This window comes from Podarcis melisellensis (assembly GCF_964234715.1).
Source record: "Podarcis melisellensis genome assembly, chromosome: 10".
Classification (NCBI taxonomy): Eukaryota; Metazoa; Chordata; class Lepidosauria; order Squamata; family Lacertidae; genus Podarcis; species Podarcis melisellensis.
The window spans coordinates 19,105,118-19,177,206 of record NC_138542.1 but is presented as its reverse complement, the minus strand read 5'-3'; the positions used below and the strand labels follow the sequence as shown (position 1 = coordinate 19,177,206).

Sequence of the window (72,089 nt, the reverse complement as noted above, 5' to 3'; positions counted from 1 at the left end):
GGTATGTGATGGCTGGTAACATTGTTATGGAATCCAGAGTCTAGGTCGAGTTGCAGTGCTGATACATTTCCCAGATCTTCATCTTTCACATCACAAAACAGAGACAGATTAATAGACCTACTTTACAGGCAACTGTAGCTTTATACAAATAACGAGCAATTTTGCAGCTGAACGTTAAGTCAGCTTACGTACCTGGAGATCCCGCTGCATCATGCTTTGTGCAATTCAGCTGGAATTTGGACGGGCTGCCAACTCTCAGACCCTGGCACATCAGAAATGTTGGCATAACGCAACTGGAAAAGAGCATTTTTGTTAGAAAAAGAATTTTGACTACCGTCTGTTTTCACAGCTGACCAGATTCAACACATATCAGTGCCAAATACACCCAAAGAATTCTGAAAAGCTTGCAGAGGAACCTCACTTCGTTAAAAAAAAAAAAAGCTTTGCTTTAACATTCCTAGTACTGATTTGAATAATCAGAATTGGTACTTTTAATGTGCTTGGTGCTTTTGTTTTAACCACAAAACTCCATCTTTAGGAACTGTATTAAAGTTGAATTGTTCATTCAAATTGCTTTGAGATGATTATGTCATCACTTTTAGGCCCAGTGTGGGAGTATTTGGTCTATAGCATGGGTGGGCAAACTAAGGCTCGGGGGCCGGATCCAGCCCAATCACCTTCTAAATCTTTATGCCCTTTTATTTAAAATGCATCTCTGGGTTATCTGTGGGGTCTGCCTGGTGTTTTTACATGAGTAGTATGTGTGCTTTTATTTAAAATGCATCTCTGGGTTATTTGTGAGGCATAGGAATTCGTTCATTCCCCCCCGAAAAAAAATATAGTCCGACCCCCCACAAGATCTGAGGGATAGTGGACTGGCCCCCTGCTGAAAAAGTTTGCTGACCCCTGGCCTATAGGATGTTACTGAACTACAACTTCCATCAGTTCCAGCAAACATGGCAAATCTACACTTGTGGCTGAAAACAGATTAACATCAGAGCTAGTCATAACTCAGAAAGGAGTGCCACCACTAAGAAGGCCTCCAACATTTCTATGATTAAAATAGGGGAGTCCTATTTAATAATCATCATTTAATAATTATATTATTTATACCCTGCCCATCATACTGTGTTGTCCCAGCCACTCTGGGCCGTTCCCTACACATATAAAATATAATAAAACATTAAACATTTTTTTAACAAACTTCCCTAAACAGGTCTGCCTTCAGATGTCTTCTAAAGGTTGTATAGTTACTTATCTCCTTGGTTCAGGGGTTGCATAATTCCACACCCTCCAACATTTCTCCGATGAAAATAGAGACATCCTGCCATACCCTCCAACATTTTTCCAATGAAAAGTAGAACATTCTGGGATCAAATCAGAAACAGGGACAGATTCTGAAAATCCGGGACTGTCCCTGGAAAATAGGGGCATGAAGGTTCTGCTTTTGCCCATTTTGATACCCAAGCAAATCTCCCTACAGGCATTCTCTCAGGTAACCACCTCTCAAGTTGTTTTAGGGCTATATATACCATTACTACAACCTTGAAAGAATACTAACCAATACTCTCTTTTCAGAGCAGAGCACTGGTTAATGAGAACCGCAGAGATTTATTATGGGGAAGTTCCTCTTCAGCATGGAGACCTTCAGCCTAACCGTCTGCCTAATGATAGACCGCCTGAAGTTCCCGCTTCTTCAGAATCAATCTCTCAGAATTCCCCCTGAATGCTGTTAGCAAAAATAAGCTTTGAAGACTGACAGCTGGCAGTTACGTAGCCCACCTAGGGGCATCGAATAGCCAGAAGTCTCAGAAACAGCTTAACAATAGTAAAAAGAAGAAGAAGAAGAAGAAGAAGAAGAAGAAAAGGTGAGATTTCAGCACGACTTTCCAAATCTCAAACAAGCTAAAAACAGCAAGTCTCCTGATATTGGTTACTCAATTTTGATTTCAGCCATAAGCTAGTATCCCTGTCTCCTCAGATAATGAAGGAAGGCTGTTCGTCCCTGAGTGCTTTCTACCCACCTCAGCAGAGGATGGTATTGAACCAGGTGATGGGGGTGGAATCGTTGCTGACTTCAGGATATGCTAGTGAAGGACGCCGTCAGAAAAGAATATTGATTTGACTGTGACATTTCTGACCAATAGAGGGCTTTTATTTCCCCTCAGAAGCATATGCCGATCTTACCTACTTACAATACAATACAATATGACACAATATGATAATCTTTATTGTTATTGTCCCACACAGAACAATGAAATTGAAAAAAATATATACCGTATTTTTTGCACCATAACACTCACTTTTTTCCTCCTAGAAAGTAAGGGGAAATGTGTGAGCGTGTTATGGAGGGAATGCCTACGGGTGGCATGCCTACGGATTTTCCTTCTCTAAAAACTACGTGCGTGTTATGGTCGGGTGCATGTTATAGAGCGAAAAATACGGTATATACACAAGACATTCAAAACCAACAAGCCTGTTATCCCAGCTATCCCAACCTGGTTAGCCCCCTAAAAACTCTGATAGCCCATTTTTAAAATACAATATACGGTGGTACCTCTGGTTAAGTACTTAATTCGTTCCGGAGGTCCGTTCTTAACCTGAAACTGTTCTTAACCTGAAGCACCACTTTAGCTAATGGGGCCTCCCGCCACCACCCCACTGCCGCTGCGCTATTTCTGTTCTCATCCTGAAGCAAAGTTCTTAACCCGAGGTACTATTTCTGGGTTAGCAGAGTCTATGTATGTAAGCTGAAGTGTATGTAACCCGAGGTACCACTGTACTCCCATAGAGACTCCTTACACTGTGTTTAAAACCAAAATCGCATTTGGATAGAAACTGTTTCTCAGGTGGCTAGGCCTAGTCTTTATAACCCTGTACCTTCTTCCAGAAGACAGAAGCTGAAAGATATCATTTCCCAGGTGTGCACTATCCTGCACTACAGCTTTCTTATAGCACCTGGAAGCCTAGATTTGATCCAAGGTGCATCCAATTATTCTCTCCACAGTCTTTACAACCCTGGACAGCATTGTTTTTTCCCTGACCGTGCAGCTCCCAAACCACACACACAGACCATAAGTTAATACACTCTCAACAGTACAATGGTAAAATGCCATCAATAGGTCCTTGAGGATATTCTGGCTACAATTATGGGCGTAAGTCACATGGAATGCAATGGGACTTATTTCTAAGAAGGCATACATGGGGTTGTGCTATCTGTTTTAAATAGGACATTTGTAAAACAACCAATGCAAAACATTTTTTTCATTGCTTCTTCCTAAGAAAATACCTCACGAGTGTGTTGGATTTCCCCTTTCTCTAATACTGTCGCATTCCTTCCATCGTTTCTGCTGGGTATTTTCAGGATAGAGAGCAGAATACTGACCCTGTTGTTAAATTTTTGCAGACCCTCCATATGTCCCTATTTTCCAGGGACAGTCTCAGATTTACAGAAGCTTTTCCTGGTTTCTGATTTGATCCCTGAATGTCCTGCTTTTCTTTAGGACGTCCCTATTTTGATTGAAGAAATGTTGGAGGGTATGGTAGGAAGTCTCTATCGAAGAAATGCTAGAGGGTGTGTATGGTACGACCTCTCCATTTTCATCAGAGAAATGTTAGAGGATATGGAAATATGAGACCCCCCAAGCCAAGGAAATAAGTAACTATTCAACGTTTAGAAGAAATCTGAAGGCAGCCCTGTATAGGGAAGTTTTTTTAAAATATATTTTTATTATTTTGTTATGTTTTTATATATGTAGGAAGCCACCCAGAGTGGCTGGGACAATCCATTCAGGTGGCTGGGGTGTAAATAATAAAAATGATGTTGGTGATGATGGAATAGGATGTCCCTGTTTTCATTAGAGAAATGTTGGAGGGTATGCTAACACACTTGCCCATCAAGACGGGTACCAAATTGATTTACTCACTTTATATAAGCATTGGATGAACAGCTGTCAGGTGATGATACTGTTTTTGTGGTCTTCATTAATCGCATGCCTTCATTTCAGTGCTGTAGTCCCAAAGTGGATTCGAGTGGCCTATGCTGAAACTTCATACTGAAATGTGGAGGGCAATCTGCTACCTCTTTCTGGCCTGAGCACATTGTTCTATAATATGCTTCAGTGGGTGCTTAATGGCCTGGATTAGGAGGAAACATAATGTGGTAATGTAATGTGTGTGCTGGATTTTGCCTCTGAAATGGATTCAAGTCAGATGCTCCAGGATGCCACAAGCCACAAGTCCCTGAGCAATTTGTCATCGCAGTCAGATGACTGAAAATGTCCTTCATGTAGACCAGGCATGGTCAAACTTGGCCCTCCAGCTGTTTTGGGACTACAGTTCCCATCATCCCTGACCTCTGGTCCTGTTAGCTAGGGATTGTCCTGTTAACTAGGGATGATGGGAGTTGTAGTCCCAAAACAACTGGAGGGCCAAGTTTGGCCATGCCTGATGTAGTACAACAAAACAACAACACCACAAACTGGCTTACACCAGTAAGTATAAAACCAAATTTACTAGAATAATAGCTAGAATAGAGATAGACTTGTAACCATTCAAACAACAAACATACTAAGGTGCCATGTGCATGACAAAGCCTGGCGATACTGTAAACATGGAGTGGATAAATGTACAACTCTTAACAAGTTACATGTGCAGTAAATGTTATACAGACTGGATAAATGAACCATTCAACAAGTAGCGTAAGTCCAATCACAGAACGGCAACCCCATGCTGCCACAACGGCAAGGGTAGCACACTGGAGAATATGAAAAAGTTTTTTAAAGCTGTTTTTCAAAGATTGAAGTGGATGTGATGTTCTTCAATGGGTCTTGACTTGGAAACACAGCTGGAAATTTATTCTCCAGTGTGCTACCCTTGCCGTTGTGGAAGAAGAAGCTGAAGAAGAAGAAGAAGAAGAAGAAGAAGAAGAAGAGGAGGAGGAGGAGGAGGAAGAAGAAGAAGTATACTCCCACCTTAGATCAGATTGTAAGTCCCAATAGATCAGTGATCTAGTATGTACTGTATATGTATGTTTGTCGGTTCCCTATACCTGACATGGCTTTGCTTTACTTGCTCAGCTTTCCATATCACAATTTCCAGAATTGCATTGGAGCCACTGTATCTGAAATTAAAAGAAAGTTATCCCAAATTACAAAGAAACCTCATTGTATGTGCTTAACAAACATCTACAAGAAAATTAGCAAGGCCAAGCTATTCTAATTGCCATTTTCATCAATGCCTTCTTACTAATTTTAATTAACTTGTCACGTCTGTTGTAAACACTTGATAGAAGATGACACATTAAAAGCACACGTGTTACTTATGCAGCTGATCTACATCCCTTTGGGTACTTGCCATTTCATTTATTCTGACTTGAAGGAGGTGCACTTAGAAGTGTCTAGATATTTAGTGGCATTTTATTTCACCATCTGAAGCTGGCCTAGATGCTGAACTTGATTATCACATGATCATTAATAATTATTTCAATTTAAGAACATGGCTGTTTCCAGATAGGGATAGCCTGGCCATGGTTACTCATTCTCTGGTAAACTCCAAGCTGGACTACTGTAATACACTTTATGTGGGCCTTCCCTTGAAGACTGTATGGGAATTCAGAGGTAAAAGTGGACATAAGAGCATTAATAATTTTACCTTTTGAACAATAGGCTATTTCACAAATGGGAAGCCACTCTAGAAAAGGCCTGTTCTCGTGTTGCCACCTTTCGGACCTCTTGTGGAGGAGGCACAGGAAGAAGGGCTTCAGAAGATGATCTCAGGGTCTGGGTAGGTTCATATGGAGCATTATCAGAGTTGAATAACATATTCTAGTCAGGTAGAAACAGTTAAGGTTCAAAACAGGGCACTGGGGAGAATCCTAAGGAACAGACAGAGGAGTTTGGTGGTCCAGATTTGGCCGGCAGAGCTGAGGTTGCCCACCCTTATTCTTGAGCTTCGTAGAGCTTCTTCATTCTCTGTGATTGTGTTCAACGAGGTTAATAATTTAGGGCACAATCCAAACTGCAGTCTCTATGCAGCAGTGGGAGCACACAAACTTTGTGTGTGAAAGTGTTGCTGAATGAGGGTGGGGATTGGTGGTAAGAGAGTGCATTTCAGACAGCAGCATGTATAGAGGGTGCAGGAAGTCTGCAGCTGGGTTCCAGATTCACCAGTCAGTATGTGTGCTCTTGATTGACTTGCTCAGAATGGAAATCACAGAGTTAATTTGAATTTTTGCCTCGCCATTTTGGACTCTTGCGAGGAGGAGTAAAGTGATTCTATGATCGCAAGCCCCCAGGAATACAGATTGCAATACAAGAACACAGTGGAATAAATACTCTGAGACAGGAGACAATTTGCTAAAACTAAAGAACAAAGAATCCTCGCCGTGAAATTATAAGGAAGGTATTCTTAGACCGAGGGCGTTTGAAACGTTCCCTCGAGAAACAAAAGGCTCGGAGAACTGAAACGCTAGGCATAAAAAAACAATGCTGAAGAACTAATTTTAACATGTAGGAATAAATGGAGCAAAGTACAAAATGTAATGGGAAAACATCTAGGCCAGTGAGCAAATGCATTATCAGAGGAGTCAAACTAGGAAAGGAATTAGTTAGAAGTGATGTGTTTTACTGGCCTTGTGCAGGTGGGCATTGTTGGGAGGGTAAAAAAATCAACATCAAAAATTGTCCCAGGCTCTGCTGCTAAGTTGTCTAGTACAGAGAAAGCATTCCTCTTTGCTTATTTTTAGTTAGTTGCTGCTTCCAGTCTTCAATTGTTGTTGTTTAGTCGTTTAGTCGTGTCTGACTCTTCGTGACCCCATGGACCAGAGCACGCCAGGCACTCCTGTCTTCCACTGCCTCCCGCAGTTTGGTCAGACTCATGTTTGTAGCTTCGAGAACACTGTCCAACCATCTCATCCTCTGTCGTTCCCTTCTCCTTGTGCCCTCCATCTTTCCCAACATCTTCAATAGCCTACAGTCTTCAATAGCCTAATACAACAAACAAACAAACAAACAAACAAACAAACAAGCAAATGCATTTTCTCAATTTATTCTAAATTATTACAGGCAATAGCATCTTTACAGAAAGAGCCACTAGCACAGTGCTTTCCAAACTTGAGTCTCCAGCTGTTTTTGGACTACAATTTCCATCATCCCTGACCACTGGTCCTAGTAGCTAGGGATGATGGGAGTTGTAGTCTAAAAACAGCTGGAGACCCAAGTTTGGGAAACACTGCACTAAGTGATCATTTGCTCCCCATTCAATTACTATATCGTTTGGGCATTTTGCTTCCCTAGTCAATGTATTTCAACCTCTGCATGACAATGCTGCTATTTTAATGAGAGCATGAGGTCATCTTAGCATGTGAGCCATCTAATTTTGCAATGTGATGTTTGGGCTGTCTTTAGGCGCTGTGTCACGGCTGTGTTTCTCCTTTAGGATTTTCTGCTCTTTGGCGGATGCAGTAATAAAAATAGCACACATTTGCCACATGGAAGGAATTGAGAGGAGAGTAAAATGCTAACAATTGGACGTTATTGGTTGTAGAGAAATCAATGATTCCATAGTATGTTACTGAATTGTAGGGCTTTTTTTCAGCCTGAACTCACCAGAACTCAGTTCTGGCACCTCTCTGGTGGGCGCCATTGAAATTATAAGAGACCAAGGGAGGTGTTCATGGTGAGTTCTGGCACCTCTTTTTCCTGAAAAACAGCACTGCCAAATTGTGTGATTCAGTCAAAAAGTCTCCTAAGAGTTATTGAATGGGGGGTGATAAAAAAGAGCATTAATAATTTATTCCCTTTGAGATTGGGTAGGGTGGACTAGTCTGCTTGACATGTTTTCTGTTTATGAGTCATTTTGTTTATGGGCTCCACCAGGAATGCAGCACACATTGAGACTGCCTGCAGTGTTATTTGGGGAATACTTTTCCATGGCCCCTATAGTTCCACTTAAGTCACATTTTGGAAAGGGTTGAATCGAGCAACTAGTCCGTGCCAACATATCTGAAGGAGCGTCTCCACCCCCATCGTTCAGCCCAGACACTGAGGTCCAGCGCCGAGGGCCTTCTGGTGGTTCCCTCACTGCAAGAAGCCAAGTTACAGGGAACCAGGCAGAGGGCCTTCTCGGTAGTGGCGCCCTCCCACCAGATGTGGCGCCCTCCCACCAGATGTGGAACACCCTCCCACCAGATGTCAAAGAGAACAACAACTACCAGACTTTTAGAAGACATCTGAAGGCAGCCCTGTTTAGGGAAGTTTTTAATGTTTGACGCATTACTGTATTTTACTACAGTGGAACCTCAGCTTAAGTACTTAATTCGTTCTGGAGGTCTGTTCTTAACCTGAAACTGTTCTTAACCTGAAGCACCACTTTAGCTAATGGGGCCTCCCGGGGCCGCCGCGCCGCCAGAGCACAATTTCTGTTCTCATCCTGAAGCAAAGTTCTTAACCTGAAGCACTATTTCTGGGTTAGCAGAGTCTGTAGCCTGAAGCGTATGTAACCTGAAGCATATGTAACCTGAGGTACCACTGTATTTTGTTGGAAGCCGCCCAGAGTGGCGGGGTATAAATAATAAATTATTATTATATTATTATAATATCTCTAATTGAGAGCATGGGCTGTTTTGTGTGCATTCAACCCTCTCAGTTCAGATATGTAAAGTGCTTCAGTCTGGTCCATACTAGCTTCTGAGAACTAGGGATGTGGAAACTGGCCCTTCAGAAGTTGTCGGATTACAATTTCCATTATCCCTGACCATCGGCCATGCTGGAAGAGGTTGACTGGAGTTGGAGTCCGGCAACATCTGGAGTTGTGCAAGATGCTGATTTTTGTCCTCATCAGGATCATTCCATACATTGTGCTAATAAAAGCTTGCACTGGTGAAACAATATGCCTAGGGCAGTGATGGCCAAACTTGGCCCTCCAGCCGTTTTGGGACTACAGTTCCCATCATCCCTGACCACTGGTCCTGTTAGCTAGGGATGATGGGAGTTGTAGTCCCAAAACAGCTGGAGGGCCAAGTTTGGCCATCACTGGCCTAGTGCTATGTTGAATTCCATCCTGTATGTCAGGCATATCCAACTCCCAAGAGACTGTGATCTACTCTCAGTATAAAAAAAACTGGCCGTGATCTACCCATTGTCATTGGAGGGTGGAGGAGCGTGCATGGGATGGGTAGATTGCCCAGAACTGCTGAGGTTTTTTTCCAGAGGGAAGTGCCCCCAGAGCTGTTCTTCACAGAACTCTAGCCCAATGGTTGCCATTAATTTGATCTGAACTGATTTTATAATGAATTGATTTTAGAATGCTGTATTATTTTACTGTTGTTAGCTGCTCTGAGCCCGGCTTTGGCTGGGGAGGGCGGGATATAAATAATTATTTATTATTATTATTATTATTATTATTATTATTATTATTATTATTATTATTAATTGTTGAGCTTTTTTGGGGAGGATTGCACAGAGTTTTTTTAGCTCCCCCCCCATAACTTTTTGTACACACTAAGGATCCCGAGATCTGCCAGGATCAGCTGGGGATCTACCGGTAGATCATGATGTTTGCTGTATGTTTACAGCACACCTGATCTTCTCATGATTCAGGGGCATTTTCTTAAGCTCAAAAATCAAATGCAATTGTCTCAAAAAATACACATTGAACCTCAAATTCCTCCCTCCCACCTCTGTTTAATTCTAATGATTGATGAGATGTTGAGAGTACAAAACGGCTTGCTGGCTGGGGTAGAGCTGCTACACTAGCATCAAGGCATGTGGGTCTCTGTTGCTTACTGTGAGGCAGTGGGGAGGTCAGCGTAGTGCAAACACATTGGCTCTGCTGGCGCATTTGCCCCACACTGACCTCCTCGCTGCCTCACCCTTTCCCACCTGGTAAACAACAGTGATTCATCCACCCAGCAAGTCACTTCTGATGCAAAGACACAGGTATCAGTGAGGGGCCATAAGAGACAATTTTCAAAGAACTTTAGTGTTCAATCCTAGGGGCAATTCCAAGCTATAACCGTTTTTAGGTGGGGTTAAATCACATAAGGGAAATTCAGGTATCACAATAAAAGTTGATTTGATGCTCTTGTGCAATATACCTGTTCCCACCCATCTGTACTTCTTCTTCTTTTTTTTTGCAGTGAGAGATAAGAAAATGGACTGAATCATATAACCTGCTTGCAAACAAATCGAGATCGATGCAAACAGACAGGTCCTATGGAAGTGACCAAAGCAGAAGTGGAAGTGGGGAACATGCATTTTAAAGAGGGTGGGGATCTCCACCCCCCTTAAAATAACTATCTTCCAACTGTACTTTCCAGTACTTAATTTTTAAGCAGAACAGAAACTCCACAGAAGTTGCTTCTTAAACTCATCATTTTCTGACTAACTCAGGCCTTTTTCATGACAAGCGCAGACAGGAAACAATATGAGAAAGGGGTTTTGTGGAAGGTTTCCTCTTACTTCATATTTGCGGTTGGGCAAGAAATACTTCAATCGCATCTGTCTGTTTCGACTCTTCTTCGGCATTAGGAAAGATTGAGTTGCTCATAAGCTCGGGTGGTGTCAGAGGGCGTCAATAAGCACATCAAAGCGGAACTTGAAGCGTTGGTACCCTACCTGGATTAATTGAGGGGTGTGCCCATCCCTAAATTAGAAAGCAATTAGAAATCTAGCAAGCAAGACAGCAGTTTCTGGTGAGATCTTGCAAGAGTTCATCGAGATCTCACGAGATCTTGCTGAAAACTGTGGCTGCAGGTGTGCAACCCCTGTGGCGGCAGGGTTAGAGTGCCTGCAGGCGGTGCTGGCCCATGGGTTTCCACCACCCAAGGCTGCTGCTTCACCCCACCTTTGGGGTGGGCCCTGCTAATGGGTCTGACCTCATACAATGCCTTGGGCACATTATCTTAGGTTTCTGTTATGCCACTGTGCAGTTCTTGGAGTTACAAGACTGTTGACATTCCAGACTGTTGGAAGTCTCATGCTGAAGTTACTGGTTTCCTCTTTCTTTGCCCTGTTGTTTTCTGTCTCTCACAGAGAGCAGACGCATATTCTTTTCTGTCTGGCGTAGTTAGAAATAAAGTAGCAATGTAGGAGAAGAAGAAGAAGAAGAGGAGGAGGAGGAGGAGGAGGAGGAGGAGGAGGAGGAGGAAGAGGAGGAGGAGAATAGAATAGAATGGGACTCTGTGGTGGATGTTTGTGTGTAACATGCAGTTAGTCTTTGAAGCTGTAGTTCTATGTTCACCTTTGAGAACGTCTAGCAGGTTTCACCCCTGAGTAGACGGGATCGCATCACAAGCATTCTCCGGAAAGCAGCCATAAATTGGAGCATCGACTCATTTTCTACAAGTTTATAATGGCAAATGTGCCTTAACTTTTAACAACCACTTTGCGAGTATATTAATGGAAGGACAGAAGGACCATAAAATGCTTTGAAACTGCTGGCGCTGTGATATCAGTTTACTACCTACATAGGCACAGTTTTTCATAAGCCCATTTCCTCTGTGCTGCATTGTGGACTTCTTGTTGCAAGAAGGTATTCATGTCCTTCCTTCAGGGCTAGAGCCAGGTTTGAAAATTCGCAAGCATTTTTAGCGCAAATTTCTTCTAACACACATAGTTTTGTGTGCAATTCTGCCTAACGCCTTTATTTTTGCAAAGCAATTTCCCCTCATATAATGCATTTTTTGCATGTTATATTCACTAGCATATCAGTTTTCACACACACCACCCAGTTTATGCATTTTTGTGCACGTTAGTTGGCTGGAAAAGTGCATTGCAAAATTCAGCGAAGTGCAAATTTTTGAAAAATGGCTGTGCTTCAGTTCACATATAGTTTCAGAAAGAGCAACATAGGTAAATTTGCCTTTAAATGCAAATTGAATTGAATTTCATGCTTAGTGATACAATGAATTTTGTGCTGCTACACATCAGAGCCTAAGATAAAACTTCAATTGTTTTTTTTAGGCTGAAGTTTGAATGGTTCTCATTTCTTTGAACTCTCAACCGCCTTGAAGTCGAGAAATGGGTGAAGAAAAGTACAATGACTGGCTTTTTCCAAAAAGAGGAACAAAGCTTTCATTATCATCCAGCAGATGGTGCCACTTCCTCAATTTAAAATGCAGGCATAGCCTGAAAAAAAACAAGCAAAATGGCATCTTAATGAATCCAGCCTCTCTGGAAAGGTCTATTCTGAGAGCTATAAACTATTTTAAGCCTGTTTAAAACGTCAAAAGACAATAACAAGATTTAAGTGATGTCATCTGCACCCAATTTAAACTCAACATGTACAATGATTGCCAACAAATTTCAGGTACCGTATTGGCCTGAATATAAGCTGCACCCAAATATAAGCCACACCTGTAAAATTGGGGGGGGGGAGAAAAAAAAGAAAAAATACCCAAATATAAGCTACTCCATTCCTTGCTGCTCCTGGCTGCATACTGGGCGGGGGGTGGGGAGCCACGCTGCCTTGCTGGCGGCTTTCCCCCTTCCTCGCTCTCTCCCTTCCCAGCTTTGGGGGGAAAGGACGGGGGACTACGATTGGGGCGGGTGCCTCTTTGCTGCACTCCTGGTGCTGTTTGCCCTTTGCTGCTGGCTACGTACCATAAGGTTGCGAATATAAGCTGCACTTTATCTGTTCACAGTCGGAATTTTTGGGGAAAGTGAGGCTTATATTCAGGCCAATATGGTGATTTTCTCACCCATTTGGTTGACCGAAGCAAATATTCCCCAAACATATGCATTATGTTCTCTTTCCCCGGTTACATTAATAAATCTAATGCAGGGGTCAGCAACCTAAGGCCCATGGGCTGGAAGCGGAGGTCGTTTGACTGGCCCACAAGCTGCCCCCAAACTGAGCTTTCCGCTCACACACCTCACTAAACCGGCACAGCGCGGCGCAGGGACTTGCTTCAGCGGTACTGAAAATCTTGTCTGTGCATGCACAGATGTAAAAAATCGCACACACACTTGCGCACTCGTAATCCGGCCCACAGAGGGATCTCTGCGGGACCGATCTGGTCCAGGCAAGATTTCTGACCCCTGATCTAATGGGTTCGCCCATTGGGCATTAACTTTGCAAGCCTACCCATGTCCATTCAACTCAATAGTGTTTAGCCCCAGGCAAGTGGATATAGGAGTGTGGCCTTAAAAAATTATTTGAAGGCCTTGATGACTACTTTAAAATGTCTTCAGATGAGGATGGGCATATCTGAATGTGAACAGGGCTGACCCTATCATGAAGCTGAGTGAGTTAACTGCCTCAGGAGGCATATAGTAGAGGAGCAGTGATGGCAGCCCCACTTCCTCACCTGCTTGAGGGCAGAACTGTGTGTGCTCTGCAGCCTGCCCTGTGTTTCCTCAGCTGTGGTGGACATCGCTGCACCATCGCCAGTATTGAAATAAGATTAAATATTCAGTCCAGTTGGTTTCTGTATGTGGAATGGGGTGGTGCCGCCATCTTGTTTCTTTACCTCAGGAAACAATATGTCTTGGGCTAGCTCTGTTGCTGACACCCATTTGTTGATGCTAGCATTAAAACCAATTGGATAAAGTGGTTAGAGTGGGCTGGACTTGGATTGGGGACACCTGGATTCAAACAACCCCCCACATGATTAATGTAATTTTAAAATAAATGATCCATAATGAACCAGAAAAAAATGTTTAAAAGTACTTTCCCAGAAAAACCAGAGTCCTTTCTGTTGGGGATAATTCAGACTGAAATTCCCAGGTGTCAAAAAAGGTTATTTGTATATGCCACTACTGCGGCCTGTGTTTCGTTAGCTCAAAAATGGTCCCAACCAAAGAAGAATGGCAAATTAAGCTGACAGAATTTGCGCAGCTTGCAGACCTAACGTATAGAATACGAGAACAAGAAAAACATACTGTCAGGGTTTCAGGGAGAGAAGAGCAGATGGGGGAGGAGACAGAGAGCGAGGGGGAAGAATCCCAGAGAGATGAGGAGGAGGATGACGATGACCAAAGGTCGTCCATGAGTCTGTCCAGTGAGTCAGAGGACTCCCAAAAGGGGGCCCCCCTGGTCAGACCAAGGGGAGGCCAAGGGGGAAGCAGTCAGGAGCAGGGGAGCGAAGGGAGAACCCCCAGTGGGAGTTGGACACCGGAGCCGGCTTCTCAGCCGGAACGGAGTGAAGGGGGTGGAGTTACCAGTGTGTCAGAGGGAGCAGAGCAAGAAGGAGACAGGGGGAGGAGATCGGAGCAGGACGCTCTGCCAGAAGGGGCGGAGAGTAGCAGGGATTCGAACCGCCGACCTTTCGATCGGCAAGTCCTAGGCGCTGAGGCTTTAACCCACAGCGCCACCTGCGTCCCTAAGATAAATTTAGCAGTGTAAATAAGTTTTGATAGATGTAAGAATGGAATACTGAATGGTATAGTTTTTGTAAAATATGCAGGGATTTTTTGATATGTCAAATGAACCATGGAAAGAGAAGAAGGGAAGTCTTCTCTTTGAAGTCTTTGATATCTTAAGGATGTAAAAATGAGTACTTTAAATTGAAAAACAGAAAATTTAATTTAAAAATTATATACAAAAACAAAAAACACCAACCATATAGTGCAGTTTTGAAAGGGTCAGTTATCCTGTCTTGCTTCAAGATGGTGTCCAGTTATATCCAAACATAGATTGAAACCTGCTCCTTGATCTATGGAACCACCATTTTTTGATCACGATGTTTTACAAAGCGTCCAAATGCATGCCTACAGGGGTGGGCTTTGTTAATCTTTTGTAATATGGCACCCTGTGCAAGGCCAAAATTTGGCACCTCAAAATGGATCTTCTCAATTATGGATCTTCTTCATTTTGTGACCCCCTCAAGTTTTGTGCCCTGTGCAGGGAAGCTGCCCATACTGCCGCCAATCCAGCAAACAACGTAGGCAAACAACGTTCTAAAACAAAAAGTATAAATATGTGTGTGATGTCAGGCTTCCCAGCCGAAAGATACAAGCTGGCCACCATTTTGTAAGAAGCAGGGCTAAGTCAAAACCACTGATGTTGTTTCAGTTTTGCTATTACCACTCCCGCTTCTGATTTGAACACGTCAGTCATCATGTGGAACCTCACACAATTAGGGGAAGCCTCACTCACAATACATTTTTGCTCTCCAAACTGAAGAGAACATTTATAATAATTATAAAAACAATTTATTATTTATACCCCACCCATCTGGCTGGGTTTCCCCAACCACTCAGGGTGGCTCCCAACAGAATATATGAAAAACACAATAAAACATAGAACATTAAAAAGTTCCCTAAACAGGGCTGCTTCATTTCCTTCAAGACTGATGTTTATTATATTTTGCAACCAGCTTTGTATTGTTTGGAATCCTCCCTGTGGTTGACTTGGCACTGAAGGTTGTTAGAGCATAAGGACACTCCTTGGTATTTAGGGAAGTGAATAATTTTGTTCTTATTAGCAATCGGATATCAGTATGAGGGTGGATAGGCATGATTATTCTGTCATCTGAATATAATGTTTATGAATAATGTGTATGATACATCATTCATAAATAAGGATGGAGAAGATTTTCTCTTTTTTTTGCATTTAAATGAGAAACTACCTGATGTATACTTCTTGAATGAATATGAGAATTGAAATTCACACTTCTCTGAATTTTGTAATGCAGTTGTACAAAAATGTGTACAAAAATGCACAGTGAAAAATAACATACCGAAATGCATTATATTCAGGGAAATTGCTTTGTATACTAGTCAAAACTGCAAACAAAATGTGTTTGTTAGGAGAAATTCACACCAAAATGCTCATTTTCAGAGGGATTTTTATTTATTTATTGTACACAGTGGAGATCTGAATTTAAGACTGGAGAAAAATGAGAAACTTAGAGGACTAAAATGGACAGATTTTTCCATTCTGATAATGTTATCTGTTTACCTCACACTGAATAAAGAAGGGCATAGGGAGGTACCACTGAAATTTGAAACCACTGATACTATTACATAATGTATGGGTCATGACCATAGACTGATAGGGTATGAAACTGTTTCATCCCTGAGACGATCCCTTTTATTAATCCACCTGAGCTTTTCTGTTGCAAGGAACATTGCCTATATAGAGTGCTGTCTGTACTTTAATCTGGCCGCGCTGTCAAAACAGTCAACCCAGTCTTAACAGGAATCTCACCAATCAACATTCCTTTCCTATGTGGAAAAGACAGGATTCCTGTCTGTTGTGGAAAATATAATTGCATATTCTATGATTGTTTAAATGACTCAGTGCACTTCATTTAGCTTAGCTACAATTAAAATTTAAACTACGACGACTGCCTCGTTGTGTTCCTGAAAAAAACAAACACATGCTACGCATCTAAATGTGAGGCCAAACACTGGAATTGACCGTACTCTTTCAAATGTTTTTGCAAACTGAAAATTGCTCTCCGAAGCAGGAGTGGAGAACCCCTTTTCAGCTCGAGGGCCACATTCCCCCATTGGAAATCTTACGAGGGCCGCATTTCAGTGATGGGCATAAGGTAAAGGTAAAGGGACCCCTGACCATTAGGTCCAGTCGTGGCCCACTCTGGAGTTGTGGCGCTCATCTCACTTTATTGGCTGAGGGAGCCAGCGTACAGCTTCCGGGTCATGTGGCCAGCATGACTAAGCCGTTTCTGGTGACCCAGAGCAGTGCACGGAAACGCCGTTTACCTTCCTGCCAGAGCGGTACCTATTTATCTACTTGCACTTTGACGTGCTTTCGACCTCTAGGTTGGCAGGAGCAGGGGCAGAGCAATGGGAGCTCACCCCATCATGGGGATTCTAACCGCGACCTTCTGATCGGCAAGCCCTAGGCTCTGTGGTTTAACCCACAGCACCACCCGGGTGGAGCCTGAGGTAAAGGTGAGCAGGGCAATGAATGTAATCTGTACCTTCGTATTGTGGGTTGCATCCTGGCTCTGCAAAGCCAGATGTTTCTACATGCAGGCATATCTCTCCATCCCTTATCCAAAGAAGATGAATGATCACATACAGACAAAAGCACTTGAGGGCTCACAGCTGAGTCAGCGAGGGTGTGACCTAGGGAGAGTCGGGAGGGCTGGACAGAGAGGACTGGAGTGCCAAATTGGGACCTGGGTCTGAATAATAATGATGATGATGATGTAGTATATGCCACCCATCTGACTGCAATGCCACAGTCACTGGTTCTAATGGTTTAACTCCATAGCAAAACATGTTTGTGTATTTAGGTGTTTTCGTCAATTTAGAATCTATTTAAGCTACTTTAGTAGTCACAAGCCTTTTTTTAATAATATGGAGCATGGCAGCTGTAAAATAGTTTTGACTTAGGTGTCCTAAATTTCTAGGGGAACTTTCCACTTCCTTTTTTTTTTAGTCATTTTTATTTATTTTCCAATAAAAAACATCCAATTAATATATCCAATCATAATACTCCAATTAAAATAAAAAGACCAAATTATAGTCCAAATTATAATTATTAATTTTTCGGAGCTCCCCACGGTCTGGATCTCTGAAGCATATCGCCAAATCTCAGTCCTGCCTCTCCTTCTCTGTCCCTGAGTCCACAATTCTCAATCATGTCAAACACCATATACTTTCATCCGTCGAATACAGCTTTATTAGTACCTCTGGTTATGTACTTAATTCATTCCGGAGGTCCGTTCTTAACCTGAAACTGTTCTTAACTTGAAGCACCAGCTAATGGGGCCTCCCGCTGCTGCCGCACAGCCAGAGCACGATTTCTGTTCTCATCCTGAACCAAGGTTCTTAACCCGAGGTACTATTTCTGGGTTAGTGGAGTCTGTAACCTGAAGCGTATGTAACCTGAAGTGTCTGTAACCCGAGGTACCACTGTATATATATTTCCAACTGTGGGAACTTTCTACTTCCAATTTGGGTTGAGTGCCGGTATTCAAAGGTGCCCTCAGACCATCTCTTAATATCTCATGACCCACATTTACACACCCACACCCACACACCATGGGAATGATGCTATGTGCTCATGGAATGCCATTCCCAAGTGACTTCTGGGGGAAAAATGGCAGCTGCAGGTGGAGTCCCAGAGGAGCGTTTTTAAGGCACCCTTGAATCATTATTTCAGCTTTCACCCCAGGTTTGTGCCCTGAAAAATGTCAAAGCCACTCCCATTTCATGGTTTGTGAATGAAGTATTAAAATGGTGGTGACATATTTATTCATTTTTAAAATAATTGTTTCTATGTCATTTTTTTTCAGGTAAGAAAGAACATTTCAAGTGTAACAAGAACAACAATGTATAAAGGACAAAACAGGCATTTGACCCTGACAACCGTTCTACCCTTTCTTCTCATCCTGACATAATATTTTTGAACATTACAGTATTTTGAAACAGCAACTTGGCTAATTCATTTATCTAAAAATATATATATTAAAAATCCAGAACTTAACCTGAGATGCAGACAGACCATAGAATAATGATCATTTGTTTATGTACATAACAGATGGAAACAACAACATTGTGAATTAAAATCCTTCCCCCCTCCTAGTTCTTTACACATTCTAGTTTCATGTGTACATTTGTTGTTGTTTTTGTGTGCAGCTGGAATATCATTCAGGTGTATTTTTAAAAGGGTGGAATGATTCTTGGTACAAAGTTTTACTCATTGAAATTAATGAAAACACTACTAAGTTAGGTCCATTAATTCCGTCCACTTTCCTTGAATGGAGACCTCCAGTTCCTCTCTGCTCAATCCTGCAATCTTTCTGGATTTCAAAAACTTATGAAAAAAGCTTCTTTCTTTGGACCAGGCATTTCCCAACTGTTAATTGTTGCCTTGTGTTGCTCAGGATTTACAGTGTTTTTAAAGTTCTTTAGTTTGGATATTCGTTATTTGTAGGTCTGTGTTGTGCTTTAATGTATGCTTTAGAGTTTTGGCCCTCTTAATTACAACCCATTTTGAAATAAAGGAGGTGGTCTATGGCCTCAGCTACATTAGTCCAAAAATAGCGTTTTAAATGTGTTATAAACATTCAACACCAGAGGGCGCTGTAGAGCACAAAACTTTTCTATGCGATTTTACATAGCGTTTTTTTCTTTTCTTATAAAAATGTAATTTATGCCTTATTTATGCCCCCCACCATGTAGATCCATCCTATCCATTGATTACATAAAATAAATAAAAGTGTCATGTACGATAAATAAAACTTTCAAGACAAGCTAAAAATTGAAAGGAAATGTAATAACGTGCTAATGTAAAAACTGGATATTTTTTTTAAAAAATGGGGCACATCAGCAGGCTCATTCCCATAATGTCACTTAGGCATTGATGTGCTCGGACAATGCCACATGGGACCTGTAGTTCTTAGATAAAGTAATGGAGAATATGTCTACAATTGTAACTTGGATCCCAAACGCCTTGTGAGTCGAACGTTTTGGCTCCCGAACGTCGCAAACCCGGAAGTGAGTGTTCCAGTTTGTGAACATTCTTTGGAACCTGAATGTCTGACACGGCTTCTGTGGCTTCTGATTGGCTGCAGGAGCTTCCTGCAGCCAATCGGAAGCTGTGCCTTGGTTTTCAAACATTTTGGAAGTTGAACGGACTTCCGGAACCGATTCCATTCTACTTCCGAGGTATGACTGTATTGGTGTCTACTAGCCTTGTTCTCCCTCCACAGTTGGAGACAGTGTGCCTCTGAATTCCACTTAGTTACTGGGAGTTACAAGTGAGGAGAATGCTGTTGCACTCACATCCTTCTCAAGAGATTCCCATAGACATCTGGTTGGTCACCACGAGAAGAGAAATCTGGACTAGATGGGCTGCAGAACGGCAAGGATGGTAAGTCCTCTCTCCTAGTCTCCCAGCCCCTGTGTCTGCCAATGTTGACCTTGGCATACTGTGAAGGCCAGTTTCATGATAATGGCTGTTGTCTTGATAGCAGCTGTTACGCTAGTGGTCAAAATTGTGGAAACCTTTTGGAAAAAGTGTATTTCTGAGGTTTGATGGCTCATAACACCACTTTTTTTGGAGTAATACCATAAAATTACATATCAATGGAAAGATGATTTAATGAAGAATGTAATGCAATAACTTTGATTATTTATGACAACAACGGTCCTAAAGAATAAACATGCAACACACAGAAAAAATGACGTATACAGAAATTCTCACCATGACAGTTAATACTTAGTTGGGTAACCTGTAGCTTTAATGATGGCCTTACAACACCTTCCCAAGGAGTGAACCAAGTTTTTTTAGTTCTGCAGTTGTAATAATGTGAAACCAAGATTGAATTATTGCCTCTGTTAATTGGGTTTTATTGCTGGGTTGCTTCTAACAAGTTTCTTTAGTCTGCTGTCGTAATAAATAATCTTTCATAAAGGTTATTGCATTACATTCATTAAATTATCTTTCCATTGATATAAAATTTTATGGTAAAAGGTAAAGGTAAAGGGGTCGTAGACGACTCTGGGGTTGCGGTGCTCATCTCGCTTTACTGGCCAAGGGAGCCAGCATACAGCTTCCGGGTCATGTGGCCAACATGACTAAGCCGCTTCTGGAGAACCAGAGCAGCGCATGGAAACGCCGTTTACCTTCCCGCCGGAGTGGTACCTATTTATCTACTTGCACTTCGTGCTATTACTCTCCCCAAAAGTGGTGTTATGAGTCATCAAACCTCAGAAATACTTTTTCCAAAAGGTTTCCACAATTTTGGCCCCTAGTGTAGGTGGGAGGGAAGAAGGAAACAAGAACTCTCCCTCTACTCCTTCTGGTGCCTGGTGATGCTGAACTTACCTCTGAAAGTGGGAAACACATGACTTTGATTTCCATTCTTTAGCCAATCTGCTGTGTTCCAGCGCTCTCTTCTTCATTATACGGTTCAGCATTTGAAAACAGCAACAACAAGGACCGTGCTAATTGGAACAGAACAATCTTGCATTTTGTGCAATTATTCAAGGCCTAGTAGATGAATTTGCCCCATCCTCTCCAGATCGTGTTAGTATCTCATTAGTTAACAGCATGCCCAATAGGAGGACGACGAGGCTTTAATATAAAATGCAGTAGCTAGTGTATGTCGTTCTGCCAAGTTTTCTTCTCCTGATTGGCTCTCTAGACGTAAGTACCACTGTCTTCGTCAATAAATATGTATAAACAGCAAAGGGTTTTTGGGTGTGCTTAGAGGCTAATGGCTTAAAACTCCTGAAAACTCCTATTTATTAATAGAATTTCACCCCCAGTCTTACAATTTGACTGCAAGCTCAGCTTTGCCAGTATACGATTTTTTTTTTAAAAAGTGTGAGCCATGAAATGTTTTTTTTATATATATATATATTGGCAGCATAGAAAATGTTTGCAAATAAATTAAAAAATGTGGATTATGAAAAACTGAAGGAAACCTCTCTGGACATAAACTTCAGTGCTAAATAATGCCAGTTGTTTCTAATTTAAATGTTTCAAGATATAAGTACACCCCACAGTGCTCTGAATTAGAGGCATAGGGTTAGGTTTATCCAATTTGATAATGTTCAAAGATTTTGAATTGTAGATATATGTTTCTAGGATTTTTTATATTACGGTTGAAGCATTAATAATTGGGTCCGGGTTTAAAAATGACACAGCATGCACTGATTTCAAAAGGTCGTCGAAACTTCCTACTTATCAGATATTCAGGGAAAGATCAGAATTTGCTGTAAATCTAGATTCAAACGGGATGTGGGTAGGCGAGTCATTCATTAAACGACAAAGCAAAATGACTACTTGGTTGCATCCTGAATACTTACAATATGAATGAAAGGATCATTTAAATGAGCAGGCAAGATGCGCTGCGAACATCTCAGGTACAAACCTCACTGAAATGAATGGGGAATTGTGCTCTTCAGCAGTCCAAAGTACTGGCACCTTGGCAAATATATATTCTTTGTAGATGGTGCTTTATGCCTTCAACCATAAATATATGCTCAGTGTCCCACTAACTAATGTGAGTTGAACCTACAAAATTTAGTGGGGCTTACTTTTGACGAAGCATCTGTAAGACAGGGTGATTTTCTTGAAACCCAGGCTAAACGGTTGTAGATTCTTGTAGAAGCAGGTTGTAAAAACTTGAATGGTTTAAATGATCTTTGCTTTTTAGTGAGATGAAGTGCGCATCTCCTGATTTTATTTGCAGGGGGATAACGGTCTCCTCTCTCCAGGTTATACCACCAAGGACTAGGGATCTCTGGAGTGACCATATTCTGTTCCTTTATTGTGCCTCCATTTTGCCCAAGGAACCCCAAGTTTGATTCCATTCCATTATACCCAGTGTTCCGTTCCTCCTGGGCACCAGTTTACCTCAGAGAACTTCCACAATTAATTGAAGAATTGAAAATGCAGCCATTTGAGGTAGCTCTCAGTTTCTTCAGTTCATTGTGTATTTTTCAGCTCGGCGTTACTGATGTGCTCTTATGTAATGACAATGCAAAATGTACTTATGTCATGGATGGAGAACCTGTATATTTTGCTGGACCAGAAGTCCCATCATGCTTGATTATTGGCCACACTGACTGGGGTTGGTGGAAGTTGGAGGAACAATATGTGGCAAGTCATAGGTTCCCAACGCCTGATTTATATGATTTTATGCATTTTTTTAATACAGTATTTTACAGATGTACACATTAGTCCATGCACATTATTGAAATGCCACAGAGAAGAATCTTGATACTACTGTGGATACAGTCACATTAAAATTTATGTTTTATGTAGTGTTTTATCAGTGCACAGCCACATTGTTAAAACACCAACACAATGAATTTTGATGTAGTAGTGCATGTATTTTTTTGGGTATCATTCATTTTGCAGTTTCCCCTCTAATGCATACATACAAATTGGACAAAGACATGAAGGAAGGAACTGAAAGCTGTGGCAAGCCCCTTAGGTACAAAGCTCTGTACAGTGGTTCCTTGGTTCTCAAACTTAATCCGTTCTGGAAGTCCGTTCCAAAACCAAAGCGTTCCAAAACCAATTGAAAGTAATACAAAACGGATTAATCTGTTCCAAACTTTTAAAAACAACCCCTAAAACAGCAACTTATCATGAATTTTACTATCTAATGAGACCATAATCAATGTACTGTACTATAAAATATGACAAATAAAATTTTAAAAATGTGATTAATTTTTTTTCTCCCCTTACCTGCACTGAGGATAGTCATTGTTTAGATGGGGGACTTTTATCCATTTCTGTAATCACACAATCAATCAGTAGCTAAACTGGGTTCCACCAGTGGCGTAGTGTGGGTTGTCAGCACCCGGGGCAAGGCGAGTAATTTGTGCCCCCTAACCCGTGGATTTGTGCCCCCTAACCCTAACCCCCAGATGTTGCGCCCAATGCGGCCGGCCCCTCACGCTATGCCACTGGGTTCCACACCGTCACAAAAACAAATTAACCGATAAAGCCTCAAAAACAAAAACGCAAAATAAATAGCAAAAACAAAAGCGCTAAACTTAATCCATTCTGGAAGTCCGTTTGACTTCCAAAATGTTTGCAAACCAAGGCACACCTTCTGATTGGTGCAGGCACCCCGGAAACAATAACCGACAACCGCATTGGATGTTCAACTTCCAAAAAGCGTTCAAAAACCGGAACACTTACTTCCGGGTTTTTGGAGTTTGAAAACCAAAGTGTTTGAGAACCAAGGTACTACCGTATATACTTTTATTGCTTCCTGCCTTGTTCCCCACTTCCACTATTAATTGCCCCCACCTCCCTTACTTCCATATATTATCTGTTATCTAATTCCTTTAGTTTGCTTAGCTTGGATTGATTCTTTCCAGCCCTATCTTCTAGAACAGAGGTAGGCAGCCTATGGTCCACCAGATATTGTTGGGCTCCAACAATAGCCGACAGTCCGGCTTCTGAAAAAGGTTTGAAAATCGGAACACTTACTTCTGGGTTTTCTGGGTTTGGGAACCAAGGCATTTCAGAACCAAGGTACCACTGTACACAATCTAGAACAAAACAATAGATAATCCCTAATGCAGTTGTTTGGCTGCAGGAGGTGGGCAAACCTGGGTAATTTGGACCTCTAAAATCTGGGTGAAAAATTGGTTGAGGAACATTTTGGAAGTATCACTAAAAGGGCAGGGTCTTCGGTGCCCAAGCCAGTAGCAGCCGGTGTGATGGGGCAGAGTTTACCTGGACATGGTTGAGGTGGGACAGGGTGGCAGTGAGATTGTACCTGTGTGGGTGCATTGAGAGAGGCAATATGGTAATCTTACTGCCCTATCCTCCTTGCCTTTCCCCTGCTCTGCCCAGGTAAGCTGTCACAACATCAGCATTGGGAGGGGACTTCCTTCAGCTCTAATCCACCACACCAACCGCTAATGCCTCAAGCATTGGTAGTAAAGTGCAGTTTCCCTTTGCTAGCCGCATTGTTACGATTAAGGACATGTATGTAAGGCCGGGGGAACCTATTGGCTAGTGTCAGTAACATCACGTGAGGTGTGATACATCATTTCTCTCGTCTGCGGCTGTTGCTGTTGTTTTAAAACTTCCACTTTCTGTATATATTTTTTTAAAAAACATTGCTTTTATTTAAAAATATGTAGGCATCAGAATATTGATGTGGCATCGTGTTATAATGCCTTAAATGTGCATAAACTATACTGCTTTATACTGAGTTTGAATGAATGGAATGCTCTGACCCAGATTTCCCTTCCCACAAGTTCAACGTTTTTCTAAAGGATAAATTAATTTTGACGTGATTTAAAACAACAACAACATCTTTCTAGTTCCCTATACAGTGGTACCTCGGGTTACATACGCTTCAGGTTACATACGCTTCAGGTTACAGACTCCGCTAACCCAGAAATATTACCTCGGGTTAAGAAGTTTGCTTCAGGATAAGAACAGAAATCATGCAGTGGTGGCGCAGCGGCAGCAGGAGGCCCCATTAACTAAAGTGGTGCTTCAGGTTAAGAACAGTTTCAGGTTAAGAACAGACCTCCAGATCGAATTCAATTCTTAACCCGAGGTACCACTGTATTCTTGGGCGAGATACATCCCTCATTTTTCTCTACTGCTGGACGGAATAGGTATCCATCAATGTGTGCTAAATAAATGCTCATTTTGGAGATGCTTTATTCCAGATTGAGTGCTTCTTTGTTTCTCTACATGAGTGCTGATAAAACCCTTTTAAAAAGTGGCATTTGTGAGCAAGTTTCCCCTGCAATTTCCAGCTCCAGGACTTTGAGGACACTCGAGCGTAGTGTCCGTAACTGACCTCTGAGACCTGGAAGAGGTGGGGAATGGAAACTGAAAAATTTCTCATGTTGTCTTTGACCATCATGGATGTGGTGCTTCTGACCACCTTGGATATCCTCCACAAAGTGAGAATACCAGCCGTGTCCATAAAAATACAGATCAAAATTTGCAGCATAAAACACCAAATATAGCAGTAGGCTAATAATACCTGTGATATTGTCTGGGCAACTCATAGAACGAATTAACTGTTAATAGGAATGTGTATAAGCTATAAATTCATATTCATGTTACTTATACACGTAATTATGTGCTGTATTTGAAAAAATATTTCCTGGAGAAATTGAAACCTAAAGTCCGAGACTGGTTACATTACCAGCAGATTAATGAGACGTTCAAGCAAGACAGGAAAGTAGGATTTCAGAAGGAGAGGTCAAAGTTAGAAACAGAATTACTGGAGCCCAATACTAAGATTCTGTCTAGAATGTATAATTTGTTGCTGAAATGGAACACACAGGATGAAACAGTAAAATCAGCAATGATTAAATGGGCACAAGACATTGGTCATGAGATTATGTTTGCAGACTGGGAAAGGTTATGGAACACAGACATTAAGTTTACGGCATGTAGTGCCTTAAAAGAGAACATAATGAAAATGATCTATAGGTGGTACATGACCCCAACCAGGCTAGCAAAGATATATCATTTGCCCAATAATAATTGCTGGAAATGTAATGAATGTGAAGGAACCTTTTATCACCTTTGGTGGACCTGCCCAAAGATTAAGGCCTACTGGGAGATGATCTATAATGAAATCAAGAAAATCCTTAAGTGGACATTTGTTAAGAAACCGGAGGCTTTTCTCTTGGGCATGGTCGGCCAAACGGTACCAAGGGAAGACAGAACATTCTTCATGTATGCAACCACGGCGGCAAGAATTCTACTGGCAAAGTATTGGAAGACTCAAGAACTACCTACTCTGGAAGAATGGCAAATCAAGGTGACAGAATTTATGGGACTAGCTGAGATGACCGGCAGGATTCGTGACCAGAGGAGAGAGACGGTGGAAGAGGACTGGAGGAAGTTTAAAATCTATCTTAAGAATTGTTGTAAAATTTTGGAATGTTAAAATGTCAAAAGGTATGAGATACAGAATTATAGCGGTTAAATTTGAAATATGAGAAAGCTTAAGGAAAAAGAGTTTTGAAATTGATCAAAGGTTTGCTAAGAATTAACACTTTAAAACTAAGGATGCAGTGAAGGGGAGGTTTGGGGAAGTCACATTAGTGTTAGTTTGTGTTGTTTTGTTGTTGTTGTTTTTGTTTTGTATGTTCCTGTTATTGTCTATGTTGGTGAAAATGAATAAAAATTATTTAAAAAAAAAAAATGGAAAAAATATTTCCAGAAGGAAGGAAACATTTCAAATAATGCAGCCAAGTGTCACGTGGGACCTTAAAGACATTTATTATGGCATGAGCATTCATGGACAGGAAATGATTCTTTAATACATTTAAACCATTCCCTTTGCGGGAGTAAAACCAAGTAAATCTTTCTCATCATTTGCTGAGGAATTGACAGGGGAAGATAAAGCAAGTTGACGTATTGTTTGGCAGACCACATCAATTTGCTGACTAGAGTTAATTTTGTGAATCAAGGATCCCTTTGACATGCTCCCATTGGTTTCGGCAAGCTTGGACCCAAACCTTTAACTTGTTCATTTTCAGGGGACCTTTTTTGTGTTTACAATATGGAGCAGAAAAATTTCTGCATGCTTTTCTTTTTGGGACTCTCCTATGACTAGGAGAGAGATGTGCATTCTTTGGATGTTTAACTAAGCATGACAATGTGGTATTGACTGAGAAATGTCAGAGAATCTGTACCAAGCTGATAATGAGGTAGCAAACTGAATCATTAGCGCCTATGCTCATTACAGTGTTTGGGATTAAAACTATGCAAGATAGCCATAGAAGAAAAAGAAGCGGCAAAAGTAACGAAAGGCACCAGTGCCCCTTTTTTGAGCAATACAGAATAATAAGCAATTTATTTATCATGGGATTTGGATACCACAGATTATTAATTTCCCTAAAATTCAACTTTGCATGGTTCAAAAGGTGCTTTTTACATATCGCAACTGTAGGAAAAATCCCAGCAATACAATTTCTCATTATTATTGAAACAAAATATGGAATATTTTATGGCATCTTCCGAAGACTCACTGTGCCCTCCAGTGAAGATTTGAGCGGGTGTAATGATGACAATTTCTGCGGGCAATACTGATTGATTAAAAGCAATAGAAAGGTTGCCTACTCATAGTCTAATCTCATGAAGCTTCATTAACAGACAGTTTCATTGGCTTCACAACTGTGGAGATGGTAGAGACCATGGTTTTCCCAAGGGAAGGTCTCAAGGCTTGCTTGGGGAACATTGCCTATGTGGGGGAAGAGAGCTTAAAAACAAACAAAGAAAGTGGTGATGGAGGAAGAATCTTGGATAGCTAACAATAGCAGCTGCAACAGCTTCTTCACAATCCCCTCTATCAGGTCCCACACCACGCCTACCAGGTGATTTACATAACACCATTCTAAAATGACAGATTTAAGGACTCTCAGCATTTCTAGGGTCCTCCAGATGTGGAGAAACATCTGGCTGTTAGGGAGAACTTGATATGGCCACCTGAATATTCAGCACCATAAGGCAGTCTGCCAGGGTGCGAATGGAGCCCATGGACAGTAGCGACATGAGAACTAGGGCATGTGGGAAGCCCATGTTGAAGTTCAAGCACATGAACATGGCCACCCCTCCCAACACTAATATCCAATGAAGGGGATTGTGTAGATGTGGAAGGGTGGTAGAAAAGGGGAGCACACTGCATGTGGCATGGCCATATGTTCAGCTTTCCATGTGGCATACTGTTCATATAACTGACCTCATGCTCCATCCCTTTTACCCCAGCTGCTATGGTTGTTGCCTTCACTGCTATCACTGTTGCCACACAATCGAGTGCTGTGCCATCATTATAGAGTAATTTGGCAGCTACTTGGCCCAAGATGCAGAGGCCTGGTAGTTTAATACAGTGTGTTGTGGGAGCTGCCGGATGTGCATGATAGGAATGGGGAATCTAAGAGGTACCTAGTGAAATTCCTAACTATAGGAATTATCCCCTGCCAGATTCCTTCTTGCGTTTGAGGGGAAAATACGTTACCAACACCCTTAAATTCTCGTTTCTTAGAAGATGTCAACAGGCATGGAAACCAAGGAGAAATAGAATGGTGGGATGATAATGGAACAGAACTTCAGTACACAGAGGGATCTGATGAGGAATGAAGGACCAGGGATGGTTACCACCAAACCTGTTGGAAGCATCAGAGGAAGTGATGAGCAAATAATCTGTCTCCTGCTCTGCCTACATATAGGGTTAGTGTTGGGGCCATGAAAAATATAACAGAGTCAGAAGCAATAGTGTAGTGTAAATGGCTTAGCTGTTCAGTGGGGCTAGGGGAAGATGATGGGGGAAGTCATTTTCCAGTAAGGGGCCTCCAAGGAGTCTGCCTGCCTCCTCCCACTCAGCCGCCCTACAGCTGAGGGGGAGGCGGTGGGCAGACCGTTTGGGGCAGCATGGAGCCTGCGGGCGTCCAAGCCACCGCATCACTCCCAGAAGAGATGAGTGGCTTGGGTGCACTGCAGGCCCCGTGGTGAGTGCCACCCGGTATTTTGTCACCCCCCCAGTAGTCACACCCAGGGCAGCCCGCCCCTACCACACACCCCTTCCTCCGCCCCGGCTGGCTACTGTACAAAGGCAAAATTTCCATTCATTGATCCACCCACTTTGAATGAAGGGATTTGAACTATTCTACCCACATAACACAGCACGACAAATATAGGCATTATGGTGGCATGACAGCAACATCAAAAAATGTTGCAAAATGATGAGCCAATGGAAATGTTTAGCATTGAGATATTGCTGCTGTATGATAAATTTCATCTTGTAAAACACTTGCTGGAACAATTTCTACGTTGTCAATCTGTTGTGCATTACATACATTCAACAGCTAGGAATAATAATAAAAAACTAATAAGAACCAGTAGGAGGGGGAAATGTATGTTTTATTTAATGTTTTTATAGTAATCAAACCGACATAGCAGGGATTTGCTGATTAGTGACGGTTATTTTATCCATTTATGATGTGCTTTTAGAATGTTATTGGAAACCTTGCAGGGAACTCTATTGCAATTCTGTTTTTGGAATTGAACTTTCATCAAATGACTGATTAAATTAATGCGAAATACTGGTTCACACAAACAAAGGCACACATTTACCTCAGAGTAAGGGAATATAGGGCTGGATTCAACTAAGTAGGGCACTATTGAGAACTACCACAAGTCCTACTTCTGAAACAGGGCTTTCTCTTCCACCAACATATGCCCTGCACACAAGAGGAGAAGAGAGGAGAGACATTAGGCAAGTAGAATGGTAGTGTTGATATAATAATAATAATAATAATAATAATAATAATAATAATAATAATTTATTATTTATACCCCGCCCATCTGGCTGAGTTTCCCCAGCCACTCTGGGCGGCTCCCAATCAGTGTTAAAAACAGTACAGCATTACATATTAAAAACTTCCCTGAACAGGGCTGCCTTAAGATGTTTTCTGAATGTCAGGTAATTCTTTATCTCTTTGACATCTGGTGGGAGGGCTTTCCACAGGGCGGGCACCACTACCGAGAAGGCCCTCTGTCTGGTTCCCTGTAGCCTCACTTCTCGCAATGAGGGAACCGCCAGAAGGCCCTCGGCGCTGGATCTCAGTGTCCGGGCTGAACGATGGGGGTGGAGACGCTCCTTCAAGTATACAGGACCGAGGCCGTTTAGGGCTTTAAAGGTCAGCACCAACACTTTGAATCATGCTCGGAAACGTACTGGGAGCCACTGCAGATCTCTCAGAACCGGTGTTATGTGATAGAATTGTTTGTGTTAGTGCACAACTTGCATAACATCTGCGTAGGCAAGAACATTACAGTGCAATCCTATGCATGTCTTCTAAGACTTAGTTCCATCAAGTTCAATGGGGCTTACTCCGAGGAAAGTGGATATGGGATTGCAGCCTTTATCCCAGAGAAACCAATGGAACACTTTAGTAATGACTAACCCAAGCTCCATTGATTTAAATGGGATCAAATCATGACTAACACTACAATCCTATGCATGCCTACTCAAATGTATGCACCACTTAGTTAATTTCACTAACTCCAAGTTTATATAGGATGACAATTGGATCAATCTGCACTTATTTTTCCAGGTCTACAACTTTTAATTCAGGCATGGTGAACCTTTGGCCCTGCAGATGTTGCTCAACTACAACTCCCATCAGCCTCATCGAGCATGGGCAATGGCCAGAGGTGATGGGAGTTGTAGTTTAGCAACATCTGCAGGGACAAAGGTTCCCCACACCTATTGATCAATTCATGTCAGGGTCTGGGCAGAGAAGGAATGGTGGAGACCGCCTCCCCAGCCTGACCCTTCTAGAGAAGAAGGAGACAGTTCAGAATTACAACAGGGGTTTGAGGGAGGTCACAGCTCAGAGGCAGATGAAGGGGAAAGCTGGGAAATAATGGGAGAGGAGGAGGAAGGAGCACCAGGGGAGTGACAGCTGACAGGCTCAGTGTCTTTAAAAAGCATCCCAGACCCGCCCTCTTCTCCCCAAACATTGCGAGCCTTGAAAGTAGTAGAGCAAAGAGCTCAAAGGCCGAAGGTGCTTTCCAGCACCCATAGCAATGACTCATGAGGAAGTGGGAGAGACGGATGGGGTGGGGTTTCACTCAGAGCAACGCCATTATTCTGAGGGGCCACATTCCCAAGCCTCTCTCTGTGAATATGGAATAAAAACAGATGGCAAGGACTTTCCTTGTCTTGTCCATTCCTGGCAACCTGCCGTGGGTGTTGGCTCCTCTGCTGCCTGACAATTAGAAGGGCAAAGTTCTTCCTGACTCTTGGTTGTTGTTGTTTAGTCGTTTAGTCATGTCCGACTCTTCGTGACCCCATGGACCAGAGCACGCCAGGCACTCCTGTCTTCTACTGTCTCCCGGAGTTGGGTCAAACTCATGCTGGTAGCTTCGAGAACACTGTCCAACCATCTCGTCCTCTGTCGCCCCCTTCTCCTTGTGGCCTCCATCTTTCCTAGCATCAGGGTCTTCTCCAGGGAGTCTTCTCTTCTCATGAGGTGGCCAAAGTACTGGATCCTCAGCTTCAGGATCTGTCCTTCTAGTGAGCACTCAGGGCTGATTTCCTTCAGAATGGAGAGGTTTGATCTTCTTGCAGTCCATGGGACTCTCAAGAGTCTCCTCCAGCACCATAATTCAAAAGCATCAATTCAACTCTTGGTTGCCACTGTTCATTAATGTTTCTTTCTTATCACTTTCAGTTTTTCCTTTGATGAAGTTACCTTATACTATGAGCTACCTGTGGATTGAATACCTAGCACTGTGGGTGTTGCTGATGGTCGACAACGGAAGTGAAATCATGCAGGCGAGAGCGCCACTGTTCCCTAACAAACCATTTCTAGTAGTTTGGAATGCACCTACTGAGCAGTGTCGGCGGCGCTACAAGGTCGATTTGGACCTCAACGTTTTCGACATCCTGACAAACCCAAACGAGACCTTGAGCGGCTCCAGTGTGACAATATTCTATCACACTCATCTCGGGTACTATCCCCATGTAGAAGACAATGGCGAATCCATCAATGGCGGGGTGCCGCAAAACGAGAGCCTCATCAAACATCTCATCAAAGCCAAGGCTGACATTGAGCATTCCATCGCCATGAAGAAATTCCAAGGACTCGGGGTCATCGACTGGGAAAACTGGAGACCCCAGTGGGATAGAAACTGGGGCCATAAAGCCATTTACAGAAATAAGTCTCTTGAACTTGTCAGAAAGCAGCATCCCCAGTGGCCTGAGAACAAGATCAAGAAAGTTGCGAAGGAAGATTTTGAAAATGCAGGGAGGGGTTTTATGAACAGCACCCTTTTCCTAGCTGAAGATATGAGGCCAAATGGGCTCTGGGGTTACTATCTCTACCCAGACTGCTACAATTATGATTACAAGAACCACCCAGACAAGTACACAGGCAAATGTCCAGACATTGAATCGTTCCGGAATGATAATCTGCTTTGGCTGTGGAAAGAAAGCACTGCCCTTTACCCTTCCATATACCTGGAATACATGCTGAAGTGCAGCCCAAACGCTTTGAAATTTGTACACTATCGGGTTAAAGAAGCAATACGCATTGCTTCGATCGCTCGGAAGGACTATGCTTTGCCTGTTTTTGTGTATGCTAGGCCATATTATGCCTATACATTCCATGAGTTGACGGAGGTAAGGATGCCGGTATCTAATAAGCTCCCAGATCCACCAACACGTGTTACCCTTTCTGATATTCTTGCATATTGACGGGATTGTACAGAGGTGAAAACCATAATGTTAGAGAAAGGGACTTATGGAAGATCGCAGGACAGCTTTTGCTAGTAATTTGTACTTTAATAAGGACTCCCTGCTATGGAAGGTGGATTGCAGACTTCTCTTAAATCTGAGGGTACACTAGTGATGCCAAACATTCACATGAGCAGCAATATGCATAAAAGAGACTGCAAAGGTGGTATGGGAACCAGGGCCTAGCAGTTAGAGGTCCTCAAAGATGTTTCTTTATGGCAGGGATAGGGAACCTGTAGCTCTCCCAGACATACAACTCCCATCATTCCCTTTTTAAAAAATAATTATTAATTTGTCAGGTATACATTTCCCACAATTAAATATACAATACATCAAATGACTTCCCTTCTTCTCATTCCATGGTTCCTTAGACTTCCAAAATTAACTTTCATATTCTATTTCCTCCATCTAGTTTCCCCCTTTCCATTATATCTTAATCTGCATTATACTGTTGAATTTACAATTTTCACTTGCTTACAGTTGTTTTCCAAATACCCCACAAATATTCTCCATTCCTCTTTATACACTCGTTCTTATTGTTCTCTTACCTTGCTGGTTAGGCCTGCTAGCTCTGCACATTCCATCATTTTCAGCTGTTCCTCTTCCTCTGGACCTTCTCCCACCTTCCATTTCTGAGCTAACATAATCCGAGCTGCTGTCGTTGCATACAGAAATAGCTTTTTCTGCCCCCTGTCTGTACCATACCCAAAGGAAATGCCTCTAGGGGGAACATTGGGGGAATGTTCTTTAAAGCAATTTTTTTCATTTCATTATAAATCATTTCCCAATAAAGTCATACCTTGGTTTTCGAACAGCTTAGTCCTTGAACGTTTCGGCTCCAGAACGCCACAATAGTTCGGTTTGCGAACTATTTTTGGAGCTTCCTGCAGGCAATCAGAAGCCATGTTTTGGTTTCTGAATGTTTTGGAAGTCGAACGGACTGTACTCCTTAACTATTCTGCATGACCACCACATATGATGAAATGCTCCTTCTGCTTCTTTCCATTCCCAACAGATACCTGCAACTCCCATCATTCCTGACCATTGGCCACATGGACTGGACTTGATGGGAACTGGAGTCCAATAACATACAAGTTTCCCATCCTCGCTTTAGGGAAATGCATATTAAGCCTATCCCCAAGGCTTCATTGAGAGGGGAGTGGGACTCAAAGCACTCACTGGTGACCATGCCTCAAAGTTTCTGCATTTCGCATCTGTGAGGATGGGGTTTTATGTGGGTACATCTTCATGCTGTTGGGAATCCTGACTGAACCTGGGTTCTTGACAGTACGTGTAACGTCAGGGAACTGTGGCTGGCAAGCATGTTAATCCCATTCCTCTCAAAAATTCACTAAAGTTACCTGTGCCCCATGGGAAGGTCCTTATGTATATACCTCAGCTTGACTGGTAAACTGTTAAATGTCTCATGTAAAAGCACTGATCTAAAATACTGTACAGTGGAACCTCAGGTTATGAACTTAATTCGTTCTGGATGTCCATTCTTAATCCGAAACCATTCTTAACCTGAGGCACACTTTTGCTAGTGGGGGCCTCCCACTGCCACCGCGCCGCCGGCATGAAATTTCCGTTCTCGTCCTGGGGCAAAGTTTGCAACCCAAGGTACTACTTCCGGGTTAGCAGAGTTTGTAACCCGAAGTGTTTGTAACCCAAAACGTTTGTTACCACTGTAACCAGAATAATTATGCAGTGATAGATTGAACTATTTTTATACAGTCATGTGCATTCTTTGTAAAGTAATGTATAGCGCTGCATTTTCGCAGTCCACTCTATTTTCTGTGTTGGCCGGTGTGAGGAAAAATACAGGGCTGGCAACAAACAGAGGCTGGTGTGAGGTGTATGAGAATGTGAAGGGAGAATGGTGTGTGATTTCTATCACCTCAGTGAGAACAAGGCCTCAGAAGCTGCATCCAGTTAAATGCAGCGCATAATACATCAGCTTTATTTGCTCTCTGGGGTCAAAGAAACATCACAGGTTGATTGTGGTCACCTGCTGAATTACAAAGGCCAGAGTGAAATTGCCAGAAGCAGTTAAAATGACAAGACCAGATAAAACAAACAAACAGAAAAGCACACCACTGATTCAGCTAGTACTGAAACTCAGCAGTAATTAGTAATAGCACCATAAAATACAATACAATATAAAAATAGCTCATTAACCAATGCAGAAAGAAAATATTCATCATAAATGTGCATGTTAGGATGACTGAAATCAAAGAATTAAAAACATATTTTTATTATAATGTTTCCAGGCTGTGTCTCATCTTGGGGAGTGCACAACAGTTAATGAAATACAAAATACTAAAACCATAAAAAGTCTAAAATCAAATATACAATGATTGCAAACAGTACCGATCTCATCCCTCCACAGATGCTCGACAGAACAGAAACATTTTCATGTGGCAATGAAAATTTGGAAAAACAAGCTTTCCCCTTCCCAGCAGTTTTTTTTAAGAACTGGAAATATATATTCCATTTTCACTGTCACTCCGAACCTGGAGAACATGTTTCAAATCAGCTGTAGTTTCCAGACCATCTTCAAGGGCAGCCTTATGTAAAGCACGTTATAGCCGTACCTTGCTTCTCGAACACCTTGTGACTCGAACGTTTTGGCTTCCGAATGCCACAAACCTGGAAGTGAGTGTTCCAGGTTGCAAATGTTTTTCGGAAAGCGAACATCCGACGTAGCTTCTGCGGCTTCAGATTGAGTGCAGGAAGCTCCTGCAGCCAATCAGAAGACGCACTTTGGTTTTCGAACATTTTTGGAAGTCGAGCGGACTTCCGGAACGGATTCCGTTCGAGAACCAAGGTACGACAATACTAGGAAGCAAAGAAGTTACTAGGGTGTAGACCATCATGGCTAGGCAACTCCAGGAAAGATTTCAGTTGGCAAACCAGCCATAGATGGCAATAGCTGTGGCTGCATCCACCTGGGTTTCCAATGCTGCTTCTGGGAGTATGTTCACATGATTATGCAGAGATTTCCACTTCAGACTTCCCACATAGGTTTGACACAGAAGCTGATGGAGGTGTTGGGGGGTAAAGTCAGCATGAAGAGCCCCTTCCTCTCTGTCAACATGTAGGAGGAGGCAGGTAGAGCAAGTGATCAGGGCTATGTTGCCTAAATTTTCTATCACTTGTATATATTCAAGGCAGTTCTGGTGGATACAAAATTCCCTACATTTCAGTTCTGTATTCAAGCTGTGTACACACCATACGCTTAAAGCACGCAACTGAAAAATCTGGGGAACTGTAGTTTATTATAAGGGTGGTAGAAATTGGAGCTCCATAGGAGATAAACTAGGGATGCGGGTGGTCCTGTGGGTTAAACCACAGAGCCTAGGACTTGCCGATCAGAAGGTCGGCGGTTTGAATCCCCGCAACGCGGTGAGCTCCCGTTGCTTGGTCCCTGCTCCTGCCAACCTAGCAGTTTGAAAGCACATCAAAGTGCAAGTAGATAAATAGATAAATAGATAAATAGATAAATAGATAAATAGATAAATAGATAAATAGATAAATAGATAAATAGATAAATAGATAAATAGATAAATAGATAAATAGATAAATAGATAAATAGATAAATAATAGATACCTTCCTGCGGGAGGATAAACGGCATTTCCGTGCGCTGCTCTGGTTTGTCAGAAGTGGCTTTGTCATGCTGGCCACATGACCCAGAAGCTGTACGCCAGCTCCCTCGGCCAATAAAGCAAGATGAGCACCGCTACCCCAGAGTCGGCCACAACTGGACCTAATGATCAGGGGTCCCTTTACCTTTACCTAGGAGATAAATTTACAGTTCCTAGGATTCTTTGAGGGCAGCAATCTACTTTAAATGCATGGTGTGTACAGAACCTCTCAAAGCAGGACACTTTATGTCATCTGTAATTCGGGGTTGGTACAGGGATGGGATATCACAGGATCAGTGCTGAATTATATAGCTGTCATGGGATGGGGGTATAGCTTTCTGGATTCAGAACTTTTGAGTTTAATGGATGGTTCACTTTGCTTCAAAGGTTATATGTTTACTGTGCTCTAACCTGATCATTTGGGTGTCTTTTGAAACTGCCACCATTGCTTTTACTGCAGACAGTGTTTGCTTATTTTTTTAAAAAGAGAGTTGATAGTGGTGCGAGAGAGGTATTATTGCCTATGATGTGTGCATTCAACTCACTGAGATCTCTGGCAAACAGGCACTACAGAGTATTATTGTAGTGTTTCAAAAACCATCCAAACTTGTTTCACAAGAGGTGACCCCCCAACCCCCGCTGGAAAAATGGGTGGATACAAAATGGGCAATGATGCTTTGACTGTGCATCATGCTCTATTAGGGTTGCCATGTGTCCTCTTTTTCCAGGACATGTCCTCTTTTTCAGGGGTGAAATTTCTGTCTGGGTGGATTTTTTTTTTTTTTTTTTTGCCAAAATGTCTCTGGCTATACTTTCTGGATGAGATGTAGACATAATGGGTGGCTGAAGACTTGCTTTCCTCTTCTCTTCTTCTGACTCCCTCAGCAATATATCACAGCTACTATAGGGACGCGGGTGGCCCTGTGGGTTAAACCACAGACTTGCCGATCAGAAGGTCAGTGGTTCGAATCCCCACGACGGGGTGAGCTCCCATTGCTCGGTCCCTGCTCCTGCCAACCTAGCAGTTCGAAAGCACATCAAAGTGCAAGTAGATAAATAGGTACCACTCCTGCGGGAAGGTAAACAGCATTTCCGTGTGCTGCTCTGGTTCACCAGAAGCGGCTTAGTCATGCTGGCCACATGACCACATGAAGCTGTACGCTGGCACCCTCAGCCAATAAAGTGAGATGAGCGCCGCAACCCCAGAGTCGGTCACGACTGGACCTAATGGTCAGGGGTCCCTTTACCCTTTCACTATAGCTTACATGTCGTAGGGGTATTTAGAATGAGAGCCATCACCGCATACTCTTCTTTGCTCATCAAAATATGGCAGACCTATTATATTATGCGTATCCGTGGCTTACTTTTCAGGAAGACTTGGTGAACACTATTGGTGAGAGTGCAGCCTTGGGGGCAGCAGGAGTTGTCCTGTGGGGAAGCATGCAGTATGCCAGTTCTAATGTAAGTGAATTTGGGTTAAGAAAATGAGCTAAGTTTTGCAGGAATTCTTGGAACACCCCCTCCTCCTAAACATACCCCCAATCCCCAAAAGATGGCAGCAAAGATTGCAGGTTCTTGCTATTTCTATGGCCCACAGATCTGGGAATGGCAATATGCATTCCAAGACTGGCCTTCCCAGGAAAAAGATCTCCAATGGTTTAGCTCATGGGTAGGCAAACTAAGGCCTGGGGACCAGATCCGGCCCAATCGCCTTCTCAATCCAGCCCGTGGACGGTCCAGGAATCAACACGTTTTTGCATGAGTAGAATGTGTACTTTTATTTAAAATGCATCTCTGGGTTTTTTGTGGGGCATAGGAATTTGTTCATTTTTTCCCTTCCAAAATATAGTTTGGTCCCCCACAAGGTCTGAGGGACAGTGGACCGGCCCTCCTGAAAAAGTTTGCTGACCCCTGGTAGCTCACACAAATCCCCAAATCAAATTTATTTTATTTTATTTGTTGGTACTGATCCAAAGATACACAGAAATACATACCCATTATAAAGTATCTTTTTATAATATACTGAGATAAAATGACTAATTAACCTAAAAAAGAGCAAAGAAAATACAAGAAAATGAGAAATCTAAAGAAGGAGAAAACAAAAAAGAAGGAAAAGTAAGGAAAAAAACACCTAAAGAAAGATAGAGTAGAAGAAAAGGATTTCTGGCTCTCTACAGCATATGACATTCATTCTTTAGAACACAACCATTATATCTTCTGTAAGCTAGTATTTTTTTCAACCTTCAAATCCAGATAGGATTATTTTCTCTTTTATGCAAAAGTCCATAAGGAATTTCCAATCCTTAACAAATGTTATTAATGGTTTTTGCTCTAATTAAGCATGTTGGTTTTGCCATCTCAGCTAAGTCCAATAATTTTATCAGCCATTCTTCTGTAAGTGGGTAAGGCACACTTACGCATCAAATTTAGAATACATCTGAAGAGGACAAGCATGGTGGCTCATCTGAGTGAGAGGTAAACCTAGACATTTGCATGTGGTCGTTGTGCGCATGCATTTGGAAGAATATGGGCTCAGCTACATTAGTAAAGAAAAAGCGTTTTATATGTGTTATAATAATGTGACGCCAGGTGGCGCTGTAGAGTTCCGTCTTTCGCCAGTGTGATTTCCCACTTTGAGGTTTACAACACGTTTTCCTGAAACGCTTTTCTGATGCGTCTAGATCCAGCCTATAGCAACACTTGGGGTGTCAAATGTAGAATGCACGGGCTGTGCAACATTTTGTGCTGAAGAACTCAAACCCAACTTTTAATTTTTTGGTAGCGTGTAAATAGAGATATTCTAATGAATGTACTCATTTTGTGCATGTGCGATTTTGGCTTCAAAGATCTGCGATCTACCAAACCTATTTATGCTAGACTTTGAATGGGGAAGCAAAGACGAAGTTACTACTTGCCTTTAAGAGACTGGAGGATGGGGAGAACCTGGTACTGGGATTAGCAAAAGTCCGACCAAACACTTTCCTTACCAACCCATTTTGTCATTGTCCTCCGTACTCCAGAAATTTAGGAATAAACAAACCTGAGATTTTTGCGATTCAAAGAACTTTCATAGTCACTCATGACTGAACCCATTTCACATCCCCTTGAACAAATATCTGCGCTAGTCATTTAGACAATACAGTGGTACCTCGGTTCTCGAACGAAATCTGTTCTGGAAGCCCGTTTGGCTTCTGAAACATTTGAAAACCGAGGGGCGGCTTCCCATTGGTTGCAAGAGCTTCCTGTACTCGGTGGAAGCCTGGAAGCCACGTCAGAAGTTCAGGTTCCAAAACACGTTTGGAAACCGAAACACTTCTGTGTTTTCGGCTTTCAGGAGCCAAAACGTACAATAACGGAAGTGTTTGGGAACCAAGGTTTGACTGTAGTGCCAACTGCTTAAGGGTGGAATCCTATAGTTCCACTTACTATTTCTGTGAAGACATCTATAGGATTGCTCTGTAAGTAAACCTGTCCTTGTTTTCTTTTAGGACAGCTGTTTAACTGTGAAAAAGTACGTCGATGGTCTCTTGGGACATTACATCATGAACGTGACCTCTGCGGCCAAGCTCTGCAGCAAAGTTCTCTGTAAGAAGAATGGAAGATGCATTCGGAAAAACAGCGAATCAGATGCCTACCTGCACTTGTCTCCTGACAGTTTTAAGATTTGGCTCAATATCTCTGAAACGGAGAGAAGAGTAGTTGTACAAGGAAATCTGAAGCAGGAGGACATGGAGGTCATGAAAGAGAAGTTCATCTGTCAGTGTTACCAAGGGTGGATGGGGTTATTTTGTGAACTGCCTACTCACCACAAAAAGCGGTGCAAACCTAATTCAGTCTAATATTCAATATTTCATTACCAAACTCTTACTGTGGAGTGTTAGTCAGATTTTAATCAAAAGCAGACAGACGTTTATTGACGGATGAATTCCCCAATACAAAGCAAATTACCCAAGAACCCAAGTATATTCATAAATCCATTTACTCTAAAATCGGCAAGTTGCGTATCCCATACAATTAACAGAACTATGGAATAGTCTTGAGTGAATACTATACTGCAGAACTCTCCGAACTTTTCATGCTGGTGACCAATGCTTTTCTAAAAAAAATGTTTAGGGGTACTCTCATTTTGACTTAAAGAAAAATCACCATTTTATAGGTCAGACCAGGGAAAATAAATACAGAAAATGTACAAAAGTACAAAGATTCACAAAATGTTTAGGGATACGCATACCCCTGCATCCCCCCAGAAGAAAAGCACTGCTGGTGACATACTTTTTAGATATGCATCATTTCATGACACCGTAATTCAGCTTTATTAGCAAACCGGAGGTTAAACTAACCTCTTTCCAGTCCTGGGAGGTGTGCTGGGAGTGTTTGCATGACACAACTATACACTACAGCCGACACAATGACGTGTCGCAACATTCGGATTGGAAAGCTCTGCTATACTGGGTCCAGGAGGATAACCCTCTCAGATTCTGTGAGAACAGGCTGAAGCTATTTCTCACGTTGTGATACCCAAATCTTCCAAAGATCTATTAAGGAAGTCCTTTTAAAAAAACTTTCTACATGCAAAGCTTATGTATCTCAGCTGCTATGCAGAATTAGTGATAGTTCACCTGTTCTCAGAGGGCTTGAGGTGGTCCTATCAAAGGGATATAGCTCAGCAGTAAAGGAACGCAGACACCAGTATCCCCAGTTAGGACTACTGCTGGTCAATATTGAGGTCGATGGACTTGGTATAAGGCAGTTCCTATGTTCCTTGGTGGATAATTGTTTTATATGTCTTAGCAGAAGAGCTGGTACCCACCCCAGGGTATCTCGTTTGTGCCTTCAGGATACACTTGTTATTATTATTTATTGAATTTAGATACCACCTTATACCCGGAGGTCTCAAAATTGCATGTAGCATTGTGATAATTGAAATGTGCATCCGTGGTGTGTCATCGTTTTGAAAGTAACATCACCTTTATAAGAAAACACAAGCCTTGATCAATGATGTCTTGATCTGGTTTGCATGTAACACTAACACTAACTCTTTTGTAAAGTTCCTGAATTATCTATCTCATTATTCCACTCAGGTAACAAACCAGAGCTCATTCACTGCCTCATTGATGGCACAGAGGTTGCTGTCACTCCTCAATGCAAGGCATAAACAACACTTAGCTTCTTGGCTTCCTAGAAACTTCAACCATTCAATATGCCAAATACTCTGCTCAACATAGTTCAGCATGTGAAAAATGGCATCAGAGAAATGTTCTACCCAACATAAAAACCAGCACATCCCAGTTTTACCTGCAAGGGAAAATTCCATTTATGCCAGACATAGACAATGTGATTCTGACACAGCCCCCAGGCAGCATGGCCAACACTCAGGGATGACAGAAGTTGCTATTCAGTCCAGCAACATCTGTAGGGTATTAAATTGGCTACCCTTGATTCATGACAACTTTCCCCCCATAAGAACAATGCAAGATTCACATTGTGGGTTAATATTAAAGGTGTCTACTGCAGCAAAATAAAGAAGTACATTCTTCATCAGATCTAAAAGGACTTATGGAATAAGGAGGTATTCCTCTGTTCTTGAGAATGGGCATCAATACTGTGGGATTTTTTTGGTTACAGTGGGACCTCGGGTTACATACACTTCAGGATACATATGCTTCAGGTTACAGACTTCACTAACCCAGAAATATTACCAGAAATAGAACTTCGCTTCAGGATGAGAACAGAAATTGTGCTCTGGTGGCGCGATGGCAGTGGGAGGCCCCATTAGCTAAAGTGGTGCTTCAGGTTAAGAACAGTTTCAGGTTAAGAACAGACCTCCAGAACGAATTAAGTAATTAACCCGAGGTACCACTGTATAAGCTCTCTTTAAAGTTCAAGTTCTATATTCTATGGCCCCATTTGCACCATGTCTTTAAATCACTCTTATGCCACTTTAACCGTCATGGCTTCCTCCAAAGCATCATGGGAACTGTAGCTTGTTAAGGTAGCTGAACATTCTTAGGAGACCCCTATTCCCCTCCCAGAACTACAATTCCCAGAATTCCCTGGGAAGAGGGATTGATTGTTAAAATGGTTTCCCAACAATGTTTATGCCATTAACAAACTACAATTCTCAGGAGTCCTTGCAGGAAGCCATCATTGCTTAAAGTGATACGATGATGCTTTATGTGTATAATGCAGACCTTATAGCAAACTCCTTTTGCCTGCTTTCTAGCGGCTTTCTTTTACTTTGTCCAAAACACCATTGTTGCCATTGCTAGTTTTAACTTTCATCATTCTGAAGTAAGATAAGAAATACTAAAGGACTTGAATTATCCGCAGTATTCATTTCCCAGTGTGCTATGATTTTGTAGAACCAAATCTCTTACACTTCTCATATCTCCCACCTGCACATTTTCTTGGACTGCTTTTTGTGTGGTGCTTGCCCCTACATAAGACTTGTTTACAAGATTTTTCAGTGTGTTTGATGTTCTGTCATGTTCAGTATTTGCTCTATCCAGATTGAAGAAGAAGAAAATCAGAAAATCTTCCCATCATTCATTCATATTGCAGCAATGAGGTTTACATGACTCTCTGAATCATACTGTTTATTATTTAAGATCCTCTTCAGCTAAGACTCTTTTATTTTTAAGATTTCATAAGAGTTGAAATTTGAATTTGGTATTAATATATTTGCCTAATTTGACTATTGATTCTTTAGCTCATTAAACTCTAAGAGCAGTATCCAGTGCAACGGGAAATAATTCTCAAACAAAAACTTGTGATATTTTCCCTCCTCCTTGTCACAACTCTTTATTTTTTTCATATTCACTGGGTCAAAAGGAAGAAAGGGGATAACTCTCTGTCTCTGTTTCTTGTAGAAACTTTATTGCTTTTTCCTAGTGTTTATCCTAGGGAGAATTTTAATAATGGTTTCCTGTTGAAAATTGTAGCAGAAAAGATGAGTGAGTGTTCCAGTTTGTGAATGTTCTTTGGAACCTGAATGTCCGACGCGACTTCCAAGAGACCTTGGTTTCTGAAAGTTTTGGAAGTCAAACGGACTTTTGGAACGGATTCCATTCAATCTCCGAGGTACCACTGTATTGCCCAACATGCTCCTTGATTAATTTCACCCCTGAAGAAACTGGGTGATTTGTAGAATCCAAGTTACACACTATCCCATGTGAGTTTTTTCATCCCCATCCATAAGGACACCTAGATTTTTTGATGGAACTGTTCCACCTGGAATTTGGAAGAGGGGGAAGATATCCAAAAATTCATCTGGTAGCAGCATTATTGTATTTTTTCTTACATGTATATCCAACCTTTCTTTCATACTGGCATCATACAAGTTGTCTCCCATCTGGGTAGCACTGAGCAAACCGAGACCTGATTAACTTCAGGTAGACAGTGGTTTGACTGATGTTATAAGTCCCACTGAATTCGCTGAGTTGTACTTCTGCATAGACATGCTTAGGATTGGCCTACACGAGTCATGGCTCATAATAGAATCGTAATGAATATTTTAAGGCGGTAATGGCCAGTTTAAACCAAGACACACAAGTGGGACTGACTTCAGTTAAATAGAGATTTAGCGAAAGTCTCCAGTTTTACTCTTTGCCCTGAGTCACCTCTGTAATGACATGTTTGGTGGAAAGCAAACAGAAAAAGGTTTGACATCCAACTTCTCTCTTCTGCATGGGATAGCTGGCATGACTGATGGCAAATCGGAAGGTAATCATAACTGTATTTTTCATTTAAAATGCGGACCTGTTCTTTTAGAACCAAGTTGGAAGTCTTGAGATTTCTGTTATTTATTTTACCTGTCTAGGGTTGACTTTTAGTATCCATTGTTTTTGGTTTTCTTGCTGGTGCCATTTCTGCCTTGAGCAAAATTAACCCAAACTGTTATTTTGAACGACATGGAATTTAATATACATCAGGAATTATATTCTTAGATCCTAGTGACATCCCAACAATACAGAAAAGCAATACAGAAAAGTGCTCTTAGATGCTACCTGCAAGAGACCTAAAATTGGCAGTGGTAAGTAATCTTGGGGAATAACTGTATTGCTGAGAATAATTCATTTTTCATTTCTGCATTATGAACAACCCTGTGTAATTCCAAAGCTTGCACACCAAAATAGCAACTTTTGTACTTTAAGATTCAAATTTAACAGGTGCAACCTTCCAAACAGGCGCAACCTTCAAAAATAAAAGAAATGTCTTCATTAAAGGGTGCATACTACGAATTCCCTTCAAGTAGGTTATTTTACTACGGCCCCCATTCTATATTTCCATTTCCCTTATCAAATTGGCACTCAATATTTCACAGCTATTGAGCATGCTCAATTCCCACTGGACTATTTTTTGCCCCATAGGTTTGTTTCAAATCTTTTTAAGTTTACGTCTGCAAATTTTGGTGTTCTCCTGAGCATGTTGATACCTTCTCATTTTTTGGTGGCCCCGTTTTGCCTCTAATCCAGCCAGCACACACCACCTGAATTCATTCTCCGAGGGAATGATGATCATTATGTCGTTCATTCTGCAATGTTTGCTCTTATTCCATTTTGCACATGCTTCATCTGTTTAGATTTAGAAGAATGAAAAAAACCAAAAACAATTAAAACATACAGGAGTCCTAGAGAGCCAATGTAATGGGATGGCAATAGATTGTTGGACTGGGACCTGGGGGACCAGCATTCAAATCTCCACTCAGCCATGGGTGATGGTGGGCCAGTCACTCCTCTGTCTAACCTACCTCACAGGTTGTTGTTGAGAATAAATGAGGAGGGGGAGAGCAATAGATACCCTCTGGAGATCCTGGGAGGAAAGGTGGGGTATGAACAGAATAAATAAATATACTGCAGTAGCACAAATGAAACGAAATTCTATATAGAATACATATTCAGATCATGACGGATGTTTGTCTGATTTCTCCCCCCTTTACAACCCAAACTGCATGTGAATTCCAATTACCCAAACCTTTGATAGCTGTGATCCTGATTTCTGGAATTGACTGTGTGCTACTGTGGCCAACAAGGAATCATTCAGATAAATGGGCTATTTTATTTGCCACATTTTAATGATGCTCTTCCTCAAAGCAGCTCAGTCTAACTTGTATGGGATAATTCCATTTTATCTCCATAACACCACTATGGGATAGGATAGGCTGGTGAAGTAGGTTTGCTGAGGGCTGCCGAATGCAATGGTTGGTTGAGTGGAGATTTGATCCCAGGACTCCATTTCCAGTTCTAACATTCTAGCAATTGCACCAGAAGACCAGCTTTCAACTAGGCATGTGAATATTGCATTTCCTCCTGAAACATGATTGTCTAGCCTTGAGCAAAGTTTACCTTCTTGATTCAATGCATTTGAATAGTTTGTTACTGAAGCTGAACTTATACCCTCCAACATTTATCTGATGAAAATAAGGATGTTCTAATTAATTAATTAATTAATTAATAATAATAATTTTATTATTTATACCCTGCCCCTTTGACTGGGTTGCCCCAGCCACTATGGGCGGCTTCCAACACATATAAAAACATAAAATGTTAAAAAAATTCTCTATACAACTTTCTCTATTCAAATGCCTTCTAAACGTTATATAGTTACTTATCTCCTTGCTTCAGGAGTCACAAAACCCTCCAATGAACATTTCTCCAATGAAAATACAGATGTTCTAAGGAAAAGCGGGACATTCTGGGATCAAATCAGAAACCAGGACAGCATCTTTAAATCAGGGACTTTTGCTGGAAGATATGGAGACTTGGAGGGTCTGTGAACTGGGGCTATCATTTCAATAAGCATAGGAGCCAACTCCTAGGGGCTGAAGTTCCTTCACCTCCCCAATAGAATATTTGAGAACCACCGTACACCAAGTTAAAGGGCATTGCTATTCAAATGTACATGTAATGTGATTGACGATGTGGGGTGGGGTTTACCTGCCCCCCCATATTTTATTAAAGTCGGCACCCCTGACAATAAGGGGTACATTTTCATTGCCTCACAGAAATAACAAACTGTCCACAATTATAGTTGATTGCCAAAATCTCTGCAGTGCAAGTACAATATATTCCAAAAAGTAGCTTAGTTTAGAATACAGTGGTACCTCGGGTTACAAACACTTCAGGTTACAGACGCTTCAGGTTACAGACTCCGCTAACCCAGAAATAGTACCTCGGGTTAAGAACTTTGCTTCAGGATGAGAACAGAAATTGCATGGTGGCAGCGGGAGGCCCCATTAGCTAAAGTGGTGCTTCAGGTTAAGAACAGTTTCAGGTTAAGAACGAATTAAGTTCTTAACCCAAGGTGCCACTGTACTGGCTAATTGTACAATTCTGTACATGTCCATTCAGAAGCAAGTCCCACTGAGTTCATTGGAGTCTGCTCCCAGATTACTAAGTTCACAGTTTCTACTATGAGAAAGTAATACAGTGGTACCTTGGATCCCGAACGCCTTGCGAGTCGAACATTTTGGTTCCCGAACACCGCAAACCTGGAAGTGAGTGTTCCGTTTTGTGAATGTTCTTTGGAAGCCGAATGTCTGACACAGCTTCCGATTGCTTACAAGAAGCTCCGGCAGCCAATCAGAAGCCACACCTTGGTTTTCGAACATTTTTGGAAGTTGAACGGACTTCCGGAACGGATTCCGTTCAACAACCAAGGCACGACTGTACCTTATAAAAAGACTCAGCACCTGAAACTGATTAAAAATGATACCTTCCCAAAGGGTTACACATACTGTATTAACAATCGCACTCTAAACATTTTTTTTTTTAATGAGACACTTGCAGAACACAATTCGTTAGGAAATCAGATACAGCTTTTATGTAGGGAACACATTTCTCTTTACATTACAGGAAAAGTCATTTCCTGTCAATCTGTGCCAGGTTCAGAGAGTGGGAGTGTTTGCAAATACAGGTTGTGCTAAAAATAAATTGGAAATGATAGTTTTGCACACAGAGAATGAGAGTCTGGAAACAATTTGGGGCTTCGGGAAAAAACAACCACCATACCAACCTAAGCTTCTATAAAACACGGTCGCTCCAATCAAGATAAGGATGCAATAAGGATTCCATGCATAGAACATCTGCTGGATTCAGATCCATGAGCAGGAACTAGATGAGCATTAGATGCCCATTTGAATGTGCATCTGAATGAAGCTGTTATCCATCTGTCCTGAGTTACTTTCTATGGGCTTCAGGGAAGAGTGTTTGCCTTTATTGCATAAGATGAAGTCATTACCTCTTTATATTTTTATTGCACAAGATCAAGACATTACCTCTTTATATTTCAAGAAACGGCGATACCTTTTGCATAAGATTCAGGCATTGCTTTTTTATATTTAAAGTGGCAACAGTACTTTTTAAATTTCCCATTAACAGCATAATACATATGCCATTTTCACTGCAAGGTCATTTGGTACTTGGCAATCGCATTCAAAGTCCCCCCCTGCAAGCACTTATACTACTCCTGCCATATGTCTGGAATTTTCCGGATATTGCCAGGATTTGTCTACAAAAAAACAGTGTCTGGGTAGAATTTTCAGAAGTCGGTTAAAATGTCTGGGAAAACCAGAAGTGGGGGTGGGTTTTTTTGGCAAATTTCCTTTAAAAATAGCTTTAAAACTTCAATTTTTACTTTTTGAAATATGACAACCCTAAATTATGCACATTTGCAGCTGAGGTTTTCTATCTTTATTGGGCCTCAGTAGCTCCCCAGCCGCAGGGAATGTCATCTGACTCAGAAACCATGGGGGATGGTAGAATCTGCCAATTTCACTTTGAGAATTTCCAATTTCCCCCATCTTAAATCAAGTCTCCCCCCCAGTTTTTCACCTTTTTGTAGCAATTGACAATAAAAAAATAAATACAAATAAAAACCATTATGAAAATTCATTGGAAGTTTAGTACGAATTTCTCATAAAAACATTGCGGTACCCAGTTTTGAGAAATCTACACATTTTTGCAAAGCAATTTCCCCTAATATAATGCATTTCTGCATGTTCTTTTCACTCACCTATGCATTTATATGCATGCACATTTTTACCCCATTTGTACACATTACCTGGCTGGGATTGCAAAATTCATAGAAATGCAAATCTCAAAGGTTTGCTGTGTTTTTGGTTTACTCAGAAGTATTGAGCTCAATGGGACTTTCTCCCAAGTAAGTATGCATAGGTAGCTTTAATTTCTATTGAACTCCTACTTCTTTAGCAATGTTTTTCTTGGCTACTATAGGCTCACCTAACACACACAGGTATTATTTCCTTCTAGATCTGTACTTTTAATTGTAGTTCACCCCCCCCCTTCTCCATTTATTACACTCTGGAATGTCTCTCTGCCCTTATTCCTTATTCCCTTAGAGACCTCGCCCCTAAGCAGAAGATTAGTCTTTGTTCTGCTTAGTTCCTCCTGTCACTTAGATAAACCTGTAAGCCGCATTGCATTTGGAAAATACTTCTTAGTTTCAGCTGTATTCCAGTTTCCATACCCATGGAAAAGACCAAACACACATATGCAAAACTGCACAATTTACTGACTCTTTTACTGTATGTAGCAGCAGAAATTAAATCAGCACCCACATTAAATTGAGATTCCCTATCACTGCCAATTAGGGACGCGGGTTAAACCACAGAGCTTTGGGTTAAACCACAGAGCCTAGGACTTGCCGATCAGAAGGTCGGCGGTTCGAATTCCTGTGACGTGGTGAGCTCGCATTGCTCGGTCCCTGCTCCTGCCAACCTAGCAGTTTGAAAGCACATCAAAGTGCAAGTAGATAAATAGGTACCACTCCGGCGGGAAGTTAAACGGTGTTTCCGTGCGCTGCTCTGGTTTGCCAGAAGCGGCTTTGTCATGCTGGCCACATGACCCGGAAGCTGTATGCCAGCTCCCTCGGCCAATAAAGCGAGATGAGTGCTGCAACCCCAGAGTCGGTCACGACTGGACCTAACGGTCAGGGGTCCCTTTACCTTTATCACTGCCAATTAAACTACTGAATAATTTCATCAACTTCAAGTGTATAACTTTGGATTTGTCTAGTTGTTCAGCTGGTACCTAACCTTTGAGAATTTTGGGGGGGGAATCTCTCATACACATGTTGGAATGATTATAATTTTTCCCTAGTCACAAAATACTAAGCAGACTTTCATAGTGTTCCAACACATTCTTTCAAACACTGACCTGCCATTTATTCCCCCTTTTATGCTGGGCTACATTAATATTACTTCCTCTTGCTAAGACAAATGTTCTCGCAACTACTTCTAGCTGTGAATAATGCATAGCGATGCCGTGAGCTTTCCGCACATGCAATGAAGGGATGAGCAGAATGCCCTAATGGCATAGCACTGCAGTGAATGTCTTGCGCCCTGAGGCTCGAGCACAACAGGGAGAAGTTACTCACCTCAAGATTATGCAGTGAACAACTGATGACTGATAATAAGAAGTTGCATCATTCCAGGCTATGAACAGGAACATTTGGATAGGAAAACGAAGCAGCACATGATGATTTCGGCAAGATCCTTTGTTGTGCTCATAGTTAAAGGGACCCCCGACCATTAGGTCCAGTCGTGGCCGACTCTGGGGTTGCGGCGCTCATTTCGCTTTATTGGCCGAGGAGCCGGCATACAGTTTCCAGGTTATGTGGCCAGCATGACTAAGCTACTTCTGGCAAACCAGAGCAGCGCATGGAAACGCCGTTTACCTTCCTGCCGGAGCAGTACCTATTTATCTACTTGCACTATGACATGCTTTCGAACTGCTAGGTTGGCAGGAGCAGGGACCGAGGAACGGGTGCTCACCCCGTTGCGGGGATTCGAACCGCCGACCTTCTGATCGGCAAGTCCTAGGCTTTGTGGTTTAACCCACAGCGCCAGCCACGTCCCTTGTGCTCATAGGTAAAAGGTATCAATAACATTCCACCATTTTTTTTTGATAAATCAGGATCTCACCCCTAACATAAGCACCAACTCTAGAAGGGTGAGGTGTCTTGAGCCCCCCCACATGTCTATTGAGATGGGGCTGAGCTCCCCATCCCAATCTTGAGGGGCAGAGGAGGCTCTGATCTTGACCTCCTGCAAATGGTTGGCCACCTCTGCCCAGCCCCTTTCTTGCGATGGGGCAGCTAGGACTGTCCAGAGTGTCCCAGGGGTGTTATATCATGAGGTTGGGGTCCTCACAAAGTTTCCTGGAGTGCAATGAAAGTATGGCTGCCCTTCACAGCCCTGAAACAGTGCTGTCTGTTATGTATTCAGTGGTCTGTGTTTGATCACTGTCTCTCAAAAGGTCTCCGCCTCTCTCCTGGTCCAGTCACCTTGGCCCTGGTTGCCCCTCCTTCAAGCTCACTTCTGCCGCAGGACCAGTTGCGATGAGGCCAGGGAGCCAGGAGATGAGCCAATGCAGGGCGCAACTTGGCGCCTTCTATGCCCATGAGAAGCCTCCTATCTCCTCACAAGAAGAGAAGACTCCCTGGAAAAGGCCCTGATGTTGGAACAAAACAAACAAACAAAAAATCCTTCCAGTAGCACCATAGAGACCAACTAAGTTTGTTGTTGGTATGAGCTTTCGTGTGCATGCACAAAGATTGAGGGCACAAGGAGAAGGGGATGAAAGAGGACGAGATGGTTGGACAGTGTTCTTGAAGCCACTAACATGAATTTGACCAAACTGCGGGAGGCAGTACAAGACAGGAGTGCCTGGAGTGCCCTGGTCCATGGGGTCACGAAGAGTCGGACACAACTAAATGACTAAACAATAACAACAAATCCCCAAAGTTTGTGAGAGACTTAAACCAGTTGCTCAAAGACCAATTTAAAGAACACTTAAAAGCATAGTTGGGGGGGGGGTCTACTGTTTTTAGGACAATTCATACACAGCCGCTGCACAATTTCTCCTTCCTGTTAGGAACTGCATTATACCAGTGAAAAGACCAGATTAGAAAATTTATGAGTGGAGAAAACAACAACTACTGTTATTGTTATTTGCCCTTTGAAAGCCAAGGCACGGCTTCCAATTGACTGCAGGAGCTTCCTGTACTTAGCTGCAGAAGCTGCAGCGAATGTTCAGCTTCCAAAAAACGTTTGCAAAGCGGAACACTTACTTCCGGGTTTGCGGTGTTCGGGAGCCGATTTGTTTGGGAGCAAAGCCATTTGACAACCAAGGTACCACAGTTTTTGACACTTACTACAGAAAACGTCTCAAGCAATTTACAGTGGAACCTTGGTTTTCGAATGTAATTCATTGTGGAAGATCGTTCGACTTCTGAAATTTCCATGCAGACTTAAAAGAGTTTTAAATGAAGTAATTCATAAAGACCAGGCCGGCTTTCTCCCGGGTAGACACATGTTTGCAAACACAAGGAACATTATTGACATTTTGGAACTTTTGCAAACAGATATAAACACTAAAGCAGTACTGATATTTATAGACGCGGAGAAGGCCTTTGACAACATCTCTTGGAAATTTATGAAGGGAAATCTAAAAGAAATGGGAGTGGGGCGGGGTTTTGAAAATGGGATCGATGCAATATATTCAGAACAAAAAGCTAAATTGATAGTTAACAATGTGGTAACAGAAGAATTTAAAATTGAAAAAGGAACACGACAAGGCTGCCCGATTTCCCCTCTGTTATTTATCTCAGTTCTGGAGGTGCTCTTGGATTTGATTAGAGGGGACCGGCTGGTGCAGGGGATCCAGGTCGGAGCGAAACAATATAAACTAAAAGCCTTCGCAGATGACCTAGTATTGACATTGCAGGAGCCAGAATCTAGTACGAAAAGAGTATTACAATTGATAAATGATTTTGGTCAGGTGGCAGGATTTAAGTTAAATAAACAAAAAACGAAGGTGCTAGGGAAAAATATGACAGACACAGAGTCAGAACGGTTTCAGAGAGAAACAGAATTATCACTAGTGAAAAGGGTAAAGTACCTAGGGGTAAATATAACAGCTAAAAATCTGAGTCTATTTAAAGACAATTATGAAAAATGTTGGTCGGAAATTAAGAGAGACTTGGAAAGTTGGGCAAAGCTGAAGCTTTCTTTATTAGGCCGAATTGCTGCAATTAAGATGAATGTGCTGCCAAAGATGTTGTTTTTGTTTCAAACATTGCAAATTGTGGACAAAGCAGAGTGTTTCCGGAGGTGGCAGAGAGATATTTCCAAATTTGTCTGGCAGGGCAAAAAGCCCAGAATTAAGTTTAAGATATTAACAGATGCAAAGGAAAGAGGGGGCTTTGCCCTGCCAGACTTAAGGTTGTACTATGAAGCCGCAGCCTTCTGCTGGCTAAAGGATTGGCTACTTCTTGAGGACACTGATGTGTTAGATCTTGAAGGTTACAACAATGCTTTTGGTTGGCATGCATATTTGTGGTATGATAAAGTTAAGATCAATAAGGCCTTTAAGAACCATATTGTCAGAAAAGCAGTGTTTAATGTCTGGACTAAATATAAAGACTTACTGGAAAATAAAACACCAAGGTGGCTTTCACCTTTGGAAGCTAAGGCCCGAAAAGGAACCAATATGGAAGCCTACTGGCCAAAATATTGGGAACTGTTAGAAAAAGACGGAGATAATTGGAAATTGCAGAGTATGGAGAAAATGAAGGATAAAGTGCGAGACTGGTTACACTACGCTCAGATTAAGGAAACTTTTAAAAGTGACAAAAAGTTAGGATTCCAGGTGGAGAAATCGAAGTTGGAAACAGAACTGTTAGAACCTAAGACTAAGGTACTTTCAAGAATGTATAACTTGCTGTTGAAATGGAATACACAAGACGAAACGGTTAAATCGGCTATGATAAAATGGGCACAGGATATCGGGCATAATATTATGTTTGAGGATTGGGAAAGGTTGTGGACCACTGGGTTGAACTTTACTGCATGTAATGCTTTGAAAGAAAATGTAATGAAAATGATATACAGATGGTACATGACCCCAGTTAAACTTGCTAAAATATACCATTCGTCAGACAATAAATGCTGGAAATGTAAGGAAAATGAAGGAACATTCTACCACCTCTGGTGGACTTGCCCTAAGGTGAAGGCCTTCTGGGAAATGATATATAATGAGTTAAAAAAGGTGTTTAAGTATACCTTTACCAAGAAACCAGAGGCCTTTCTTCTGGGCATTGTCGACCAGAAGGTGTTAAAGAAAGATAGAACATTTTTCATGTATGCGACAACAGCAGCAAGGATACTACTCGCTAAGAATTGGAAAACTCAAGATCTACCCACACTGGAAGAATGGCAGACGCAACTGATGGACTATATGCAACTGGCGGAGATGACTGGCAGAATCCGAGACCTGGGAGAAGAGAGGATGGAAGAAGACTGGAAGAAATTCAAGATTTATCTACAAAAATATTATGATTTATCGGAATGTTAAAAAAGATGCTTAGTTATAAATAATTGGCCATCACTAAAATAGATCAGGAATTGATGAGAAGAGAGATTAAGAAAAACAAATTTGCAGGAGAACAACTTTATTGTAATTAAGCGGTTTTAAAATTTGGAAATAAGATGATAATTTGCTGGACAAAATTTATTAATGATGCAAATGGGAGTGGGAGGCGTGAGGAAGTTCAAAGAGGATATGAAATTTTGTTAAACAAAGTAATATTGTATATTGTTATTGGATGTTTTCTTTTTTTTCTGTAAAAACCCTAATAAATATTTTTTTTTTTAAAAAAATGAAATTTCCAAAAACTGAGGATCAATGGGCGGTTGGCAAAATCCATTGAAAAAATGGAGACTTGCAAGGCACGTTTGAATATGGAAGCAATTACTTCCGGGTTTTCGGCGTTCTGGTTCCGAATCGTTTGGCTTCCAAGACACTTGAAAACCGAGGTCCCACTGTATAGTTTTATAAAAGCATACAAAACTATGGCAGCTTAACAGAGAATTGTCCATGGTTAACAATCCAGTTAAATTTAGGATTGCTGTGGCCTTTGAGGAGATTTTTATCTAGTTTTCTGCTGGAGAAGTGAAGAATGATTCCCTTTCACACCCGATGCCTGTCTCATCATGAGGATTCCTGGGTTTGCTTCTTAAGGAAGCAGCGCTCAACAGTCCCAGGAACTCCTCAGAACTCCTTCACCTTTTAAAAGTATATTTTTCTTGCTGGATTTGATCTAGGAGATCTTACAGCCGCTATTCTATCAAAGCAGAATTCATTACCTCCCAGTGCCATGGGTGACCAAAGCAAATCTCTGCAGTTAGCTACAGTTTATCCCGTGCAATCGATCACCTGTGATGAAATCTGGGGAAATGGATGTAAGGGGGCTGATAGCAGTCGGAGCAAAAAGTAGAAGATATGGAGTTGACTATGAGCTTATAATGGGAGGAAGACTGCACTATGATCCCACAGATGGCAAATGACATCACTTTCAATTATTACATTTTCCTTTGGGTGTTGTAGATCAATTCCTCTTGACAGCTGGGTAAAAAATTTGATCTATTTATAAAGCTCTGATGATGTTATACTTGCTTGTTGCTACTCCACCCTGACATAACAGCAGAGGTCAGAGTCATTCGCCAGGGGCAGTTCTGAAAATGGTTGTTTTCTGTTTCAAAACCCAGTGGTAAAAAAGCCATATATTTTTAAACAGAGGCATTCCCGTGCCACTTTGGTATGTTATTACTGTTTAGTAAGAACCCAAATTAACAGAAACCCATTCATCTAAGTCCAAACACTTGTCCTTAAATAGCTTTGTTTTATTTAAATGGCCCATGAAATAGACTGGCAGTGACATCCAGTGGCAAAATTGAACAGCTACAACTTGGTGTGGAGTAAAGTGCCGCAATTTCTAGGCCCAGATTTGGGATTTTCAGGCATGGTTCCAAGCAGGGTTTGGGTTTCTTGTTTTGTCCTGCCAACTTCACTGGGGAAACTCGCTTTTTACTGCTGAATTGGAACAATAGTCAATTGGGTTTTCTGCAGGTTGACACCAGTTCCGTGGTAAACAGTGGGTTTTCCCAGGGAAAGCGGCAGGTCAAAACCCCCGACAAAACCTTGCTCAGACCTGTGCCTAGTTATCACGGCAGAAATAATTTTGTTTATTTGTGTTTTAAAAACATTTATGTTTTCATATATGTTGGAAGCTGCCTAGAGTGGCTGGGGCAACCCGGTTAGATGGACAGGGTATAACAGCAACAACAAACAACAACAACAGAATATGACATCCCTATTTTCCTCAGATAAATGTTCGGGGGTATTCTATTTTCCAGGGACAGTCCCAGGTTTACAGAAGCCATCCTGGTTTCTGATTTGATCCTGGAATGTCCCATTTTTACTTAGGACGTCCCTATTTTCATTGGAGAAATGTTGGAGGGTATGCCAATGGCCGATTTGCTTTGTAAAATTATTACTATTATTAATTGAATTTATATACCGTCGTATACCTGGAGGTCTCAGGGTGGTTCACAGAACAAAATCAGAATATAAAACCACAAAAATATATAATAAAAATAAAAACAACCCAATAACCCCCCCAAAAAACCCATCACATTTTAAAAGAGCATAGGATGTCAATCAAATCAGCCAGGATACTCTCTGAAAATTTCTGAAACTGTGGGATCCAAAGATCACCTCTGGCTTAGGTGTTATATTCAGCTTTAGATAGTTTTTGTAGTTATTTATTGTTATTGTTATTGTTAATTCTCATTTTATTTTCCTTTGCACTTGGTAAAGTTGGGAGATGCACTTGCAAATCTTTTCCTGTAACAGCAGCAATATTGAAAACCCAAATATTGCTATTATCCAGCAGGTCCACTTCACTACTTGGATACATATGACATTTGTGTGGAGTTCTACTTTCGCCATGAAGCCAGCTCAGCTACCTGTTTTCCGAAGGAAGCCTTTTGTAGCAGCCTGGAACGCGCCGACAGATCATTGCTCCATCCGATACAACGTAACGATTAACCTGGAAATGTTCCACGTGACTGGAAGCCCGTTTGCCAAAGCGAGAGGGCAGAACGTGACGATATTTTATGTCAACAGGCTAGGATATTATCCGTGGTACACTCCACAGGAAATCCCTGTCAATGGCGGCCTCCCTCAGAATTTCAGCTTGCAAATGCATCTGGAAAAAGCTCTCCAAGACATTGACTACTACATTCCTGATAAAAATTTCACTGGGCTAGCAGTCATAGACTGGGAACACTGGAGGCCGCAATGGGACCGCAACTGGAATACAAAGGATATTTACAGGAGGCAGTCGAGAAAACTAATTTCCGAAATGCACGAAAATGTTTCGGCAAATGCCGTTGAGCGTCTAGCTAAGCTTTCCTTTGAGCAATGTGCTAAGGCGTTCATGAAAGAGACAATTGAGTTGGGGATTAAAAGTAGGCCCAAGGGCCTTTGGGGATACTACTTGTATCCTGACTGCCACAATTATAATTTCCGTGACCAGAACTATAGTGGTTCCTGTCCAGAAAATGAGGTTTTGAGGAACAATGAACTGTCGTGGCTGTGGAACAGCAGCGCAGCCCTTTATCCTTCCATTGGCATTAAGAAATGCCTCGGAAACAGTGATAATATCTTACGCTTTTCACAGTTTAGGGTGAACGAATCTATGAGGATTTCCATGATGACATCACATGGTTATGCTCTCCCAGTATTTGTATATACCCGACTAGACTATAGGGACGAACCTTTGCTATTTCTATCCAAGGTAAGCTATTTGGGGGGAAAGTAGGAACTGCTATGTTAGACCTGGTTTAGCATAAGGTAAAATAAGGATCACTGGATGGTTAAATCCAGTCAAAAGAACTATGGGGTTCCAGCACTCAACTCGCTTTCAGGCCAAGGGAGCCGGCGTTTGTCCACAGACAGTTTTCCGGGTCATGTGGCCAGCATGACTAAACCTCTTCTGGTGCAACGGAACACTGTGATGGAAACCAGGGTGCACAGAAACGCTGTTTACCTTCCCGCTGCAGCGGTACCTATTTATCTACTTGCGCTCCCATGCTTTCAGACTGCTAGGTTGGCAGGAGCTTGGGCAGAGTAACGGGAGTTCACTCCATCACAGGGATTCAAACCACTGACCTTCTGATCGGCAAGCCCAAGAGGCTCGGTGCTGCAACCCCATAGTCACCTTTGACTGGACTTAACCACCCAGGGGTCCTTTACCAGTTTAGTATAATGAATCCCGAACTAGGAAAACTTTCTTCAAATTTTAGCTCAGCTAGGAGATCAAGAGATGGACCTAAGCAACAAATTATTTTTCCACCTTATCCATGCATCTTTAATAGGGGTATAATAATAATTTTTGCTTACTTAATACAGTGGTACCTCTAGTTACAAACTTAATTCATTCCTGAGCTCCGTTCTTAACCTGAAACTGTTCTTAACTAGAAGCGTGCTTTTGCTAATGGGGCCTCTTGCTGCCGTTGGGCCGCCGGCAGATGATTTCTGTTCTCATCCTGGGGCAAAGTTCTCAACTCAAGGTAACTCTCCCAGCTGAGCAGAGTTTGTAGCCTGAAGCATTTGTAACCTGAGGCATTTGTAACTTGAGGTACCACTGTACTGGCTTTTGTAAAACAAACAAACAGAAAAAAACACCTGCGAACTGCTTTATATGTTCAGGAATATATATATATATATATATATATATATATATATATATATATATGCTAAGCATTATTTCACATTTCACAGAAAGGCTTAGTGCATTAGACTTGGGCGCATAAACATTTATTTGAGTTGACTGTGTTAACAAACTTCATTTTGCACTCTTCTCCAGAGTATTTAGATGATTACAAATTGTTTTTCAAACTGATGTTTTCACTACGCTGGGGTAATAGATGAGAAGAGCCTATTATAGGCCTTCGTTTGCTATATTTAAGGTAATTCCAGGAAGAAGTGAAGATTTTGAGTGTTGCAGTTCGCCCCAAGACCTTCCAATACAACAACAGGCCTCCTGCTGCATTATGGGAAATGTGACCCCAGAATACAGAAATACAAGGGGGAACCCAACTAACTCATTATTCCAGTTTTACAATTCTAAAAAAGAAGGCCTATGCGTTAGCTCATAATACTTGGATTATGATTTTCTTTGATTTTTGAAAGAGACAAGTAAACCTACTACATTGGTGCCTCGCAAGATGAAATTAATTCGTTCCGCAAGTTTTTTCTTCTTGTGAGTTTTTCTTCTTGCGAAGCACGGTTCTCCATAGGAATGCATTAAAAATCAATTAATGCGTTCCTATGGAGACCACTTGCCAGGCTGGCGGTGCGGAGAAGGGCTTTGCTCCCCACCGCAAGCCTTCAGCACAGGTACGGGAACAGAGGGGAAGGCGCACAGCGCTTCTCCTCTGTTCCCGGGGCTTGTGGTGGGAGGAGGGTTTTTCCTCCCCACCGCCAACATTCAGAACAGCATTCTGAATGTTGGCGGTGGGAAGGAAAACCCTCCTCCCACTGCAAGTCTTCAGGACAGCCATCCGAAGGCTGCCGGTGGGGCGGAGAAACCTCCTCCTGCCGCCAGCCTTCGGAGCAGCCTTCCAAAGGCTGACGGTGGGAGGAGGTCTCTCCGCCCCACCGCCAGCCTCGGACAGGTACGGGAACAGAGGGGAAGGCGCGCAGCGCTTCTCCTCTGTTCCCAGGGCTTGCGGTGGGAGGAGGGTTTTTCCTCCCCACCGCCAACATTCAGAACAGCATTCTGAATGTTGGCAGTGGGAAGCAAAACCCTCCTCCCGCCGCCAGCCTTCGGAGCAGCCTTCCGAAGCCTGGCGGGGGGAGGAGGGCTCTCCGCCCCACCGCCAGCCTTCGGAGGAGGTCCGAGGACAGTGGGGAAGAAGCGCTGTGCTTCCCGGCTGTCCCGGAGATTTCCCTATGGGCTTTCGTCTTGCGAAGGAAGCCCATAGGGAAATTCATTTTGCGAAGTGCCTCCAAAACAGAAAACCCTTTCATCTAGTGGGTTTTCCGTCTTGCGAGGCGTTCGTCTTGTGGGGCACCACTGTACTAGGCTGTAGACTAGTTCCTTGAAGAGTAGCCCCTTGTCCACAGGGCCCATATATCAATTTTTTAATTAACTGTTTTCCCATCTTTAGCAAAATTTGTTGCGAATAGACAGTAATAGACACTGATGATGTTTCCTTCTGTTTCCAATATAGCAAGATCTTGTTAGCACCATTGGAGAAAGTGCTGCCTTAGGAGCTGCGGGAATTGTTATTTGGGGAGACATGAATTTAACGTCATCTGAGGTAAACCCATGCCTTGGTTCTTCCTTGAGGATATTATTTAATCTAATAGACAGAATTTCTATTGTATGCCATTTTATTTTATTTTATTTTATTTTATTTATCTTTTGAGGTGCAGTTTATCTGACAACTCATCCATAGCTAGCCTGTCAATAGCATATGGAATGTGTTCATGGGTCACTGATAGGAAGGAGAGAGTGGCTGAGTCTAGGATCTGGATCTAAGTTTTGAATAACTGTCTGTTTAAGAATTGACATGTCTTTTTGCCCAGATGGACAGATACTTGAAGTAAGAGAAGGCAACTTTCTTCTTATAGTCAACAAAGCAGGTCATCAGCAGTACTGTACAGTGGTACCTTGGTTCTCAAACTTAATCCGTTCTGGAAGTCTGTTCCAAAACCAAAGTGTTCCAAAACCAAGGTGCGCTTTCCCATAGAAAGTACTGCAAAATGAATCAATCCGTTCAAGACTTTTAAAAACTACCCCTAAAACAGCAATTTAACATGAATTTTACTATCTAATAAGACCATTGATCCATAAAATGAAAGCAATAATCAATGTACTGCACTATAAAATAAATAAGACAGTATTGTAGATGATGAAAATGAAAAATTTATTTTTTTTATTCCCTGCACTAATGATAGTCATTGTTTGGATGGGGGGCTTTTATCCATTTCCGCAGTCACACAATCAATCAATCAATCGATCAATCAATCAGTAGCTGAACTGGGTTCCACACAGTCACAAAAACAAATTAACCGGAGAAGCCTCAAAACAAAAACGCAAAATAAATAGCAAAAACAAAAGCACCAAACTTAATCCGTTCTGGAAGTCCGTTTGACTTCCAAAATGTTCAAAAACCAAGGCACACCTTCTGATTGGTGTAGGCACCCTAGAAACAATAAGGAATGACCGCATTGGACGTTCAAAACTTGCTGATTTGAAGGTCGGTGGTTTGAATCCCTGCGACGGGGTGAGCTCCCGTTGCCCGGTCCCTGCTCCTGCCAACCTAGCAGTTCGAAAGCACGTCAAAGTGCAAGTAGATAAATAGGTACCACTCCAGCGGGAAGGCAAATGGTGTTTCTGTGCTCTTCTCTGTTTCACCAGAAGCAGCTTAGTCATGCTGGCCACATGACCCGGAAGCTGTACGCCGGCTCCCTCGGCTGATAAAGCGAGATGAGCGCCGCAACCCCAGGTCATGACTGGACCTAATGGTCAGGGGTCCCTTTACCTTTACCATGGGTGCTGAGCACCCACAACAAAAATTTTGTGGCTGCTTGTGCCCCAAGGACCCCCTATAGTTTAAGGTTACCAGATTTTTTTCAATGAATCCGGGGGCACTTCAACTTTGAAAGGGATGGATTTTGTCAGGGACTGATTTGTAAATCCGGGGACTGTCCCTGGGAAACGGGGAAGTCTGGTAACCTTACTATAGTTGGCTCCAGTGATCAATGCCATCTGGCCAGCAATTAGTGGTGGCATCACAATAGGACCCCCCCTGCCAATTCTAAGGCTCAATATCATAAGACCTGAGCTTACAGTGATACCTCGGGTTATAGGCGCTTCAGGTTACAGACACTTCAGGTTACAGACTCCGCTAACCCAGAAATAGTACCTCGGGTTAAGAACTTTGCTTCAGGATGAGTACAGACCTCCAGAACGAATTAAGTTCTTAACTCGAGGTACTACTGTAAAACATAAGGCTCCTATAGTTTTTATACCTGAGTAGATGAGATAATTTAAACAAGTGCAGCTTGTCATTCAGCAGTGTTGCATTCAGCAGTCCTCACCCCCCCTGCTGTGTTTTATTCTGCACTATTCATAATGTTCACAACTAGACTTCCATCTTCTGCAGCTTTCGTCACCCTTTAATGCCAAGCCTTGCCTGCCAAAATCATTTTTTCTCCTCAGCGGCTAAGGAATAAGGACCTTATGTAAGAGCATCCAATTGGCAGGAGAAACGTCAAATTCATCTGGAAAGGCATTGTTAGAAATTGTAACGTTCCTACGGAACTCATGGACTTTTGAGGTGTCATGCAATATAGGCACCATTATACTATGCTGAGGCTGGCGCTGTGGGTTAAACCACTGAGCCTAGGGCTTGCCGATCAGAAGGTCGGCGGTTCAAATCCCCGTGACGGGGTGAGCTCCCATTGCTCTGTCCCAGCTCCTGCCAACCTAGCAGCTTGAAAGCACATCAAAGTGCAAGTAGATAAATAGGTACCGCTCCGGCGGGAAGGTAAACGGCGTTTCCGTGCACTGCTCTGGTTCACCAGAAGCAGCTTGGCCACATGCTGGCCACATGACCCGGAAGCTGTACGCCGGCTCCCTCAGCCAATGAAGCGAGATGAGCGCCGCAACCCCAGAGTCGGCCACAACTGGACCTAATGGTCAGGGGTCCCTTTACCTTTATACTATGCTGAATTGATGTTAATTGAAAAGGGCATGCCTTCACACAATTTTGCAACCTCTTATTTTTCTTTTTGCTCCGTCCAGGTCAACTGCACAAAGGTGAAACAATTCGTTGCTTCCGAGTTGGGCTTCTACATCGTCAACGTAACCAAAGCGGCCGAGGTGTGCAGCTGGCATCTTTGTCACAACAATGGGAGGTGTGTTCGAAGGAACTGGAAAGCCTTAGATTACCTCCATTTAAATCCTCAGAACTTCCAAATAGAAGCGTCAGGCGGCCTGGGCTTTACTGTGAGAGGGGAAGCATCGCCTGTTGACCTTCAAATAATGGCAGAGAAATTCGCCTGCCATTGTTACCAAGGGTTTGAAGGTGCTGATTGCAGGGGAATGAAGACTACGGGCAGCCAACCAGGAGATTCTGCCAATTTACTCCCATCTGGAATAGTAGTTGTGATAAATTTGACTTCTTTAATCTTTTTAATGCCTGAGACTTCTGTTCTAAGAGTCAAATTGCAGTGAGTCCCTCAGAGATCTGTCACATCTGAGGAATTAAAATTTTTACCTCCGAAGCAACATGCAAATATTGAGCAAGATAAAAACTTCCTTACATAGATCAGCTGTATCATATGGAGAGATTAAAAGATACCAAGAACACCATTGGCTTGCAGAAATGTCTGACAGTGTCACAAAACTATTAATGTGATAGAGGTGATCAACACAACAAGTCATTGCCCATTGTTTTTCAGCTGAAACCATTTCAGATGGCCTGGTGAAATGTATAGACCAGCTGTCCACATTGGCACAATTTTTTTGGGGGGGGAGGGGGCTTCTGAGTGATCCATTACCCTTTCAATTCCCTCACAATGCCAGTTTGACACGAATATGTTGATATGGACTTAGATCCTAATACAACAGAACTTGCAGCATGATCCTATACGTGTCTGTGCAAAAGTCCCAGACTAGTCCCAGGCTAAGGGAAGAAGGTGCTTGATCTGAATTTTTGCAGCAGACCAACCTGATCCAATGTTTCTAAACTTTTTTTGTGGACCGAAATGCAACTTCCCATAGGATCACACAAGTCTCTGGATTTTGCAGCGCTGTTTTGGTGCATAAAAGTGTGAACAATGGATTTTTATGCAAAGTTGCCTAAAAAGTGCATTTTATAGGAAAAAAGTGTTGAAAACTACATATTTTACAGTAAAAAAAAGTGCATAAAAATGTGTAGAATTTTAAACGTGGGTTTTGAGTGTGTTCTTTTAAAATATCTGCAAAAAATGGGGTGGAACAGACCTTTGATTGAGTGCTAACAAGACTGAAGCAGGACAGAATCAGCTGCTCGGACCATCTGGGCTCTCAAGTAAGTGGGCAGAAGATTGCAACCCTAAGGAAGTTTGTGGAAGGAAAGTTCCCTGCCTTCACATTTCCCCTGTAGTCACCTGTGCCCCTAAAAAGCCTCCTGAACAACTTGGATAGGGTGTAGTGCAGGGCCTCCCCATTTGTCCTACAAGGCAGTTTTGGGCAAGCCATGCCCACCCATTGTACCTGGGGCAGGTAAGCAGGGGCTTCAAAGCAACACTTGAGCGCTTAAAGTGATCTCCTGATTATTTGCTTGCTGGAGCAGCTGATGGGTGGAGAGACTATGCCTTGGTCCAGGAGGGAGAAGTAGTCTCCACTGAAACTGCCGTTAAAATGGGAGACAGAACCTCCAAAAACTGGATGCTCCAAGATGGGGCTGTTTAAAAGCCCTTTGGCAAACAGCCCTGTTCTGTTCTTTGAACCTCTGGGATTTGGAGATTTAAAGAGCAGTGTGGGGCTGTTGCTCAAGGGGCTTTTAAACAGAGCCACAGCGTGCTTTCAGGACATGAAAACCAGGGTTTTAAAGTGAAGCATTAGCTGATGTCATAGTGACACCAGGTGATTGACAGGTGGGCAGCCATATCTCCCCGCAAATTTGGACCTCCAGCCAGAGGGAGGGGGCAGAAAACATTCCTTTTGTAAACCTTAAGTTAATTTTTCTTAGGATCCAAGCCACTGTAATTATATGTGTGTTATTGTCCCAGAGAAGCAAGCAAATTAATTATTATTATTATTAATAATAATACCCCTCCCTCCCTGGCCAGAGCTGGGCTCAGGGCAGCTAACACCAGTAAAATTACAGTAAAAACATAATAGGGGAAAAAAATATTTCCCCGTGTTGCAGTCTAAGTGGGATATACTGCAACCCTCAACATGTCTAATCAAAAGCAAGCTGCATTGCGTTCAATAGGATTAACTCCTTGTCCAAGACAGGAAAAGGGTTTCATTTCATTTGTCTTGTGTTTGAGGCACTTTTGAAAAACTGGAAAAAGTTAAATCCTTACATCTAAACAATGCCAGATGGTTTAATATTTTCAGGAATTATAATATTACCAGTATTAAAACAGGAAGATGTATCATCACTCAGCTCTTTCCCCCTGCTCTGTTCTATAGCTGCCATGATTCTTTGTGCAATATTACAAAGACTTTTATTAACCGCGAAATAAATATTGATCTAACAAAGAGGGAAAAGATGAACAGTTTTATGATCCAGCAAATTCATTATGAATATCCCCATCCTTTGGGGTGGGGCCATGTCTTTTCAAGCCCCTGTATAAATTGGGGCTGCAAACTATCATCAGCCTAATTGGGGGATTAATTAACTCAAGCTTAATTGTGACATTACAATCATTAGGCTGCTTGGTTGCAAGTCAGCTTGAGTATTCGACGGGGATGTGATTGACTGATGCTGTAAAAAGAACAAATAATTACTTGATGAATTGGTGGAAGCATGCAATTGGCAAGGTAGCATTAGGACACTACTATAAACACACCATCAAACTGTGTGTGTGGTGTATGTGTGTGTTTAATTTACTAAATTATGGGAATGCTTCTCTCCAAGCAGGACTTGTTACAGAAAGAGAAATGTCTTGATAGTAATTGACCACTTTTAGGGATGTCATACGCCCAGAATTTCCTGGACATATCTGGGATTTGTCCACTGGAAACAGTGTTTGGGCGGAATTTCCAAAAATTGTTAAATGCCCGGGAAAACCCTGGCGTGTGGTAACTTTGCCTCCCCCACCCCCAAATAGCTCAACAACTTTTGCGTCTCTCCCTTGTATAGAGATATCTGTTGGGAATGCTCTGGCTTCACGGGGCAGGAAAACAGATTAAATGACTTGCGAAGCCCCGTCCAATTCTATGAATCAATGGAATTCAAAGCACTTTTGAAATATACTCAGAGTCGAGTGTGAATTTCAAGCTCTTTATTCAGCTCATAGTAGTAATGAATTAATCTTTCCCCAAAACGTCTAGCTATATATACATTAATTTACACAATGGGCCCCGCGTGATTGGCTAATTCCGGACTGCTCCTGTAGGCCAATCAGGTTGTGGATTCACCTCCTCCAGAAACCTGATTGGCTGCTGCAGGCCAATCAGGTGGCTGATTCACTTAATCCTGGAACCTGATTGGCTGCTCCTGCAGGCCAATCAGGTTGCTGATTCACTTCCACCCGGCGCTGGATTGTGGACCAATCAGACTGCTGCATTCTGGATCCTATTCTAGGATTCAGCTCAGTACATAACACCTTTTCATTCATTTTTACTTATTTACTGAATATGTATAGGCCCCCAATCAACATGTCTCCTCTCATAGCCAAAGGAGAGAAGGAAGCTGAGTAGACCGCGTGTCTGCATGCACCCACTGAGAAGTAGCGATGTGTTGCCATATAACTGGAGGCATGCTTTCATTTTATCTAGAGAGAGAAGGGAAAACAAAGCTATAAACTATTTTGTGTTTGAAAATGCTCGTTTGCATAAGGGGAATCAAATGTAAGCAGCTTGTTTTACAAGACACAGGTTCATGCATGAACAGGACACTGCGTGGGGGAAAGTTATTATACAAATAAGATGTGAAGCTGCTAAAAGCAATTAAAGCTATGAACATAACAATGCATGAAATCTATTATATACATTTCAAGCTTCATAATTAAACAGCCAGTAAAGAGTTTGTTTTTTTACTGAGGACACAAAAACATCGCGCATGCTTCAGCAGAAATGAAGTCCCAGTGGTTTCAGTGGGAGATACTATTGCTTGCAAAGTAGTAAACTTTGTAACTCCACGATATCTACTTATGGATTTGAAATCCCCTTTGTAGTCAAACACATCAGTTTCTCCCGGCCGCCATTGTTTGAGACTTGCTAAAAGTTCATATAACAATACAGTAGTTTCTCTTTCTTTCTTCATGAGAGCACTATAGCAAGCAGTGAGTCTACTATGCTACATGGAATATGTAAATTAAATTGTATTAAATGCTTTGGTAAGCCTCACGTACCCACCCGCATCTCAGGATACAGCATCCTTGCCTGATTTACTCCTCGCCTTGCCTTCTTCCAATCAGCCTGCAGTGGAGACAGGTAAAATCAGGTGTGTCGCTGCATCTGATGTGTCGGCTCATTCATCACCCCTGATATTAAGATGCAGCAGAATTACTTGGCTTCACAAGGCTGCTTGCTGTATGAGCCACTGTTTTGGGCTGTCCCACTGTTCTTTGCCTGCCAACCTAGCAGTTCGAAAGCACCCCCGGGTGCAAGTAGATAAATAGGGACCGCTTACTGGCGGGAAGGTAAACAGCATTTCTGTGTGCGGCTCTGGCTCGCCAGATGCATCTTTGTCACGCTGGCCACGTGACCCGGAAGTGTCTCCGGACAGCGCTGGCTCCCGGCCTCTTGAGTGAGATGGGCGCACAACCCTAGAGTCTGTCAAGACTGGCCCGTACGACCAGGGGTACCTTTACCTTTACTGTTCTTTGAATTAGGAGGCCTGCTAAGATCAGCTACAGAGCTGATGGCCTCCTCCTGGGGTAGGTAATTCCCCCCCTTTTTTATTGTTAAGAGTGAAACGTACCACCAGCTCTACCTCAGAAAAGCCATCTCAAAAGATTGTGAAATACAGAAACCGATCAAAAAGTCAAATCACTAGAGGGCAGCAAAGAGATGAAATTTGAAGATCTTTCACAACTGAACATAAATATTGTTTCCTCCCCCAGCCCTAATTTCTACCTGTATCTCCTCTGTGACATGCCCATACAGGTGCTTTAGCACATATCTCTTTTTACAAATTTATATAGGAAGGCAAAGCAAGATTTTGAGAAATCTTATTTGCACATAAATAATGGTGAGGTTTGCTCAGTGACCTAATCCTGCAATGTAACCAGGGGCAATTTTACACCCTGCTGCAGGTAGAATTAAATGATCCAACCACATGGTGTCAGCCAATGGCATGGATTTTCTCCAAAGAACTGGCATTCCTGCCCTGATCCTCTTAAGGGGGGATCACATTATGGCTGTTTTTAAAGAGGTCTTCTTTGGACCCAGGAAATGACTGGCTAGTCTCAAGCAGGGACAGCACATCCTGTTTCGCCACCTGAGGTTAAATAGGAAGTCTCTCCCTACCATTGCCCTGCTGTGTTGAGAAGCCCCCATAAAAGCATCTCTTGTGGGGTGGTGGGTTTAGGTGAGATTTCACTGGAAATTGGCACCAATGCCACATGTCATGGACTGGTTGGACAGAGGAATGCTGGGAGGAACCAGCTGGGGAACTTGCAAAGGAAGGATGCTCAGAGCCCAGGAAGTCGTGGTGGAACAAGGAAGAGTGGTCAGAGAAGAAGACTGTTTGTTGTTGTGTCCACCCTGCGAGATGTGAGGTTACAAGCAGGGCTGGATAATAATAATAAAATAATAATAATAATAATAATAATAATAATAATAATAATTTGTACCCCGCCCATCTGGCTGGGTTTCCCCAACCCCTCTGGGCAGCTTCCACAAAGACCAAAAATACACTAAGATGTCACACATTAAAAGCTTCCCTGAACAGGGCTGCCTTAAGATGTCTTCTGAATGTCAGGTAGTTGTTTATCTCTTTGACATCTGATGGGAGGGCATTCCACAGGGCGGGCACCACTACCAAGAAGGCCCTCTGCCTGGTTCCCTGTAGCTTTGCTTCTCGCAATGAGGGAACCGCCAGAAGGCCCTCGGCGCTGGATCTCAGTGTCCGGGCTGAACGATGGAGGTGGAGACGCTCCTTCAGGTATACTGGGCCGAGGCCGTTTAGGGCTTCAGATGAAGGGATTTAGATGAAGAGAGGCCTAGGCTACTCCACTTGTGAGGCCCTTCCCCACCCCCACCCTCACAACTAGAAGAAATGACTGCTCCCCGCATAAAATGGGGGGGGGCGACCTTTGCATGGACACGCGCAGCCCCTGGATTTGGAGTGGCTCCATCAGCATAGGCTTGGTTTTGCCTTCCCTCAGGTGGGATACCTGGAGGTCTCCACCTACCCCAGTCAGTTGTCCAATCCCACCTGGGGGAAGCGTTGCCAAGGAGATCAGGCCAGGTGGGGGAGGGACTACCTGCCCACACAATAGAGGGAGGATCTTACCTGGGAATCCTCACTTGGCTCCAGAGCTTCTCCCACCCTACCCACCCTCAGTTAATGCCTTATTTTGAAGGTTAACTTTTCTTCACAGGTTTTGCAGGTTAACTTTTCTTACAGGTATGCGGGCGCTGCTACGTTAAGGTTGCTGTCAAAGGGCCGGAAAGAAATTTCCCTGCATTGGCAGGTTTCGCTTTTCCCGTAGCAAAACGTCACAACTTTGGTGGTATCAGGCCTTGGGCGGAATCCTTTTGTCCATCTTCCTCTTGCAGTGGTGATACCAGGGTTCCCCGTTAAAGGGGTTTCTGAAGGGAGGCTTTGACCGTACGCCGAAAGGTCGTCATTGTTCTTCCCTGCGGCGGCGGCAGCTATCTCTGCTTGAACATATGTTCTCCAGAGCCGGCCCATCCCCCACACAAACACTGGATAACCCTGGTGCTCCCCAGGTCCCCGGCTGGGGACTGGGGAGGGAGAACGCCCAATGCCTGAGCCAAGGTCTACCCACATTTGAAATTTAATAAAGTTGTGGCCGATTTAATCCCATAGCACGTTGTCTTGAGTCGTTATTCCACATGACAGGGGGAGGGGACCGCTTGGGATCTGGGGACTCCGCCTGTCCACGCAAATGGAAGAGTGTTATAAGCAAAATTGAATGACGCCAAGGATGATGGATATTTAAAGTTCTACAAATCACAATTTCTTCTATAAAGGGCATAAGATATTATTGTTAAATACCATGGTGATTTTAATAAGTGCATAAAATTAACATTGAAAAACTTTTGAAATAACTTTGTAAATCTTTTGTGGCCTGGGCAGGCCTGGAACTAGTTCCCATGTCTTATTCCTCTCTAAGGAATCAAGTTCAGCCTTCATGGCATTTAACCGTGGCTCAGCATCCTCCGAGGTTAAACTTTGGATCTCTTGGAAGCTTGAAGGTTCCCAAACCTTCTCTGAGTTACTAACAACAGCTGTATCTGCTATGACTGTTTTACCAAACCCTTCAGCATACCTTTTGGGTGGTTTGTGGTCCTTTCAGATCTGCATACTATACACAAATCTTCCATGCTATGCTTCTCTTCTTTAGGAGAATGGTGGGCAGGCCACAGGGTCGTCCTCTAATATACCTGCTGGGATTGACAAGGCATCTGACCCTCACCTGAATCTCAGCTCTCCTGCAGCTGACTCTGAATAGTGTTCATTTAACTCTTGGGGGAAATAATTAGCATCACATGTCATGTGCATGGAAGTTGCCGAACCAATTAACCAACTAGAAGGCTTATTGTTAATAGCACCAGTTTTCCTATAACTTGATATTGCTGGATAGTTTTGATGAACTGCAAAAGCATTTTTTAATTTGATTTCTGTTGCCACCCTGGAACTTTTCTTTATTAGTGCCACTTTGTTTTGTACGATTCCTTGCAAATGAAGGAAAACAAATTTTCTGAAGGTAGCCCTGCTCAGGGAAGTTTTAAATGTTTGATGTTTTATTCTGTTTTTAATCTGTTGGGAGGGACGTGGATGGTGCTGTGGGTTAAACCACAGAGCCTAGGACTTGCTGATCAGAAAGTCAGCAGTTCAAATCCCCGCTACGGGGTGAGCTCCAATTGCTCGGTCCCAGCTCCTGCCAACCTAGCATTTTGAAAGCATGTCAAAGTGCAAGTAGATAAATAGGTACCACTCTGGCAGGAAGGTAAACGGCGTTTCCGTGCGCTGCTCTGGTTCACCAGAAGCGGCTTAGTCATGCTGGCCACATGACCCGGAAGCTGTACGCCGGCTCCCTCGGCCAATAAAGCCAGATGAGCGCCGCAACCTCAGAGTCGGCCACGACTGGACCTAACGCTCAGGGGTCTGTTTACCTTTTTAATCTGTTGGGAGCCACCCAAAGTGGGCAGGCCACAGAGTGGCTGGGGTAACCAGCCAGATGGGTGAGGTATAAATTAATTACTACTACTACTACTACTACTCACTGGAGGGGATGAAATTTAGCTTGACATCCCAGTCTATTGGACAGAAAGCCACAATTCCATAATGGAACAGGTACTGCAATGTGAAAAGAATATTACAAAACAGAACTTCTAGTATTATATTAGGAAAACTACTGCAATATTCTTCATGTTTGGGGTTGCAAGCGACTGCGCAGTGATTGGCGGGTGGGATGAGGAGCAAATGAGAAACTTTCCTTCTATGAACATCCTTAAGTTAACTTCTCAGCAGTATAAACCTTATACAACAGATAATACCCAGATTCTTTCCCCTCAACCTGACAATCAGTGGGAAATTAGGTCATCCGTCTCTCAGGCTTGTGACTTGGTTGGATGCAGCTAAAGGCCTTCAGGTTATTGCTGCTTAGTCAGCTGCAGAGATCCACTGCAGGTTGCGAGGTGGATGAAGGTAAAAATCAAAACACTGTTGCTTACTCTTCCATTGCCTTCCCATGGCTCCTCTGTGGACAGCTTTCTTCCTCCCTCCCTCTGTCTCAGATTGTTTTTACCTCAGCAAATCATCTCACTCTCATGCTGCAGATTTCTGAAACCCCTTCTCAAACTCCGCTAATAAGATATGAACTGGAGAAGGCATATTCTCTTACTAGTTAGCTGTGCACGCCTCAGTCCCTCGGAAGGATGAGAGTAATTCTTTAACTCCTGTGCTGAAGAAATGGACGTTTTGAAAGCTACTCTAGAAATTCTGCAAACATGGGCTGAGGTTTCTGAGGCACTGCAGAGGGGATTTATATTTATATTTAATACGCATGGCCTTCAATTCTGTTGAAAATATCGATTGGAATTCTCATGGGCTTCTACTGTCCACTATTTTCCAATAGCTACATCCAAAACTTCCAAAACTATACATTTGGCTCACGGCTTCTGAGAATTAGAGTCATTTTGAAGCTTATAAATTATTTCCCTCACCCCCAAAACATCCTGCAAAACAATACATATGTATTTAGTATCCAATTTCTCTTATAAAAGCTTCTTAACCCATATTAAAGTCAGACTGAGGAACACACTGGCATTTCCTTCACCCTTTCATGTTATCGCCTCACTCCAGTTAGCAAGATTCCCATGAGCAGCAGCAAGGCCAGTCTAAGATATTTTGCTGCCTGAGCCAAAGCAGCAAATTGTTTCTTTCCTCCATCGTGGAGCACAGCACCCAACGCTGGTCAAGTTATTTTGACACCTGAGGCGGAAAAGCCTGCATGTGTCTTTCTCTCTTGAAAGTAAAAATAAAACAAAAATAAAGTAACTTCTAATTTACTGCATATACACGACACCCCAAATCAGGTGGCTGAAGTGACTATTACACACTGTCAATTGTTAGGGCCGGTCCTGTATGCTGGAAATTTGCCATACTTTTATGCAGTGCCGGATTTACGTATAAGCTAAACAAGCTATAGCTTAGGGCCCCACTCTCTTGGGGGCCCGCACAAAATTTGAAGAAAAAACACCTGGATGTACATTTCCAAAATATAAGATAAAAAACAAATAAAATAAAACCTACATACAGCAACATAATGTAAGTAATGGGTCCCGCCTGCTCCCCAAAATATCACTGGTTTGCTCATTTCTATATATAGGGTACCTACATTCTGCATGGACTGGTTGCATAGCAGCATGTGCAAATGGCTTTAGATACCTATTAGGTCCACAAATTACCGTATAGTAGTAGTAGTAGTAGTAGAAGAAGAAGAAGAAGACGAAGAGAAAGAAGAGT

General features: G+C 42.4%; 2 protein-coding genes across 5 annotated transcripts; both read left to right on the top strand.

Annotated features, from left to right (window-relative positions):
- The first annotated feature begins 25,131 nt into the window (after window positions 1–25,131).
- On the top strand, window positions 25,132–40,192 carry LOC309379584 (hyaluronidase-like). 4 transcript variants are annotated; one of them, XM_081928859.1, is made up of 5 exons: window positions 25,132–25,337; window positions 28,320–28,463; window positions 31,617–32,566; window positions 37,697–37,786; window positions 39,814–40,192. In XM_081928859.1, the coding sequence occupies exons 3-5, from the start codon at window positions 31,628–31,630 to the stop codon at window positions 40,162–40,164; spliced, it is 1,380 nt and encodes a 459-aa protein (XP_081784985.1). In that variant the 5' UTR covers window positions 25,132–25,337; window positions 28,320–28,463; window positions 31,617–31,627; the 3' UTR covers window positions 40,165–40,192. The 4 variants fall into 4 exon arrangements, with proteins under 4 accessions (XP_081784985.1, XP_081784984.1, XP_081784983.1 ...); XM_081928858.1 differs by lacking the exon at window positions 25,132–25,337 and having other exon boundaries at window positions 28,245–28,463; XM_081928857.1 differs by lacking the exons at window positions 25,132–25,337; window positions 28,320–28,463 and adding an exon at window positions 28,471–28,608.
- A 15,894-nt stretch (window positions 40,193–56,086) lies between these two features.
- LOC309379820 (hyaluronidase-4-like) lies at window positions 56,087–62,440 on the top strand (the record flags this gene model as incomplete). The annotated part of the gene is made up of 3 exons (XM_081929273.1): window positions 56,087–56,986; window positions 59,427–59,516; window positions 62,009–62,440. The coding sequence occupies exons 1-3, from the start codon at window positions 56,105–56,107 to the stop codon at window positions 62,438–62,440; spliced, it is 1,404 nt and encodes a 467-aa protein (XP_081785399.1). The 5' UTR covers window positions 56,087–56,104.
- Window positions 62,441–72,089: the final 9,649 nt, after the last annotated feature.

What these genes read in the sequence shown, in the direction of transcription:
- LOC309379584 (XM_081928859.1), top strand. Translation starts at nt 31,628, where the DNA reads ATGAAGTTACCTTATACTATGAGCTACCTGTGGATTGAATACCTAGCA. An exon ending in CATTCCATGAGTTGACGGAG is followed by an intron (nt 32,567 to 37,696) that starts GTAAGGATGCCG and finishes CTTACTTTTCAG; the next exon opens with GAAGACTTGGTGAACACTAT. An exon ending in TGCAGTATGCCAGTTCTAAT is followed by an intron (nt 37,787 to 39,813) that starts GTAAGTGAATTT and finishes GTTTTCTTTTAG; the next exon opens with GACAGCTGTTTAACTGTGAA.